Genomic DNA, 72,089 nt, shown 5'->3' on the forward strand with positions numbered 1-72,089 from the left:
TAACACAAAGAACAATTCTTACTAGATTCAGAGGTTTATTTTCTAATAATTTGGAACATAGCATAATAACATGGCATTACTTACATCAATAACCCATTGCAACAAGGACCATATGGTATAGCAGAATCCAATAGGACAGCTATAGGCAAATGGCAAATTAATCAGGTCCGGTCCCAACCTTTTATACCCTTTCTTGTTCTACGACTGTAGTCAGATGGTCTGCTGACTTTTGCTGATGTTTGCTGACCTTTTACTGACCCCCTACTTTCCACATATACTTTCTGCTGAACATAACTTTCCACATATACCAGTGAACATTGGAACCTGCGTCCAATCAGCTACTTTCAGTTCCCTATTTCTCCCACGGTTACAATACTCATGTTCCAAATATACTATTGTGTATCGGGTTCTGAAGCATAGTGAAGACGCCAGGCAGATGAGTACAAATGAACAGTTGCTTTATTGGCAATCATAACTGTACTGGGGTTTAAGGGTGTGTGTACATGCATTCTTATATACCTTCATACAACCAATCAGATTGAGCCCAACAATCCCGCCACTTTGACTCCCGCCAGAACTGTTAAGAGTTCAATACAAAAGCAGGGGAACTGTTAGTTCCCAATATACATGTGCATAGATGTTTCCCAAACCTCAATACATAACATATACATAGACCTATCTACTTTGCAATTTCATATTGCACAAAGCTCAGCAGATTACAAATAGTACATTCGTATTGTGAAACAGTATAGAGTTCGAGTTAAAGCTTTGTTTTAAATCACTACTGTGGGGGCCTATTTCAGGTTTGTTCCAACCCTATCTTATTATATGAGGAGGGGGCTATATTTTCATCTCCCACACATCCAGAACAATTAAAATGAATTACAATTTTCTAGAGGGCAAATCTCATGTGGTATAAAAAATGATTAGAATATTAATGTTAAAATAATTACAGACTTTAGACTGGAATTGGTTGAAATGCTTTCAAATCATTTAATTCATGGGTGCTATTTCTTATTTAATGAATTTTACCTGTCCAACCGATTCACACATTCACAAAATGAACCCCTCAGGATTATAATCAGAGTGACCAGGATGAAAAGGTAAGGCATTATCAAGTACCCAGAACTTGTCATTTAAGATTGGCCAGCTGGTGAAATGAAGCAACTTACTTTCAGGAAAAGTTTTCTTTTTGCAATCCAGATCTGTCCTATAACTGAGATTGATTAAAATCTTGTGGTGTTCTCAGGGCTTTTTTTCTCATAGAACGCTCTAAACAGAGTTCCGGCACCTTTTTTGGATGGAACCTTGTAGGGTAGGCAAGGCGGGTTGTATAACATGTGTGAGTTCCGGCACCTTTTTCTTTTACAAAAAAAGCACTGGGTGTTCTATAATCTTTCATGAAAATCATCTAGCAATATGATACTACACACACTTGTGCATGTGTGCGCACAAGCACGCGCGCATACACACACACACCACAGACATCTACTGTTTCTGTATTTTATTTCATCCTCTTAATAGAAAAAAAATATGAGAGTAATATTTCACTAGGTTTTCAAACTTGTTTGTGGCTTTTTAATACGAAGCAGCCACAAAACTATTTTTATTAATGGTCACAAAAAGAGCTTATATTTAAAACACTGATCAGTACAGAATTATGGGCCAAGTATTTTCCTTACTTTAGTCTGACAAAAAACAAAAAAACAAAAAAACAGCATAGTTTTTTGATTCCAGAATAAAATGTCAGCCTTCAGATTGATGAAATTGTAAGAAATGATAGTTCCAATTATAAGACTAATTTACAGAAAATGGATATCTTCTTCTAATATAAAATAACACTCTTTAAAGAATAAATGCCTTTTCTTGTTTCCATGGAAACTTGAAATGTATGAAATTGTCAAAAATATTCTATAACAGAGCTTTACTCTAAAGAAAATATTTTCAAAAATAAACTCAGAAAGTCGTTATTTGTCAGCAGCATACACAATAATCACATTCGGGGGGTTTCTCTTCCATTTATTCCATGATTCCCAAACATGCAGTGAAATCAAAAACTGCAAATATTATTTCAAGAATATTGAAATTTCTCTACAGCAGGATGCACGCATCTATGAGAAGAGCAAAGATACACTACTATACATTAAGTCATCAATGACTGCTAACTATTTTTCAATGTAGCTATGAAGGTGGGACTGTATCAGTATTCAACAAGTACAGTAAGTAACTTCACATATTATTATTTACAATAAATGGCTAGTGTAAAAATGAAGAAGAGCTATGACATTAATACAAAGTTATAATGCAGTTCCTATCCTTTGTATACTTCTGTGGGTAATGTTTGTATGGACCTGATCCACAGAATGGGTGGGGGTTTCTGCCTCTCTGAATCCTTGGATCAGTCATAGCAGCTTTGCCTTACATACACCCAACGCTGCCAAACAATCTCTCCCTATCTCTTTCTCTCATTCACTCTCCCACGCTCTCAATCCCCATACACTCTCTCTCTCTCTCTCTCTCTCTCTCACACACACACACACACACACACACACACACACACACACAGAGAGAGAGAGAGAGAGAGAGAGAGAGAGAGAGAGAGAGAGAGAGAGAGAGAGAGAGAGAGAGAGAGAGAGAGAGAGTGTTTCCCATTTGGTCTTTCTCTTGTGTGTGGGAGGGTGATATGGTGCCAAGCAGATGCCAGCTTCCAGCATACTCTAGAAGTAGAAGCTTTTACTTCTACTATTTTATCATCAATGCTTGGGTTTCCTTCCCCATGCAGCCCCCTCTGGGATTCTAATTCCAAGGACTGAGCCTATGGAAATACAAGAAGACAGTCTTGTACTGGTATGAACTTCTGTAAGGACAAATTCCCTATATTACTGCATTGAAATCATGTCTGGGGTCAAGAGGAAGATGGCTTTCAAGGGGATGTGGATCTGACAGAATTTATACCCAAATAACCACACCTAACTAGCAAAGACTCTGGAGCTTTAAATATGGAGGAAGTCACATTTGAGAGGGATTCTTTTTTAAAAAAAATAATAATTAAACATTATATTTTGTGTCAGGAAACCTTTCAAAATACTTTTGTTCTGAAATAAATTGTCCACTTTTTTTCCAACATGCCCGCCTGACCCTATTAATAAGCAATTCCCAGAAATTTTCCTCTGCTTTAAACAAAATCTCGGAAATATGCCTCTGTTGAAACACTAGCCTACCATCAATTTCAGTCCAATGTTCTACATTCTCATCTACTAGCACTGAGGCAGCCTGCTAACCACTTGTGGAAGATAAGCCATAGAATTATAGAAGATAGATTCTGCCACAGTGATGCTGCAGGAAAGCAATGTTTTTCATTGGAAAGCATACAGCCCCCATCTATGGCAGTATTCTGATTCACCTGGAGGTGCAGCCTGAGGAAGATGGCGGCCTGCATGACTTCAGATATTTTGCTGTGAGACCACCCTCTCTCATTTGGCTGTGGCGCTTTCTACTTCCATGGCCATTTCTGCTTGGGCTGCTAGGGAGAACAAAATCTCCCTGCCAACTAAGACTTTCGTTTTGCTCATCTTAGTAGGAATAGGATCTTGTGGAAGTAATCCACAGGGGTGCTATTCCTACCAGCAACTCCTGCTTTTTTATTTGTCTCATCTTTAGTAAGTTTCTGCTTTTGCTGAAGAGAAAAACTGGTGAAGATCTTTTCCCTCCTTTTCCCTGCACCTTCCATTACTTCTACACCTCTATCATAGGAACTTTTGGCAACCATAACCTAACCTTCCTGGGAGAACAGCAACTTGGCTTCCTTTGTTTTGAAGTGCAGCAACAAGACCACGGGGGAAGCTATAGTTGGAATCACTCCTTCTCTTCTTCCCAGTTCTGGAAACAGGTAATGATTTAAATCAAGGGTGTCCAACTTTGGCAACTTTAAGACTTGTGGCCTTCAACTCCCAGAATTCCTCAGCCAGTATGGCTGCTTGGGGAATTCTGGAAGTTGAAGTCCACAGGTGTAAAGTTGCCAAGATTGGACACCCTACTTTAAAGGTTTCAGACACCTACAAAAATTCTTTGGGCTGCAATTTTAAAAAGCATTATTGGAGGCCCAGGATATCTCTAGCTAATATGGATTAGCTCTAATTCAGGAGATCCCGCCTCAGATGTTGCTTGACTTTCTAGTCATTTTCCTCATTCTTTCTTCCTGTTTGTACTGTTTATGAAGCGTGGCCCAGCTTGTTATTAAGTAGTGAGACAATTATTGGTTATTTCAATGCAGTCAACCAAGTCTATGATACAGCCTTTTTAATGGCATTTAAAACCTTTTGGCCCAGCTATGGTTTGTTTGTTACCATAGATACCATGCTTGGTTTGCACTAGTTTACATCTCCAAGAGTCTTTGAATAGAATTATTAGATGCAATTACACAGAAGTGGATCTTTATAAGATTAATCTTATACATTTAGGTCCTAGTTGGTATTTGCCTGATATGCGAATGCAACTTCGCTTTCCTTCCATTATGTAAATATTGTCATTTTATATATATGCAGTTGCTGAGAATCCATAATACATCTTTGGTTTAATGAAAAAAGACATTGGTTTGTCTAACACCTATCATGCACATCAAAAGACATTATTCTACTCAGTTAAAAATAGAATGGAAGTTACATTATTATTTTCTGTCCTTTGATCATTGCACCCACATTACTTAAAGCAATCAATTTTTGTAATGTTATTTATTAGGCTTTATATACAATAGATTACCAAAGGGCCTGCATGCTCCATATTAAAAAATATGTACACAAATTTGTGTATTCATTTGAGGGGTTTGAATCCTTTGAATAATAAGTATGTTGCAATTGTTTTCAGACATACAATAAACAATATTGCTAAGCACATTGGTTTGTGCTTAAATTGTAAGCCACCCTGAGTCTTCGGAGAAGGGCGGGATATAAATGGGATTAAAATAAAATTAAAAAAATAAAAATCTGTAGCATATATTTCTCAAAGTGACAAGACATCAGGAATGCTATAATGCCTAATTCAGTTGCTTAAACAATAATTGTTTAATTAACTTAATTAAAGACCCATTCTTTAAGTCTGATAATATACACATATATGCCACAATGCAACATATAATGTTCATTTTATTTAATGGTACATGTCAGAGAAAACTAGTTATCTTTTGCTTACAAAGTCAGCTGTGTAATGAGGTAGCCTACAAGGGTTTGACTCTCCAAGCATTTACTAATTTAAGACATTTATATGGTTGCCCAGTTTGTTTAAATATGACTCTGAAAGAAACAAAAATACAATTCTAGTTAAAATCACAGCAACTACAGTTAATAGATAATCAGAAACTCACAATATGCATTACTCTATTCAAAGCAGGAACTTCTATCATCCTGGCCCTGACATTCAGAATCAAGTTTTTTAATGCACTTCTAAAGGCCAAAATTATTAGGGACTGTGGGGAGGAAGATAATCCCTGAAGGCAGAATGCTACAGTGGAACAGGCACCCCGCTTAGGTCTCTTCATGTAACATGCCCATCCTATTAGAAGCATGGGGAACAAGCAGATAAAGATAGTCCTGCTGATAAACTGATCCTGTGCCATGCAACTAGTACCTTGTACTGCCTATCAGTAGCCAGTGCAGCTTACAAAGCAATGGTGCCACACGGGCATACCAAGATGCACCGTTAGGATATTTAATTGAGTAGCTGGTATAGTAAAATGTACAGTGGGCCAGAACACACAGTTGTAGTTGACTGGTTGGAGAGTGCTGGCTCCTGCATTAGGCAATCTATGCTATGATTGGTTGCTGTGGGTATACTATAAAGCAGGGGTGTCAAACTCACAATGTCATGTGACGTGTCACGATGTATCGTGACTTTTTTGCCATTGCTGTATATATAATGATATTGATTTATTAAAGGGGATACTGTATTATTAATTAGATGGTTTAATATGGCGGGAAATAGATAACTTTTAGGAGGTAGAACAAGATTATTGTCATGTCTGTAATGGTCCTGGCCTTCCCCCCAACACTAACACTGGAAAGAATTGACAACTATACTCAAATAGATAAGATTTGTATTTTGAATATTGGATTCTGTTATGAATTGAGATAAGGGAAACTATGATTACCTAAAGCCTGGAAATTATAAATGTTAAATTTGAATATTGATGGGAAACTAAAAATTGGGAAAAAATCAATAACAGGACATTGATTGTCTATAAAGATTGAATGTAAAAGTAATTAAGATATGTATAAGCTAAAAATGTATTGATAAATGTAATAATGATGTTTTTACTTAGTTGATATAATAAAAACTGTATTAGCTTAAATACGAGATAGTAGATATTAAGGGAAAAAGAGAGGAAATATTTGATGCTGTAACTTGAGATTTGTACTAAAGATTTTTGTATGTTATTGAACTATTGATTAACCCAGCCACCATATTGCTTTTTAAATACCTAAATGCAAAATGTATAGTCAAGGCTATGGTCTTCCCAGTTGCAATGTATGGCAGTGAAAGTTGGACCATAAGAAAGGCTGAGCGCCAAAGAATTGAAGCCTTTGAACTATGGTGCTGGAGAAGACTCCTGCGAGTCCCTTGGACTGCAAGGCGATCAAACCGGTCAGTCCTAGAGGAGATCAACCCTGACTGCTCTTTAGAAGGCCAGATCCTGAAGCTAAAACTCAAATACTTTGGCCACCTAATGAGGAGGAAGGACTCACTGGAGAAGAGCCTAATGCTGGGAAAGATTGAGGGCAATAGAAGAAGGGGACGACAGAGAATGAGGTGGCTGGATGGAGTCACTGAAGCAGTAGGCGTGAGCTTAAATGGACTCCAGAAGATGGTTGAGGACAGGAAGGCCTGGAGGAACGTTGTCCATAGGGTCGCGATGGGTCGGACACGACTTTGCAACTAACAACAACAACAACAAATGCAAAATTAGAAAATTAATAAAATATTATTTTTAAAAATGTATCTTGGTCAGCTCTATATAATCTTTGTATTGAGTGAGTTTATCAAGTGCCACAAATTGTCGTCATTGCACCTCTCCCGATGTTATAAATGAAGAGCAGGACATATCAAATTAGTCCTGCCTGAAAGTGTATATGAGAAATAGAGCGTAACAGTTTGGGTGTTTGGACCTGTTGAATAAGTCACAATTGTGGGGTCCCTGATGCTCTCTGAGCTTGGTTATTTCTTGCAGACGTTTCATTACCAAACTAGGTAACATCATCAGTGCTAATAGAGTGTGGGGAGCTTGATCTCATTTTATATACCAGTGGGTTACCATGTTCATGGGGATGGTCTTAGTAGTTCCTTGATTGGGCTGTGGTTTATTGCTAGCTTGTTTGTCTATGTTGGTAATTTCTTGATTGGGATTAAGTGAGTTTTGCCCATTTTATGACTTTTCTTGCATAGTTGTTAAGTGAATCATTGCAATTAAACTACTAACACAGTTGTTAAGTGAACCTGGCTGCCTCATTGACTTTGCTGGTCAGAAGGTCACAAAAGTAGCTCACATGACCCCAGGACACTGCAACAGTCATGTCAGTTGCTAAGCGTATGAATTTTGATCACATGACCACAGGGATGCTGCAAGTTATTTCTTTATCTATCCCTGTTCCTCTGCAAGGCACGATTTTGAGCAGTAAAAAATAGGTGATAAAAAAAATGTCAAGAAAGGTGCTGAGAACAAGCCAATCTGACACCTTTTTTCTCAAATCCAGTTTGTGGAGTTTGTGCTACTGTGGAAGTACAGGTAGCTGCTGCTATTGAAGCATTGGTGGAGCAGTGGGCTAATGCCTCCTTAAGTAACACCAGCTGCCTGCAATTAGTGCAGGTTCGCATCCCACCAGGCTCAAGGTTGACTCAGCCTTCCATCCTTCCGAGGTAGGTAAAATGAGGACCCAGATTGTTGGGGGCAATTAAGCTGACTTTGTAATAATGCCGCTTGGGGTGTTTGTGTGAAAGCCCTAACAAGCATAGGCATATACTGCAGTGAAGGCTACTGCTAAGCTTGTAAGCCGCCCTGAGTCTTCGGAGAAGGGCGGGATATAAATGGAATTAAAATAAATAAAATAAAAAAATAGTTTGTGCTCTTTGAGGAAGATCACCAGCTGATTAGAGAGGTCTCTTCCCACTACATAGTGTTGGATGTAGCCTTCAGAGTCCTTCAAATGTTACCATCAAGCAGTAATTGTTATTGTGATGAAAAGTACATGGAGAGTAATTGTCAATGCTGCAAACATTGATATGTTTTTGCACTGACAATATAAGAGACAGCCTGTTACTTTAATTGCTTCATTTGGGGGGGGAGGAAATCTACCCAGATGTTGTGAGAAGATGAGAAAAGCCCGCTTACAGAATGCGAAGTGAAACCTCATATGTAAAACTAATTGGATAATGTGATTTATGACGTGTAGATAAGGGCGGGGATTGTGTGTGTGTTATGATGGGTTTGGGGGGAGGAGATTTCAGATTCTGGCATCCCTCCATGAGTGCCGATGTTTCGTTTCATTATTAAGACTTTTTAGATAAACAATGTTTGCATTTTGCTTGATCTGTCTCATTTATTGGAACCATGACAGTAATCATATTAGCTGTATTAGTTTAATTTACATGTAAATTGCTTTTTCTGTCCTGGCCTTGTTTTAAGTTTTGGAGGGTAGTTCTCTGCATGCTAGTCAAACAGCCAAGAGTAACCCTCAATCTGAGCCAAGATGTGCAACTCTGATATAGATTCCCAGCTGCTCTTTATAACCCTGTTTCTCTCCATCATCCTGTCTGAATTGCTGTATTGGCTCTATACTCACAGAACTGAGCTCACCATGATTATATATCAAGTCGGTGTTATATTTAGGGATATACGGTCCTATACCAATCGTTTATATTACTTTAACAAAGTCAAGAAAAGCTAACACATTTATCAACAAAGCGTCTGGTCAGCATATCTTCACCGATAATGGTCTTTATTGATAAATTACCTCTCATCCCCTCACAATATGTTGTACCAGATAAACTTCAGTGCAGCCATTTCTTCCCTTGCAGACTTCCTATGCTCGTCACAGAATTCTGGGAGTTGAATCCTACCGCTTGTCCAAGATAAGATGTTTTTAGGAGGAAAATTTCAGGAGGAGAAAAACAACTCATATTTATAAAACTAATGGGGAAAAAATTGAAAATAAAACCTCTTGTCATCAGGGAGAACGAAAGAAGCTGATTTATGTATTGTCCAGTTAACTCAGTATTGTCTGTCCTGCTGGTCCATGACTGTCCAGTATCTCAGGCTAAGAGGGGCATCTGAGTCTTTTAAACTGGATATACTGTAGTATGATTAAGCTTAGGAAACTGGAAACCACCTGAAAACCATGAAATCTAGATGCCACCTATGCATTCGATTAAGATTATGGCAGAGTACCAAAGTCACAATTAGTGCCCATTGTCATTATATATATAATTGACACTGCCCTTTGACCTCCATATTTGGAACCAAGAAACAAGGACTACCAAATGTGGCCATCACAATTAAAACACCTCTATACCACTCAATACTATATGTGCTATACAGTTCAACGTGGGCTATTTTCAAGTCAGATACATCTCTGAACATCTCCCTAAATTTTTAAGTACTTTTCATTGGAAAAGGCAGTACCTCAGAAACTCTGCCAATATAGAATCCATAGAGGAATATGGTAAGAAAATACAGTATCTCTGAAATAATGACCCAACAGGGTATTGGTTGTCTAGTTATTAATAATTAGTTTCAGGGAATTAAGGAGCAGAAAAGTGTCATTAATACAGAAGGGAAAATAAGATTCCTAAACACTACTGCCAATCATATTTTGGCTACATGTCATAATATTCATTTCTTCTTATACTTCCAAAAACAATTCAATAGAAAAATAATATTCTGGATTATTTTAATCACTCATTGTCCTTTACTTTAGAGATAGTCATTGACTTACAGTACATGCACAATTGAAACTGGAATTTCAGTCACTAAGTAATGTGATTGTTAAGTGACTCATCATGTGACCAGACCTTATTTTATGACTATTTTTACTGTGGTTGTTAACTGAATCCAGCTTCCCCCATGGATTTTGTTTGTTAAAAGCCAGCTGGGATGGTTGCACAACTGCAAGGGTGGTCTAATGGTCATAACTTCTAAGACACAATATGTTTCACCTTTTTAGCACAATTATAACTTTGACCCATCATTAAAATAATGGTTGAGGTCGATCTGTATTTCTATCATATGGCATTCAAAGGAACAGAATCCTCAGCCAAAGCAATTGGAGAGATTCGACTTGCCCTTTATAATATTTTAGGGTAAAATATTGTTTGGCAATTATTGAATGATCATTGAGTATTTGTGATGAAGTTCATTGCTTCACATGTTTTTCATTCCTGCAGAGCAGAGGAACAGAGGCGGACTTTTTGGAAGAGAAGCTCACAGTTAAGTAATAAAATGCTACATTCAGAATGGAGAGTCAAAAGTGCACCAGTTCTGCTCTATTCCTTCATTGCTACAGTCTTACTATGATTAAACATTTGCAAGTCCGATTAGCAGTGAGAATCTTTGTACATAAAAGTTAAATTAAGCATTGCTATTTGGCTAAACCCCTTCATGGATTACTACCTTGTCGTGGCAAAGGGGCTTGCATAATTCAATGAAGCTATGCCGTGCAGGGCCACCCAAGACAGACAGGTCATAGCAGAGAGTTCTGACACAAAGTGATCCACTGGAGAAGGAAATGGCAACCCACTCCAGTATCTTTGCCATGAAAACCCCATGGACAGTACCAAAAGGCAAAAAGATATGACGCTGGAAGATGAGCCCCTCAGGTCGGAAGGTGCCCAATAAGCTACTGGGGAAGAGCAGAGGGCTAGTACTAGTAGCGCCAGAAAGAATGAAGCGACTGGGCCAAAGCTGAAAGGACGCTCAGCTGTGGATGTATCTGGTGGTGAAAGGAAAGTCCGACGCTGTAAAGATTTTTTCTCCATAGGAACCTGGAATGTAAGATCCATGAATCAAGGAAAGCTGGACGTGGCCAAACAAGAGATGACAAGACTGAACGTTGACATCTTAGGAATCAGCAAACTAAAATAGACAGGAATGGGTGAATTTAATTCAGATGACCATCAGGTATACTACTGTGGGCAAGAATCCCTCAGAAGAAATGGAGTAGCCTTCATTGTCAATAAAAGAGTAGGAAAAGCAATACTGGGATACAATCAGAAAAATTACAGATTGATCTCAGTTTGAATCCAAGGCAAACCATTCAATATCACAGTAGTACAAGTCTGCCCCAACCACCAGTGCTGAAGAGGATGAAATTGACTGGTTCTATAAAGACCTACAGCACCTTATAGAACTAACACCAAAAAATGATGCCCTTATCATCATTTGGAATGGAATGCTAAAGTAGGAAGCCAAAAGATAACTGGAATAACAGGCAAGTTTGGCCTTGGAGTACAAAATGAAGCAGGGCACAGGTTGATAGAATTTTGTCAAGAGAATACGATGGTCATAGCAAACACTCTTTTCCAACAACCCAAGAGACGGCTCTACACATGGACATCACCAGACGGTCATCACAGAAATCAGATTGACTATGTGCTCTGCAGCCAAAGATGGAGAAGCTCTATACAGTCAGTAAAAACAAGACCAGGAGCTGACTGTGGCTCAGACCATGAGCTTCTCGTTGCAAAATTTAGGCTTAAACTGAAGAAAGTAGGGGAAAGTACTAGGCCACTCAGGTATGAACTAAATCATATCCCTGACGAATATACAGTAGAGGTGGCAAATAGATTTAAGAAATTAGAACTGACAGACAGAGTGCCTGAAGAACTATGGTTTGCAACACTGTACAAGAGATAGCAACTAAAACCATCCCAAAGAAAAAGAAATGCAAGAAAGCAAAATGGCTGTCTGAGGAAGCTTTGCAAATAGCTGAGGAAAGGAGGGAAGCAAAAGGCAAGGGAGAAAAAGAAAGATACACCCAACTGAATGCAGAATTCCATAGAATAGCTAGAAGAGATAAGAATGCCTTCTTAAATGAACAGAGCAAAGAAATACAGTAGAAGAAAACATTAGAATAGGGAGGACCAGAGATCTCTTCAAGAAAATTGGAGAGATGAAGGGAACTTTTCATGCAAAGTGGACATGATAAAGGACCAAAATGGCAGGGACCTAACAGAGGCAGAAGAGATTAAGAAGAGGTGGAAAAATTACACAGAAGAACTATACAAGAATGAGCTTAACATCCCTGATAACCACGATGAGGTAGTTACTGACCTCGATCCAGACATCCTAGAATGTGAAGTGAAGTGGGCCTTAGGAAAGCTGAGCAACAACAAAGCTAGTGGAGGTGACAGTATTCCAACTGAGCTATTCAAAATCTTAAAAGATGATGCAGTAAAAGTGGTACACTCAATTTGCCAGCAAATTTGGAAAACTCAACAGTGCCCACAGGATTGTAAAAGATCAGTTTACATTCCAATTCCAAAGAAAGGCAGTGCCAAAGAATGTTCAAACTATCGCACCATTGCACTCATTTCACATGCTAGTAAAGTCATGCTTAAAATCCTACAAGCTAGACTCCAGCAGTATGTGGATCAAGAACTAACAGAAGTACAGGCAGGATTTCGAAGAGGCAGAGGAACTAGAGATCAAATTGCCAACATAACGCTGGATCGTGGAGAAAGCTAGGGAGTTCCAGAAAAACATCTACTTCTGCTTTATTGACTATGCTAAAGCCTTTGATTGTGTGGATCACAACAAACTGTGGCAAGTTCTTAAAGAGATGGGAGTACCAGACCATCTTATTTGTCTCTTGAGAAACCTATATGCGGGTCAAGAAGCAACAGTGAGAACTGGACACGGAACCACTGATTGGTTCAAAATTGGGAAAGGAGTCCGGCAAGGCTGTATACTGTCGCCCTGCCTGTTTTAACTTATATGCAGAGCACATCATGAGAAAGGCAGGGCTAGATGAATCAAAAGTTGGAATTAAGATTGCCGGGAGAAATATCAACAACCTAAGATATGCAGATGATACCACTCTAATTTAATTTTAATTAATTTTATTAGATTTATATACCGTCCTTTCCCGAAGGACTCAGTATCTCTGATGGCAGTATCTCTAATGGCAGAAAGTGAAGAGGAACCAAAGAGCCTCTTGTTGTGGGTGAAGAAGGAGAGTGCAAAAATTGCCTTGAAACTTAACATTAAGAAAACCAAGATCATGGCATCCACCCCTCTCAATTCCTGGCAAATAGATGGGGGAAAAATGGAGGTAAAAGATGCTTGCTCCTGGGGAGGAAAGCAATGGCAAATCTAGACAGCACACTAAAAAGCAGAGACATCACCCTGCCAACAAAAGTGCGTACAGTCAAGCCTATGGTCTTCCCAGTTGTAATGTATGGCTGTGAAAGTTGGACCATAAGGCTGAGCGCCAAAGAATTGAGGCCTTTGAACTATGGTGCTGGAGAAGAGTCCTGTGAGTCCCTTGGACTGCAAGGCGATCAAACCGGTCAGTCCTAGAGGAGATCAACACTGACTGCTCTTTAGAAGGCCAGATCCTGAGGTTGAAACTCAAATACTTTGGCCACCTAATGAGAAGGAAGGACTCACTGGAGAAGAGCCTAATGATGGGAAAGATTGAGGGCAAGAGAAGAAGGGGACGACAGAGAATGAGGTGGCTGGATGGAGTCACTGAAGCAGTAGGGGTGAGCCTAAATGGACGCCAGAAGATGGTAGAGGACAGGAAGGCCTGGAGGAACGTTGTCCATGGGGTTGTGATGGGTTGGACACCACTTTGCAACTAACAACATTTGGCTAAAACTTCCTGTCAGTTTTAAAATAGTAAAATAGTAAAAAAATGGTCATAACCAGAAAGAAAGAAAGAAAGAAAGAAAGAAAGAAAGAAAGAAAGAAAGAAAGAAAGAAAGAAAGAAAGAAAGAAAGAAAGAAAGAAATGCAACCAGTCCTACATTGTAATAATTGTGCCAGAGACAGATGTAGATTCAAGAAGACTAGGATATAAATATTCATTCATTTTTGACGTGAATATTTTATTCCAAGGGCTCAGATAAAGCGCTTAAAACATTTCAAATTTTTAAACAGAAAACAGAAGATGATATCTGAGTACTACAGAAATGGTAAAAACTATAAACATAAAGAAATTACTGTGAATTTCTACTCAAAAATTGCATGTTTATGATAGTTCTGTGGGATTGTCAAAGTGCAGAAAGGAGACAGGATGGTGATGATGAGAAGGACAATAATGATAATCATTCATATTCCTGCTTCTAAGCTAAATTGAGTTACAATAGCCCTTATGCATTTTTTTTCTTTTTGTAACTCTTCATGGTTTATCAAACACGCCTTGGCTTGGCGTTTTAGTATCTTAGGAGAAGTAATTTACATGATCTTGATTAAATTTTACCCTGGCAAGACTTGATATATTGAATTTCTCCAATTTGTTCCAAATGCATTGTGTTCCGCTCCTACCCTACATGGGATCTCTCATCATTGCTAGCTTTTTATCACTTTATTTTTGGATCCATGCAATTCTTCTCTTCACCCTCCACGTTGTTAATGAATCAGTGATCCTTGATATTCTTTTCAGAAGTCCATTTGACATTTCTCAACTAGTCAGTGAACAATACATAATTATACTGTTTAATTTTAATCCCATTTTGTATCAATTTGACAGCAGCTCCATCAAATTTGAATATTATTAACTTTCCCAGAACTGCTGTATTCAATATTAAATGCATTACAAACCTTTATGCTATACCATCTTATCAAAGAACAAAGTATTAACTGAGCCTTGTATAATTAATCATGCAGAAAATTATTTTGGCAGTTATCCTTATTTCTATAAATACTTGTGAACTGATAGTTTATTAATGCTGAAATAAGCAAACCATGTAGTTTAAATCAGCATGATTCTCTTAGATGTATTATAATTGAATACATCACTAGTAGTCCTTGGGTTATGCCCACTCATTCAGCAACTGTTTAAAATTACATCAGTGCCTAACAAAGGTGACTTACAACCAGCCCTCGCAGTTCCAGCCATCACAGCATCGCTGCAGTTATATGACACTCACTGCTTGGCTTGCAGTTATTGTGTTGCTGCAAACTGTGGTCATCAGGTAATCACAATTTCCAATGTTCTCTGCCAGCTTCCCACAAGTACAGGTAGTGCTTGACTTACAATCACAACTGAGACTGGAACTTCCATTGCTAGACAAGCAGCTGTTAAGTGAGGTGCATCCAATTTAATGAACTTTTTTTGTCACAGTTGTTAAGTGAATCATACCAATTGTTAAGTGAATCACATGGTCATTAAGTGAACCTGGCTTCCCCCATTGCCTATGCTTGTTGGAAGCCAGCTAGGAAGGACACAAATGGAGATTCTTGTGACCCTGGGATACTGCAACTGTCATACATACAAGGCAGTTACCAAGTGCCCAAATTTGATCATGTGACTGTGATGTTGTGATGGTTGTAAGTGTGAGGACAGGATGTAAGTCACTTTTTACAGCACTATTGTAACTTTGAACAGTTGCTAAATGAAGTCAAGGATTACCTGTAAAGTCAAAGGAGAAAATTGCAGGAAGCCAGAAACCACTGTTGCTCCTTTTTTGGCCACCCATGTTCGGTAATGCTTTCCCACAAAACTCCCCACAATACTCACACACCTGCCTGTGCTTTGTAGCTCTTGCCTGCACTCCTGTCAGCCTGCTTGCCTGGTACTCCCACAACTTTCCATTTAATGACCTGCACGGCCGTGAGATAACGGCCTTTGGGACTGGCAGGATCACCACTGCTAAGCAACGTGGTCACGTGACATTGTAATTTACGACTGCTTTGTTTAGAGATGGAAATTCTGCCCTCAGTTGCCGTCATAACCCAAGGATTATTTGTAGCTTAGCAATTGTTCAAGAATTCACATGGTTTTATAATCACTATTTTATTTATTTATTTATTTTAATCCCATTTATATCCCGCCCTTCTCCGAAGACTCAGGGCGGCTTACAATTTAAGCACAAACCAATGTGCTTAGCAATAGCCTTCATTCTATGTATATGCCTGCTTATTAGGGCTTTCACACCCCTCCCAAGCGGCATTATTACAAAGTCAGCTTATTGCCCCCAACAATCTGGGTCCTCATTTTACCTACCTCGGAAGGATGGAAGGCTGAGTCAACCTTGAGCCTGGTGGGATGCAAACCTGCACTAATTGCAGGCAGCTGGTGTTACTTAAGGAGGCATTAGCCCACTGCTCCACCAAGGCTCCTATGAGGAACCTAGGGCAATTTTAAACAATTGTGAGAATTGTCACACACAGAGACACAGATACACACAAAGAGAATACCACTGACTATATTACTTGTACAATTACATTCATTCTTGTTTTAAGTTTTATCTTTAAGTAATGGTTTGGTTAATTTAAATACATTAATCTTTGTATATTAATTAGCATTAGTGACAAGTAAATCTAACTGCTAACACAAAACAATGCAACTTCATTTACAGTACAAACGTCTGCACGTAATATACACAAATGCATATAAGCAAGAATAAAAACCTGAAAATAATTCAAGGTGCCAGTTTTGTGCCAATTGTGCTGCCCTCTTTGCCAATGCCTCTTTTACCTCGGTAATGGGTGGTTCCATTCTTACTGTTTAATGAGGGAAAAGTAAGAAAAGCAATTGGTGAATTCCCAACTTCCTTTCTCTCCCACATACTAACAAAAAAAGCAACCAGTTGCTCTGCTTAATCTAGTATGGCAGAGATGGGTATAGAGTGTTTAGCTGTCAAAGTGGGGAAAAACCAGGTTCCAGTATAAAGATGAACCACATCTTAATGTGTATATACTCCATGCAGCAGGCAATAAGGCATAGAAGCAATAATGTATTGATGGTGATTATGATGATAATGATACGCACCTTGACATTGACAAATTCACTATCAGTCAAGTGCAAAAGGCAGCTTTATTTGGAACAGCTTACATCCCGCCACAATTACCTTTAACACCATGAAATAACATCTGCCTATGGGAAAGACTCGATAGGTAGATAAAAATGCCAAATCCAATCTGAACATCTGGCTGGCCGTGCAATGAAGTTTTAAGATAAAATGATATTCTTCTCCCAAGTAGTAAAACCTTTGTAAAGTATATCCACCTAAAACCCCTTGCTCATAGAATACTTTCTGTAATTCTGTGACAGAATCAAGAACCAGCCACTGGCAGAAGCCTCCTTTTTTTCTTCTTTAAATCCATCTCTGCTGCAAAGGTGTGGCACTGAAAAGTGCTAAACCTATGGCTAATAAAGAAGGTTTAGTGCTATTTCAAAACAGTGTGAAACCCACATAGGTAAGATGCCACATACAACTTGACAAGTACTCCTGAGTTATGCAGGCAAATGCCTCTGCAGAAATCAGCTTTCTGGTCTCTCCTGCTCCTCAAGGTCAATGGCCATGGAGGGTAGTGACCTGTGAACCAGGGGGGAAAGGGGGCACCTTGGTAGCTGTAGAGGAGTGCAGAGATAATCTAGTCCGGGGGTAGGCAACCTTGGCTCTTTTATGACTCGTGGACTTCAACTCCCAGAATTCTGGAGCCAGCATGGCTGGCTCAGGAATTCTGGGAGTTGAAGTCCAAGAGTCATAAAAGAGCCAAGGTTGCCTACCCCTGATCTAGTCAAAAGAATTCAAGTCTTTAAGGGAACATACTGCAAATGACAGCTCCATCCTGAGAAAGAGCAAATGTGAGAAAGAAACTCAGAATTATCACCTTGATCCTGTTTGGTATTAGAGGAGCAGGACAAACTGGCAGGCTTTTGAGATTTGGTTGCTATACTTTATAACAATAGAGTTCCGGTGAAGGTAAAGGTTTCTCCAGTTGTGTCTGACTCTACAGGGCGATGCTCATCTGTGTTTGTTAGCTGAGAGAGCCAGCATTGTCCAAAGGTGTCACGTGGCTAGCATGACGATATGCCAAGGCACACAAAATGCTGTCACCTTCCCATCAAAGTGGTACTTATTTATCTACTCACATTTGCACGCTTTCGAACTGCTAGGTTGGCAAGAGCTGGGGCAAATAACAGGGGCTCACCCCTTCACTCAGCACTCAGGTCTTAAACCCAGACGGTCAGCTTTGTGGCTGATTCTCAGCATCTTTAACCGCTGAACCATCGTGCCCCATGGAGAATTTCGGTAGTCCAAGCATTGCCTGTTCCCTGACCTGGCCTGCCTCAAGGGCTGACAAATATAACTAGGCAGATCCCAATTCCAATTCATATTATAGATGAAGCATGCTAGATTGTCTCGACAACAAAAATCGCATACGACAATTATAAAAACTGTATTTTATAATTGGTACGGCTGAAAACTTTAATCTGACTCAGTTGTGGGCTAGAGATGAGAAAATGACAATTTAATATGACAATGTCATATTAAAACATTGAATTCATGCAATGGTTTGGGTGGCAACTGGGGGAAACCTGAAGACAAGCATGAATGGGATTCCAACAGCCTGAGCCCAGCCATCAAAAAGGATATGTCAAGATCAAGATTAAATTTATTTTGTTTTCTATTTCTTAAAAACAAAGACTGGAACCAGACAACCTCAGTATACCATATTTATCCAAAAGGAAAATGAAGTGTTGTTTTTTTTCTTCAAAAAAATATTTGGGGGGGAAAATGGTAATTTTATCTTAGAACTGAACAAAAAAAAGGACAAGAACACAATTGCTGAAAATTTAGGAATTAGTACAGGGTGCAAATGGTTGCAGATACCGCAAAACCTGAATACTTAGATAGTATTCCTGCCCCCAACAATAAGCCACATTCCTTACAAGGACATTCCATGGAGTCACCTTAGCCATCGTCTTTTCTTTCTACTTTCCATTCTTCCAATACAGCCACTCTGTCCAATATATTTGTTTGCAGCACATGCCGTGTATATGTGTTTCTACTTGCTGATCATTATTTCAAGGGAGCAGTCAGCCAGCTTTATTTGGTCCAGGGCTGATTCTTCTTGCAATCCATGGTAGCCTCAGTCAGTGTCTCAAATTCATAATCCAAAGACATCTACTATCTTCTTTCTTTCATTCTTTTTCAATCTCCATCTTTTACAACCAGATGGTACCACTGGAAAGATCAGTGCTATAAGCATTGTGTGTCACCAATTAAACATTTGTATCATCTATTATCTTGTCTGTGGTTGCATTCCTCTTCAAGGAATTATTTCTCTTTACTTTTTTAGCACACTGTCCATTTTTTAAATATTCTTGACTCAACAAAAATAAAATTTGTCTAACATCTTCATTTCCTCACTGTCATCTGTGAATTGGCTAAGCTTGCTGACTGACATTACATTTTCACCTTAATTTTTAATGTCTCAGTGTTTCACTTTTCATTGTTTTCACAATGAGCTCTTCTAATTCTTCTTTATTTTCAACTAACAAGGTGATGTCATCTGTGTATTGCCAATAATTAGATTTTTGATCTCTAATTTTGATCCAAGTTGTCACCTCTTCTAAACTTGTGATTATGTTTACTGTAAGGTCATCCAATGTGGAAACAACATACATCCTTCTTTGTTTTAAACCACTTATTTTTTTAAAAAAACCTGTTCTTATAGTAGTTTATCATTTTTATGAGTGATATTCCACATTTTGGTTTAATATAACAATAGGGCTCTGCACACTGATTACATATATGCCCCCATACCCCTAATTTAACCCAAGTATTTGACATTAGTAAGTTCCAGTCTATTCCACAATCTGCCCCTGGAAGTACCTTGGCCGAATGAATTGAATCTCTCCATTTGTTTCTTTTATATGGTACTGCCCCAGACGCTTAATGGATCCTGATAGATTCCAAGCAGCGCTGGGGTCCCCACCTGCCTCCATTGCTCACAACTCGGCGGATGCCTTAGTGGAAGCCTGGGAAAGGGCAGCCACTGAGGCACTTGACCGGGTTGTACCCTTGCGGCCCCTGACCCGGTGCAGATCCCAGCGAGCTCCATGGTTCTCCGCGGAGCTCCGGGAGATGAAGCGTCGGAAACGGGGCCTAGAGAGCTGCTGGAGGTCCAGCCGATCTGAATCCGACCGGTTGCGGTTAAGAACCTACATTAGGTCTTATCTCGCAGCAATGAGGGCGGCGAGGTGTAATTACTTCTCTACCCTCATCGCGTCCGCAGATAATCGCCCGGCCACCCTGTTTAGGGTGACTCGCTCCCTTCTTAATCAGGAGGTGAGGGAGGATCCCTTGCAGGGTCGTGCCGAGGAATTTAGTCAACATCTGTTGGATAAAATCGCTCGGATTCGGACCGGTTTGGACTCCAGCTGGGCAGAGTCTGGCGATCAGGACACGGGCGGTCCTGTCAATGTTATCTGGGAGGAGTTTGATTCTGTGACCCCTGATGAAGTGGACAGGATTATGGGGAGGCTGAGCTCCACCACGTTTATTGGATCCGTGCCCTTCTTGGCTGGTTTATGCAGCTAGGGAGAGGACACGAGGCTGGCTCCAGGCGGTTATATCTGCTTCTTTGAGTGAGGGTTATTTCCCCACCGTCTTGAAGGAGGCGGTGGTGAGACCTCTCCTCAAGAAGCCTGCCTTGGACCCAGCTGTATTGAACAACTTTCGTCCAGTCTCCAACCTTTGCTTTCTTGCGAAGGTTGTTGAGAGTGTGGTGGCGCATCAGCTCCCTCTGGTCCTGGATGAAGCGGATTATCTGGACCCGTACCAATCGGGTTTCAGGCCCGGGTACAGCACGGAGACGGCATTGGTCGCTCTGGTGAATGATCTCTGGAGGGCTCGGGATAGGGGATATTCCTCTGTCCTAGTCCTATTAGACCTCTCGGCGGCTTTCGATACAATCGACCATGGTATCCTGCTGCAGCGTCTCAGGGGATTGGGAGTGGGAGGCACAGTTTTTCAGTGGTTCTCCTCCTATCTCCTGGGACGCTCGCAGTCGGTGTTGGCAGGGGGGCAGAGGTCGACCCCTAGGACTCTCGCTTGTGGAGTTCCTCAGGGATCGGTCCTCTCGCCTCTCCTGTTCAACATCTACATGAAACCGCTGGGTGAGATCATTCGTGGTTTTGGAGTTGGGTATCATCAATATGCCGATGATACCCAACTTTTCATTTCGACCCCAAACCACCCCAGTGATGCCCTCGCTGTGATGTCCCATTGCCTGGAGGCGGTTCGGGTCTGGATGGGGAGGAACAGACTTCAACTCAACCCTGACAAGACTGAGTGGCTGTACATTCCGGCATCCCGGGACATTCAAAATGTTCCATCGCTTTCCATGGGGGGTGAGCTTTTACCCCCTGTGGATAGGGCTCGCAACTTGGGAGTCCTCCTAGATTCACGACTTACTCTGGAAGATCATATAGTGGCCGTGACTAGGGGGGCTTTTGCCCAGGTTCGCCTGGTGCGCCAGTTGCGGCCCTATCTGGACCGGGATGCCCTGTGTACGGTCACTCATGCGCTCGTGACCTCTCGCCTAGACTATTGTAATGCTCTCTACATGGGGCTTCCCTTGAAGACTACTCGGAGGCTCCAACTGGTACAGAATGCAGCCGCGAGAGTTGTCTTGGGAGTTTCCCGGTACTCCCATGTTACACCTTTGCTCCGCGAGCTGCATTGGTTACCAGTTGTCTTCCGGGTAAGGTTCAAGGTCTTGGTTATGATCTTTAAGTCCTTACATGGCATGGGTCCGGGATACCTCGAGGACCACCTGCTGCCGGCGTCAACTCCCCTCCGCCCTGTGCGTGCCCACAGAGGGCCTCCTCAGGGAATGTTGACTGGTGGCCCCCAGGGGGAGGGCCTTCTCTGTGGGTGCTCCGGCATTATGGAACCAGCTGCCGGTTGAGCTCCGGACGGCATCGGACCTTCGATCCTTCCGTCGCGGGTTGAAGACCCATTTATTTGAATTAGCTGGTCTGGCCTGATAGGGGTATATGGGTTTTTTATTGGTTTTTATTATTTTATCATTGTTGTATTTTAATTGGGCATTGGTTTAATTTTCTTTTAATTTTTGTACTGCTATTTATATATGCCCTGTGAACCGCCCTGAGTCCCTTAGGGAGAAGGGCGGTATAGAAATCTCAATAAAATAAATAAAATAAATAAATATATCCATTTTGATTCTAATGTTATCCTTACTGCCTGCATTGTTGCATTGGCTCTATCCAAATGTTTATGTGACATGTTTGCCTTTAATTAACTATTATAATACAGCATCCTTCCTTGATGCTGTATTTAGTATCTCTTGCAATTGTGTATTGGGTTATAACACATATTAGAAAGCCAGCTTTGTGTAGCGTTTAAGGCAAACTGTAGAGCTAGAAACCAGGAGATCATGAATTCTAATCCTGCCTTAAACACAAAGCCAATTGAGTGATCTTGAGCCACTCATTCTCTCTCAGCCCTAGGAAAGTGGTAATGGTAAACCACTTCTGAAAAACCTTGCCAAGAAAAGCGCAGAGACTAGTCCCTGCAGTCATTCAGAGTAAAAAAAAAATACTTGACTCAAAGGAACCCATTTTTTTTAGAAAATGACATACAATACTTGACAATGTATTATTGCCTTCCTACTCCTTCATACGGATATAATATTTATCATACAATCATCCATTTCTTACCACTGTGTGTGCACCCTTGCTTATTTCTTTATTTACTTGTGTTTCTATAGCAATGGATTCAACAAAAATGACTCCTGGTATTGGTGGTTCACAACATAAAGGCCAATAAAAACGCAAGCATCACTAAAATAATGGCCATTTATTTTTCCAAAAACTTCAGGGACATCTGTTTCTTTAACAGATTCCACAAGGCCAACAGTAGGTAACCAAATGTAACTTAAAGGTCTTATTTCATTCACAGTCAGTCTGAATTTACAAAAGCTTCTTAATAACTTCTCAAATTGTTCCTAAGCATCAGAAACCAGATATTCCTTCTCAGATTTAACTTTATTCTTTAGCACTTAAGGAACTGGTAATTTATGCAAACAATATCTAGTAACTGAACAGATCAAGCGAAAGGATTGTAACTGTATTGTAATATTTTAATTTTTTTTATTGCCTCCAGCAAGGCAAATATCTGCCTGGAGACTGCCTTCCTTCCTTCCTTCCTTCCTTCCTTCCTCTCTCCCTCCTTTCCAGATTCATGTCTGCCAGAAAAGACTTGCAAGGTTGGTACCTAGATAGTTCTACCTACAGAAAAAAAGATCCAAATTATCCTATTTTTCTTGGCATGTCCTCCCAGAGAACACAACGCTGCATCCTTAGTCTTGAATTGTTCCTTTTTCTAAGGTTTCATCTACACAGGAGAACAGAAGACAGAGAAGCCAAAACAAGGATAGATATTTACTGAATTGTACAAAGAGAATAGAGATTAAGCTCTGACTGTGATCTCATTGCTCTGCATTTACAAAATATTTCAAGCCCTGTCTGTCTTAGGTAAAATTCTTGCAGATTTCCATCAAGGTCATCTTTTCTACTCTCTAGGTTGCGTATGGACTCTAGGCAACACAAGCAGTAGCGAAGCTGGTATTCGTAGCTGATTTGAGGATTTCTTAGTGCAGAGTCTGCCACCATCATCATGCCAGGTAAATGTTATCTGCTTTCTGTGTTTTAACAGGCATTTCAGCACCTGCTTACTAAATAGTTTGACATATGGTGACTTCATGGGCATGCCCATGAAAGCAGGGGAGGGTCTTGGGATTTGATGATAAGTCTCCCATTCAAATATCAATATAGTCCAATCTTGCTCAATTTCTTAAAATGCCATTTTTGACTTGTCGGCTATTTTGAACCCAAGATGCTGAATTTCTGCGTTCTTCCTAAAGTGCCATTTCCCTTGTTCTATGGATGACTCTGCTCGAGAAGAAAAATCTGCATATTGGAACAGACTCAAAAAAAAAAAAACCCTACCAGTTTTTCTGTAATGAATTGTTATCGCTACTGAAGGAATAGCGGGCAGTTACAGCGGGCCATTCATTAAAAGGCAATATTTGGAAGCCGTGCAGAGCTCAAGCTGTCCCTCCCCGGAATTTTAACAGCTTGTAGGTTAAGGACAAACTCTTTGTTTTCCAAGAACGAAGAGGCACCTGTTGATTTCCCACCCACCGAGTTAAGAGGTAAAGGCGGGGAAGAGCCCTGCCAATAAAAGCGCCCCTGCCGTCTTTTTGCCACCAAAGTTGAGCCATTTGCATTTGCAGGTCCCAGCATAACACACACACACACACACACACACACCCCAAAAAACAACTCGACTGCCTGAGGGACCAAGCGTCCCATTCGGCGCCCTTGCTTCCCTCCGCGCGGGACCAGCGGGGCTTTCCCCTAGAACAGCGTTTCCCAACCTTAGGAACTTGAAGATGCGTGGACTTCAACTCCCAGAATTCCCCAGCCAGCTGGCTGGGGAATTCTGGGAGTTGAAGTCCACGCATCTTCAAGTTCCTAAGGTTGGGAAACGCTGCCCTAGAAGTCAATGACATTCAAGGCCGAGGAGGGGGAGAGAAGCCAGCGAGCGGAGGGTCTGCCGGGTGTTGCAACACCGCCTCCTTCCCGTCCTCCCTCCCCTCCTCTCTTCGGGCTCTCCAAGGCTCGTCAGAGGCCTACGGCCCCGACCTCAAGGCGGCCCCGACGAGGGGCGGCGAGCGAGGGAGAGAGAAGTTCTAGAGCAGCGTTTCCCAACCTTAGGAACTTGAAGATGCGTGGACTTCAACTCCCAGAATTCCCCAGCCAGCATAGCTGGCTGGGGAATTCTGGGAGTTGAAGTCCACGCATCTTCAAGTTCCTAAGGTTGGGAAACGCTTTTTCTAGAGGCCGGCACGTGCGTGGCGCCAAACTCGCCGCGCACCTCCCCGGCTTGCTCGGCGGCGAAACGCCCCGTTCGGCTTCCTCCTTCGGGCAGCACCTGCTGCTGCTGCTCCTGCTGCCGCCGCCGCCGCCGCTGCAGCGGCCGAGGGAGGGCCGGCTTCAGTGTTTCCTGTGGAAATCCCGGAGCATTCAGCTCCTCCTCTCGATTCCTCCCCCACCCCCGCGCGTGTTTGCGGGTTGGGGACTGAGGAAGGAAGGGAGGAAGGAGCCGAGCTGTTGTCGCTTCTCCCTTCTGCGTCTGGCCGCCGCCGCCGCCGCCCTCCTCCTCCTCCTCCTCCTCCCCCTCCCCGACCTCCTTGTGGCTTTCTGCCGCTCGGCTGTGGCGTCCCGGCGCGGCCACCACCACCACCGGCCTCCAGGAGCAGCGTTCTTCCGAGCCCGCTTCTGGACCGGCCGACCTCCCCACCCACCCCGCGAGCGCCCCCCTTTGCGTCCTCGGAGGGGAGGAAAGAGCGGGCAGCGGTGGTGGGGGGGGGCGCGCTCGCCGAGCTCCCGCAGTGCTGCTTCTCCGATGGGCAGTTTGCTGAGCGGAGTCAGCTTCAAGGAGCCCACCACGGTGGAAGACTGCGACTCGACTTGGGAGACGGATTCGGAGCCGGAGCTGCAGGACCCCGGCGGGGAAGAAGGGCCACCGCTGGAGCAGGCGGGCGGCGGCGGCGGCGGCGGCGAGGGGGACGACGACCCAGCGGCTGACCGGCAGCAGCAGCGGCGGCGGCGACAGCAGCAGCCGCCGCCGCCGGCGGAGGAACCGCTCCCTGCGACAGGCGGCCGGCCGGAAGCCGCCGAGAGCCGCGAAGGGGCTGCCGTGGAAGAGGAGGAGGAGGTGGAGAAGGAGGCGGAGGAAAAGGCAGGAGGAGACGGGGTGGCCGAAGAAGACGAAGCCGAGGGCAGGGAGCAGGGAGAGAGCGAAGAGCCCGGGCCCGAACAGGTAACCCAGGACCCTGGCAAACTTCTGGCGGGCGGAGGGGCGCGCTGGAGCTCTTCCTCGCCGCTTCCTGGACGGGGCCGTTGGCGCTCGCCTCGGAAAGCTCCCGGGTCTCTCCAAGGTTGGCCGTCGCTTCCCTGGGCGGGCTTTCCGCGGATGGCGGGTCGCGGAAGCCAAGGTTACAAGGGACCCCCCCCTTCCCCTCCCCTCCCCGTGGGGTTTCTGGCTCCTTTTTCTCCCGCACCCTGGCTTTTCTCCTTCGCTGCCTCCCTCCCCACCCCTTGAAATATTTGCGTGCTTTGTGACTTGGAAGCTAGGCGTGCCTACGGCACACACACACACACACACACACACACCACACACACACCCCACACACACACACCCCACACACGCACACACCCCCCCACACACACACACACCCCACACAGAGACATCCTCGGTGTTAGAAAATGGGCTCGACGGGTGGGCGAGGTTGAGGAAAAGGCGCGGAGCGTGGGCTGAGTTGGCGATCTCTTGCCCCAGCCTGGTCATTCCGCCTGGGTTTTTTTTGTTTTCCTTCCTGTCGCGCCCGTTTCCCTGGTGTGGAAAGGGGAGCTGTGTGGAGGGAGGTTGGGGTTTATATTTCCTTCCTCCTTGGCGGACGGAACAAACCGGCCTGGTGTTCGCTCTGAGGATTTTAACATGAAGAATCACAAGACGTGCCTAATCCAAGTTGCTTTCCCTTCTGCGACCTCTTACTTCAGAGAACCGTGGCGTGGGAAGAAGACAAAACGCAATTTCAGAACTTAAGATTTGCTTGGTCGGGGGGGGGGTGTCTGACGGTTGAGTCCACTGTTTCTATGCTTTTTATTTTTATTTTTATTTTTTATTTTAATTCCATTTATATCCCGCCCTTCTCCGAAGACTCTGGGCGGCTTACAAGTTTAGCAGTTTTACCTATGGGATACGAGTTTCAACTAAAATAACTTAATAAGAGTCTTCAAGAGAGAGAATATATTGGTGTTCTCCTGCTTTTGTCAAATTCTCTGATGGTTTCTTTTTTTAAAAAAAACCTCAAAATGGATATATTTTTATTTTTATGCTCTTCTGGGAAACTCTCTAGTGAGAGGTTACTTTTCAATGGGGTTTTCAATTCACAGTCTTAACAGCATGTTAAAAGAAAAAGTAATCACAAAGGGTATATTTTGACTATTTGAATATAGAATGTTAGCAGGGCTTTTTTTGTCATAGAACGCTCAGAACGCAGTTCCGGCACCTTTTCTGGATGGAACCTTGTAGGATAGGCAAGGCAGGGTGTATGACATGTGTGAGTTCCGGCACCTTTTTCTTTTACAAAAAAAGCACTAATGTTAGAATGACTACTGTAAAGTATAGGAAACGGCCAAATTTCAGACAACTTTACATTCAAGTTTCTCATAGGCACATACATACAGAGGGGTGTGTGTGTGTGTGTGGGTGGGTGTGTTCTGGTTGCACACTGGAAACATCTGTCTGGATTTGTTTTCTGAAATCATTCCAATAAGTGCTTTGCAGTGCAATCCTGTATATGTCTCATCAGGGAGTCCCACTAAATTTAATGGACATATATACATAAATGATGTCTTTTGGATAGATATATATTTTTAATTAAAACATTTCTGGAATTTAGCAAAGGACAAAAATATATAATGAGAAATCTACCATTTTGTGTGTTGATAAAATTCAGAGATTAGCATTTTTTTCTTAAAAGATGGAAAGAAAACATTCTATAAATGCTGTACTGTAAACTTTTCACTATTTTTATTTAATAATTATTTTCCAGCAGTTCTTGTCTTCTCTATACATCTACTTTGGTTTTTGTTTTATTAAACTTGAAAATTATAACAGTATTGCACTTTTCAAACTATAATGTAGTTTCTAAATTTGAATTTTAGGTGTAAGAAAACTTAATTTTGAAAATATAACTTCTACACTGAATTACGAGTTCCTGTGCAACTACTTCTCTTAGCCCTACTTCACAACATCAGTGCATTTAAATTACTTCATCCTTTTTTTTAACATTATAGATGCTTTAAATAGTTCACCTTTTGATCATGGGTAGAAAGGCAGGATTTGAATTCAACTTGGATTTAACTTGAGTTGACTATTACAAATAATCTGTGGAACTGTATTTGCATTAGGCTCAGATTATTCAGGCAAAAGACTGTCATTATAAACTTGCTACCTCTCTTCTGGCTAACACTTCTATTTCAATAATCATTTTAAATCCACTTGCATAATGTTAATGGTCCTAGAATCATATAGTAATCCTCACTCATTCCTTTCATTTACCACATACTAGTTTGTAAGGGGCTGGACGCTAGTAGAAACCTGGCGGCTGAAAATAACCACTGCCCAGAAATACTGAGAGAACAAAACACAATTTATAGCTAAAGATTGGTATGAACTATGTCTTTAGTAATAGCTATATATTTCCTAAAAGATGCATCCCCAAGAAACACATATATAAAACAGTCTTCATTCCAAGGTGTTTGCAAAAGGTAGATATTTTAATTCAACATGGCCCAGCTCCCAACTACTCTAGATAATGAGAAAAATAATTAGTGTTACTTTAATTGTAAAAGGAACTGATAAAACTGTTACAGGAAATAATAAGCTTATAATGCAGTACAATACACAATACAGTAATAAATGCAGTTGTATTAGATTGCCTGGCTATCTTCTTATGTAGTTGGTAAAGTTCCTGACTAGCTCAATATTGTTGAGATGCAGAGATGCAAAATCTCTCTCTCAGCTTTATTCTGGATCTCTGGGAGGCTCCAGTCTTTAAAAATGATGGATAATGATTAACGTGCTTTATCTAATACAATGTGGTTAAGAATAGAAGTATGACTAATGAAAAGGAAGAGCCACTAAAACAGAATGGATGCCAGCCTGTGTGCACTTACGTGGGAGTAAGCCTTCTTGAAAACAATGTGACTGATTTCTGAATAGATATACTGTATGGTACCATTGCACTGTAAGGGTGCTTATTATTTCCTACTCTGCAGCTCTGAACCAAACCCCAGCTGAAGTCTATGTGAATGTTGCTAACATCAGAAAACATCAACCCTGATTCTGGATATGCTCTTGCATATTCTTTCTTAACCCTCCATAAATAGTTTAGTCTTCATTCAAGTGTTTTTAATATTTACAGATATTTCAATCAAAGTGTGTCTTGCACTAGTCTCAATTTAGGGCCCTAGGCAATACACACACACATCTTATTTAATGTCTCGATGCCATCAGGACAGCTAATAAGGTAGTCCTTGACTTATGACTACACTTGAGCCCAAAATTTCTGTTGCTAAGCGTGATGGTTGTTGAAAGAGTTTTGCCTCATTTTACAACCTTTCTTGACACAGCTGTTAAGTGAATCACTGCAGTTAAGTTAGTAACACAATTGCTAAGTGAATCTGGCTTCCCCCATTGCCTTTGCTTGTCAGAACGTTGCAAAAAGGTGACCCTGCAATACTGCAACTGTAATATGAACTATTTGCCAAGCATCTGAATTTTGACCATGCAACCATGGATATGCTGCAATGGTAGTAAGTGTGAAAAATGGTCATAAGTCACTTTTTTCAGTGCTGTTGTAATTTTATACTGTCACTAAATGAATGGTTGCAACTCAAGAACAACCTGTAGTTTAGAAAACCTAATTTGTGTCATCATCAGTCCCACTTTCTCTGTATGAAAGATAAACAAGGATATGGATTCAATCACTAGAGCGTTTATGGTATTTCATTTTGTTTAGGGAGATTTTCCTCTTGTTGGATAAAATGCGTGCAACATCATGTTAAAAGGAAAAGTTACTTTGAACCAAATTTCACTGGTGAGTTTATAGACACATTAATATAATTTTCTTGGCAATTGTACATAACTTGGTTCCCATTGGTTTCTTCTGGGATAGATTTTTAATTTTTGCAATCTAGCCCAGGTGTCCCCAACCCCCGGTCCGTGGACCAGTACCGGGCTGCAGCATGCCAGCAACCGGGCCACACAAACAAGCAAAGCCCCATCCTCAGGATGCAGGCAGCACACAAAGCCACACCCCCTCCAGTTCGTGGAAAAACCTCTTGTCCTGTAACCGGTCCCTGGTGCCCAAAAGGTTGGGGACCTCTGATCTAGCCTACAACCTTGCTATTTCCTTGTCACCAATTTTTTGCCTAAATCAGCCGAGGGCAGAAAATGGCAGTGGCATCGAATAGGTTCTCAAGAATACAAAAAAGACACCTATTTTTAAAGTATTTATCTTCTATAGATACTGTCAGGAAAATATTTGGTGATTCCAAGCAAATAATTACAAAAATTAATGTGTCCCTACAATTAATTGACTGTGTGTGTGTGTGTGTGTAAATGGAATAGGAAATGAATGGTACACAAATGTTGAACAATTGAGTTGGTTTGGAATTGCTGTAATATGTTTTGATCCAGTGTCTCAGTCCTACACCCACAACTTACTGTCCATATTAAAACGAGGTCCCCAGTATAATAAGGAAATGAAATACTCCTTTGTGAACAGGCTTTTACCTGTTGTTTTATGCTGTTTATTCAAGTTAGCTTTGAGTAGGGGAACAAGTGCACCTAGGCATATTGCAGTTCTGTGTTTTCAAGGTTCATGCAATAGATTCCTCTCTAAAACTGCATTCACCCTTTTCCAGATACGAGTGTGCTTCGACTTGGCAATATTCAACTTTACACTGCTATTTTAAAGTTTATTGTGATGAATTTTGTGAAGCTTTCTCCAGTGGAAGCCTTTAGTATGCAGAGAAAGGTTTAGGAGTTGTTTTCATAGTAATACTCTGCATGTGAACAGTTCCAAGATTTTAAAAATATTTCTCAGACTATGAGGCATGATTACTGACTGCCGATGAGGCAAACAGTGACATTCCAAAGATTGCTCTGAGATTTCACAGCCAATTCTGTACATTTGAATATTGTTTTACAAAAGTCTAACTGTACTGTAGCCATTGCCTGGCACAAAAGACTCTTTAGCTCCTACAGCTTTCATACTTATCTTAATGTTATCTGTTTTTTAAACTGGGATACAATTTTGCACACTTAGCTTTTTAGTTAAGTTTATTCCAATACGATGTAACTGTACAATATGATTTCTTCTCCTGATCTCTTTGTAACTCACCTCATACTTTCTGAGATTTGTTCTGAATGGTCTCCAAACCTCCAGAACAGAGAAAGGGGTAGCTTGTTCTATTGACACAAACCAACATCAGCAGCACAAAAATTCACTGAATCCTTCACCTCTGGTGAGATGGACAGCATACTGGATGGATGGATGGATGGATGGATGGGTGGGAGATAGATAGATAGATAGATAGATAGATAGATAGATAGATAGATAGATAGATAGATATCACATTTTATAAGCTATTAGTATATGATTTTTTCCATGGATAATAATTATTTTCAGTTGGTTTAGGTCACAGGTCAGCAACCTGCGGCCCCGGAGCCGCATGCGGCTCTTTGAGCCGTCTCTTGCGGCTCCCAGCCGCCCGGTGCGCGCGCACCTCTTCCAACGGGCAGTGGTGCGCGCGCACCTCTCCAAATGGAGAGTGGCACCGCCCGAATGGGCGGAGGTGCGCGCGCACCTCCCCAAACCTTTGCAGACGGGCCGTTGCCGTCGGGCAACCGGGAACCGGTTCCATCTCATTTTTAAAAAAATGGCAGCCGCGTGCGTCCGCGCATGCGCAAAAAAACTTTTTGCGCATGCGCGTGCATGGACACACGCACGCGGCTCCCTCTTTTTTTAATTTGTGATGGAACCGGTTCCCAGTGGCTCTTTTTCTTTTTTAGGTTGCCGACCCCTGGTTTAGGTAGTCCTCAACCTATGATCACAATTGAGCTCAAAATTTCTGTTGCTAAGTGAGACAGTTGTTAAATGAGATTTGCTGCATTTTACGATCTTGCCACAATTGTTAAGTGAATCACTGCAGTTGTTAAGTTAGCAACACAGTTGTTAAGTGAATCTGACTTCCCCATTGACTTTGCTTGTCAGAAAGCCACAAAAGGTGATCACATGAACCCAGAACATTACAACTGTCATAAATATGAGTCAGTTGCCAAGTATCTGAATTTTGATCACATGACCATGAGAATTCTGGGACAGTGTGAAAAACCTTCATAAATCGCTTTTTTCAGTGCTGTTGTAACTTTGAACGCTCATTGAATGAACTGTTATAAATTGAGGAGTACCTGTATTCCATTTGATGGCATCAGTTCTGTCATATTTCCATGTTATGAAATACTTAGAGTGTCTAAAATACCTTAGTTATGGGAAGGTATTGAATGACACCATTTGAACTCACACAGATCACAAAGCTTTAAATTGATGTAAGTTGTAGCATTTAGCTATCCATGAACAATTACTTTAGTTAGCTTTATTATGCTGCTTCAGGACCAGAAATTGTCACTTCATTCATTCATTCATTCATTTGGTCGTTCAATTTCTATAGCTGTTCATTCAGTCAGTGGCTCTGGGTGGCTTACAATTCAAAAAATATTACGATAAAAGTACTAAAACATTTTAAAACAATAAAAATTTTTAAAAACAAAACCATCCAAAATAAATACACATAGCAGCTGAGATACCTGGCCAGTTAGCAATAAAGCTAGGAAAAGCTGGGGGGGGGGGGGGGGGCATTCAGCACGTCAGGCTCGGGAACGTAGGCCATTTATTAGGGCCTTACGAAAGGCTGACAGGGTTGGGGCCATTCTAATCTCTAAAGCCGAGGTCTCCAACCTTTCCCAGCTCGTGGCCCAGAGGGAAGGAGAACAGGTTTCAAATTGGTGCACGCGCAAGCGCACACACAAACGGTGCCACATGCACTGGCATGGCACTAGCAGCCCCATTCACGCATTCGCAAATGGGCCATGCACACCCACCCGGCGCTAGCAGCCTCATTCCTGCCTTTCTGCATGCGCAAATGGGGCCACGGACGCTAGCACGAGTGGCAGGGAGTGCGCGCACACGCGTGCATGCACCAGCCAGCCATTCTCATAGGTTGGGGACCCCTGCTGTAAAGGAAGGATGTTTCCAACAACAGAGGCCACTGTAGGAAAAGCTTATCTTCTTGTCCCTGGCAGCCAGTACTCTTTGGCTGATGGGATATGCAGCGTGCTCATTCCGGTAGATCGATTTGGATGAGTAGAGACTCTTGGAAAAGGCATTCCCACGGATAACCCCATTAATATTCCCCCCATCCCAATTGAAGAAAAAATATTAGTAACCAGCAGATTATAGACAAGCATTCTAAGTATCTTAATATTCTAGAAGAGTTGAAGAGAAAAGAAATTTATCAAATACTTTAAAAGCTGTATCTGGAACTAAGACCATAAGAATGCAACATAGTTCTTACATGTTTTTTAAATTTGTTAATAAAGAAATATGTCATGTTAATTTGTAATACAGAACAGTTTCATTCTTTTAATGTAACTGGTCAGTCATTGCTCAAAAATTGGTGCTTAGTTGTTCTGACTTCATCTTCCCAGGATTTTACAGGACTGCCTTCAAAGTCAGTTATATGAAAATTATATGACAATGAATACGTTATAGTTCCTACATTAATTAGATAGGTCTTCCAATTTCCATAATGACAATGGTTTCAAAAAAAGTAGGAGTACCACACTAAAATCTATAATATTTACATCTTGGTTTATATAAAAACTGGGTTCATGTCAGTTTGTGTGATTGTCTAGCTACTTTATTGTTCTATGCCTATTTTATAGGAATCTCTCCAGACTGCAGCTTTCACCTGAGTAAGACAAGATAAGGTTCAAATGCATTGGAGGAGGGGGTCAGATCTTGCCCTCTTGTGTTTACATAATGTGTCCAAGACTAATTCCCTGCTGGAGCCCCCTCTTAATTGGGACAGTTGCTTTTGAACAACTATTTACTCAATTTCTTCAACGACTCTCTTACACTGTTTAGCTTAGTACGTTACAATCTGGATTATAAGCATTGAATGCAACTTAGCACAATGTATAAACTTAACCCAAGCTAGTTTGCTCAAGTAACTTTTTTGAGAAAGGTAACCAGACTGAATAGTGCCGTTGCTTGTTATCAAAGCCATAGAATGGGAAACATCAAATCTTAGTCTTGAAGACAAATAAGATTCCTTGAAAAAGCTTACTGATACACATGGTCGTAAAACTTCCAGGTTGCCTACTTGTGGTGTTCATTAACATTTTGTTGGGGCAGTCGTACCTGGAATTTGTAGACCTCAAGTAGAGTTCTTTTGGAAGATCCTCAAGGCTGCAGGAGATCTGGGGTGGAGGATATAAGAATCACGGTTGGAGAGGAACTCAAAAACAAAAGAAAAAGAACCAGGGTGGGAAAATGGAAGGGTGATGTATAAATAATTAAAGTGATGGTATAGAAATAATATTAAGTTTGTGCTGCCAAATGTTCCATATACAAGTAGTCCTCGACTTACAACCATTTATTTATTACAATGGCACTGAAAAAAAATTACTTATGACCAGTTCTCCCTCTTAGGCTTGCTACAGTATATTCCCCACTGTCATGTGATCAAAATTCAGACTCCTGATGATGTATTTATGATGATTGCAGTGTTCCAGGGACACATTTGTGACCTTCCCAGCTAGCTTCCAACAGTCACCATGTGATTCACTTAACAACTGCAGCCTTTTGCTTAACAAACATGGCAAAAAAGGTCATAAAATCAGGCTCAACTCGTTTAACAACCATCTTCTTAGCAATGGAAATTCTAGTCCCAATTGTGGTCGTAAATCGAGGATTACCGGCATGACGATTTAACTTAAATGGTTATGCTCATTCTGCTGCTTCTCGCTGAGATTTTTTTTTCTCTTTCAGGGGGATGATTCAGTTGATGTGACAGCTAAACCAAAGAGAAGTTTTTATGCTGCAAGAGACTTATATAAATATCGTCATCAATATCCAGTAAGAACATTTTGTGTTCTGGAAGCTTTTATTAAAATAAAGACTTTTGCAGTTACAGTTGGAAACCATTAATTTTTTAGAAAAAAATTATAGTGGCCTTGAAAGGTGGATAATGGTAGATATTGGTGAACTCTACCAGCCCCCATAATTGCCATTTTGATGGGGGTTATTAAAATATAACTATATTTTATTTCAAATGTTTATTGGTTAATTGTTTTTCTTAATGACACCTGTATAGAGAGCTAGGCAACAGCAAATGAACCATATAACACAACTCTTACAGGGCAGTTACTAATTTGCCTCTGTTACATATCGCATGGAAATAAAAAAAATGACAAACTAAAAAAGAAACTGAAATGAAGAGACCTTGTGATCACTTTGCCATTGATTTTATGTATCAGCTATTTGAGATATATGCTTACTTGAAAGCAAGATATATATTTTTAACTTCAGGGGTTTTCTTTATTGTGTGAACATGTTTTAGATTCATTGATTGATTAGGTGTCATCAAGTTGTTTTCAACTCCTAGCAACCTATGTTTCTGAGATTGTTTAAGAGATTTTACTTAAAGCTGAATAAGGTAATTCTACACTGTAAGTAACTATTCAAAAATCAGACTTGCTCAACTTAGTGAGACCCACTTCTAAATAAGGGACTATAAGATGGTAGCCCAGGGGTCAGCAACCTGAAACAGTGAAAGAGCCATTCAGAACCGGTTCCCTCACAAAAGGAAAAACTGGGAGCCTCAAAAAATATGTGCACATGCGCGTACATGCGTGCATGCGCAGAACAGGGTTTGACTGGAGAGTGGAGCCAAGGCGAGATATGCACCTACCCTGCATATTTGAATTGATTGGTTGAAATTTTTTAGTCCCACTTTTTTTTTTTTTTTGGACTGCACATGGCAGAGGACTGGGAGCCGCAGGAGATGACTGAAAGAGCCACATGCGGCTCCGGAGCCGCGGGTTGCAGACCCATGTGGTAGCCTAATAATTCATACTATACACCAAGATTAATACTAGACCAACAATCAAGTAGTAAAGAATACCCTGATCAAAGAACCATCAAGAGCATACCCACCAACACTGATAGGAGATGCTATGAGTATGAAAACAGAGAGCAAGCCGCTCTCCCTTCTAGCACTGATGATGTTACCTAGTTGGGTAATTAAATGTCTGCAGGAAAACAGCCAAGCTCAGAGATCACCAAGGAACCCACAGTTCAACCCTGAGCTACAAATATTCTCTTCTATTAGTAACTCAAATTATACATTTACAATTATTATATTTTTTGGCTAGATATCTATGTGAAGTCCAATTGCCTAAAAAGTTTAATCCGTCTATCTTGTTACATTTTATCCATCTATCTTGTTTCTAGTCTAATCTAGCAAAATTGTACTTTGGATTACATAAAAACATACCTGTAATAATTTCCGTTACAGACTATTTCTTATGGAGTATTTTTGCATTTGTCTTCCTTTCTGCTCAGCAGAACTTTAAAGAACTGAGATACCAGAATGATTTGTGCAACCTCCGCTTTTACAAGAACAAAATTCCCTTTAAACCTGATGGTAAGTAATTGGTACCATGATCAATGTATCATTTATACCTAGTTCAATTTCAGATTTATATAAATCAGATGGCCCAAACTGGTTCACTTTGCATTTGACTTTATAGAACTGTATTTGTGCATATTGAGATGGAAATAAGACATGTTGAGTTTATTTCTCCTTCACCTTGTTTGCAAGGGTTCTTACCATGACTTTACCCCCAAAATATCTTTGAGGCATTACCATGAGTTTAAGACTCAGAACAGCAATGTGTGTGACTGCAGTGAGGATTTGCTGTCCTGCATGATGGTGGAAAGAGGTGATTCAGCTGTGATTCAGCTTAGGTTTCTAGAAGTTTCAGGAAATCTCATGCCCTTTTGAAGGTTTTTGAGGCACCATGATTCTGAAGTTAGCTTTGCATCAATGAGTTTGTGTACTTAGTATCATAGAATCATAGAGATGGAAGGGACTTTGGAGGTCTTCAACAGGTAAAGAAGGGTAAAGGACATTGTTTGATCTTTGGCAATAGTTAATCCCATATATTTTCTTTTTTTTTATTGAAAAGTTTTACAATACATTTTATCTTTAACAATCCCTCCCCCCCTCCCTCCACCCAACCCTTCCTAACCCTCCCTATCCCTCCCCCTTCCCCCCTCCCCCCTCCCCGACTTCCCAGAGCTAAATACAAGGTATAAAGGTAAAAACAATCATAAACAACCATATGTTAACAACAATAAACTATTAAGTCTATCCCACTCTAGCTCATATAAAATGACTACAAGCAATACTAATATCACATCAAAATTTATACAAATGCTAAATGAAACTTTTTAGTCCCATATTTGTTCTGGATGTAATCAATCCACTTTTTCCACTCCATAATATAACGTTGTTGCGAATGGTCTTTCAAATAAGCCGAAATCTTTGCCATTTCCGCCAGGTCAGAAACTTTTAGAGTCCATTCTTCTATAGTCGGCAGTTCCTCCTTCCAATATTGACCTACTAAAAGTCTTGCTGCCGTAATTAAGTTCAAAATCAACTTAGTGTCCACAACAGTAGTATCCATAATTATGCCCAATAAAAACAATTGCGGACAAAACTTTATCCTTTGCTTGAATATCTTCTGCATATTCCACCAGATTTTAATCCAAAAAGCTTTAACCTTTTTACAGGTCCACCATATATGAAAATACGTTGCGTCTTCGCCACCACATCTCCAACATTTAGGTTGATAGTTCGGATACATGCTTGCAATCCCATATATTTTCTTGTCCTTCAACCATTGAAAGAATATTGTGTTCATTTTAACAATTACTAAAACAATTAAGTACTAAACAATAAGTACTAAAACTAATCTAAAAATTGCTTTTTTTAGATTTTTACTTGTACTTACATTTACACTGAATTCCTGAATGGTATTTAGAAGGTTATGTTGCTTGGTATATTTATAGGGGTTTATATTGAAGAGGTCCTGAATAAATGGAAAGGAGATTATGAAAAGTTGGAACACAATCACACTTACATACAGTGGTTGGTATCTTTTACTTTTTAATTTCTTTTTAATAAATTGGTTAAAGTCATTTCGGTTTCAGAAAAACTTGTAAATCTGTTTTAAATGTAGGTTGTTTCCACTCAGGGAGCAAGGACTGAATTTCTATGCAAAAGAATTAACCACCTGTGAAATTGAGGTAAAGCATCTAATTCATAATGTAATGCTAATATTTAATCGTTTGAACTAGAATAACTTTGTATATTTAATGCTCTTGGTGTTTGTGCGTTTTTGCAAAAAAAAATCTGTTACAGGAGTTCAAAAAAACGAAAGAAGCGATCCGAAGATTCCTGTTAGCTTACAAGATGATGCTGGAGTTTTTTGGGATAAAATTAATCGATAAAACTGGGAATGTGGCACGAGCTGCTAACTGGCAAGAAAGATTCCAGCACTTGAATGAGTAAGTAAGGTCTTCAGAAGATTTTTTATTTTATTTTATTTTAATTCCATTTATATCCCGCCCTTCTCCGAAGACTCAGGGCGGCTTTACAAACTTAGCAGTAGCCTTCATTCTATGTATATGCCTGCTTATTAGGGCTTTCACACACACCCCAAGCGGCATTATTACAAAGTCAGCTTAATTGCCCCCAACAATCTGGGTCCTCATTTTACCTACCTCGGAAGGATGGAAGGCTGAGTCAACCTTGAACCTTGATGCCTGAGAACTGTTAGTATCAAAACCAGACAATTCTCTCCAGATTTGTTTTTCTAAGCAGTTGTTATACTTTTCTTCCCCTCTTGGATCTTAAGTTGTGATGGTTGTAAAATAGAGTGGTCATTAAGCAAACCAGTGGTTCACTATGGGCACAGTTTTGCTGAAAAACAGACGTACAACAGTAAGTGCCAATTTTTTGACAAAAATGTAGTTATGTGACTGTGGAACGCTACAAACGGACATAAATGTGGACGTGTTGCCAGTTGTCAGAAATCTTAGTCATTTGACTAAACAGGTTTCTGATTTCCCTCTGCAAAACCAATATGGGAAGCACTAAAAAGGTTGCCAAGTTTTAAACAACTCTAGCTTGCAGAAATTCACCTGATATCCCCTTTTTAGTACTAATTGTTTCAAATCCAGTTTATCATATAGTTCTAAGTTCTCTTTTCATTGTTTATCGGTCTCTGACATCAGTCAATCAGGGGGGGAAAAAGAGGGGGGGGTGTTTCAAGATAGGAATGCTGCTTTTGTCAGCTTTTATATTCCATAACATCTATAACAGATGATTGAAATTTATCTATCAGGGTGAGACTTTTTGTTTGATACTTGACATCTAGTCCTTCTTTTGTCAAGGGTACAGTAGTGACGATTTTTCAGCTGTATTTTTTTTAACTCTGAATCTGGTTTATCTTTCTTTGCAGATCCCAACATAATTATCTGAGAATCACCCGGATTCTGAAGAGCCTTGGTGAACTTGGTTATGAGAGTTTCAAGCCTCCTCTTGTGAAATTGATTCTGCACGAGGCTCTGGTGGAAGAAACCATCCCCAATATTAAACAGAGCGCTCTGGAATATTTTGTGTACACCATTAGAGATCGAAGAGAGAGGAGAAAACTCCTACGGTTTGCCCAACAGCACTACACACCTTCTGACCATTTCATATGGGGGCCACCAAGGAAACAGAAGCCAGAAGGAAGCAAACCAAGTAAAAAGCTGGCTTCACCAGTGTCCCTTCATAACAGCTCTACTTGTAAACATAAAAAGACAAAAGATCTTAAGAACGTATCTGAAATTTGTAACTCAAGGAATAAAACGAATGACGAGAAAAAGACAGAGCATATTAAAAATGGTACAGATAGTGATCAGAGTAAGAAAACCAGCTCCCCTGAAGTTGTTAAGCAGGGCAGTACAGTAAAAAATAGTAGTGCTGAATGTCAGAACTCTAAAATGGACATCGATGAACCTTTGAGTCAGAAGGAGACTATTTCTCATTTAAAAAAACATAAAGGCAAAAACAAGGAAAACGTTAGCCAAGACTGCAAACATTTGGAAGATATAGAAAAAGATTCATGTGAGACTAAAAACAATTCAACAAATCTGTCATCAGATATGCAAGACAATATATGTAAGGATAAAAACCTGGTGAGCTCATCTGTAAGAAATAAAGAGTGAAATCTTCGACCGCTTATGACAAAATGGTTTTTCACTTGTAGAAAATTGTTAAGGAGCGAGAGGTCTTTGATATTGGATCCAGTGCTGGCTACATGAGCTTAACCTCTGTGGGGCTGTGGCTTCTTTAATTTGTTCACGGTTTGTACTTCTCCCAACTGTTTTATTAAGCTTACAAACTGCATATTGCTTAAGTCTTAAGAAAAAAACTTCCTTTAAATCTGTTTCCTATGCATAAAAACCTAACATTTATTTTATTGTGTATTTTATTTAAACTTTTTTAATTAACTCTAAGGTTTTCTTTTCAAAATAAGGATGCAAGATAGACTTCCAAGGAGCCAAAGTCAGTGTCTCTTCAGCAGATAACCATGTTAATATTTAGAGTGCCTACCACTGCTTAAAAATTGGAATTTAGCCGTATTCTTATTTAACACAGAAAGTGGACCTCAGAGACTTGAGCTAAAGTCAAGCGCAGCCTTGAATCACACCGGGCAAACTATATTAATTCAGCTCCTTTTCAAGCTTGACTATTAGAACTCGTAATTAATTTCCCTAGGTTATTAATGAGAAAATACAGCAAAGTAGCAAATCACTACCATTTGCATACCAGCCTCCCAACATACTCTTAAAGTTTGTTATTGCCATTTCTCTTGATATCTCCTTTTTTAATACAACGCACTGAATGAAGTGTTGGAAAAATGGGATTCAGAGCTGTTAAGAGAATACGGTATACAGTATTTAAATTGTTTTAAAATAAATAATAACACTTTGCTCAGGTGCGATATTCCAAATGAAAACTTGGGAAGGGAATACTCATTTATCGTCATGACACATCAGCAAAGTTATTGTGAATATAAAATGGGGTAAAATACATTCTGCTTGTATGCTTTCTGCTTTCCATTATTTATTATCTCACTTCATTCCCCCTTCCTTTTTGTTGTCATTCTTTGCATGGAGTTGCACACTCTGAGAATGAAGGTAAGCATTTCTTAATAATAATAAGAAAGTTGGAAGGGACCTTGGAGGTCATCTAGTCCAACCCCCTGCTCAGGTAGGAAACCCTATACCATTTCAGACAAATGGGTGTCCAGTCTCTTCTTAAAAACTTCCAGTGTTGGAGCATTCACCACTTCTGGAGGCAGGTTGTTCCACTGGTTTGTTGTTCTGACTGTCAGGAAATTTCTCCTTGGTTCTAGGTTGCTTCTCTCCTTGATTAGTTTCCATCCATTGCTTCTTGTCCTGCCTTCGGGCGCTTTGGAGAATAGCTTGACTCCCTCTTCTTTATGGCAGCCCCTGAGATATTGGAACACTGCTATCATGTCACCCCTCGTCCTTCTCTTCATTAAACTACACATACCCAATTCCAGCAACCATGCCTTTATAATGTTTTAGCCTCCAGTCCCCTAATCACCTTTCGTCCATGTTTACTTCAGTATCTGGAGCAATCACTGGTTAGGAGGGAATCATTCCCCTTGAGGGGTTTCATTCCTGTGGATAAAGGCTTTCGTATAAAACAGGAAAATTTAAACATTGCAAAGACCAAAAAAAAATTGTGTGTAGCCAGCTTTTCTAGGACAGAAAAACACTATTTTAAATATGACCTTTCTATAATTTCAGAACGGATTTAAAAAGCCCTTTATAGACAGGAGCTTTCATCTTATTTTTCTCCCAGCCTTTCTGAAAACTCCTACCAATAACTTCACTGTTGGGAGTTTACTGCAGGAAATCCTTCTAAGCGTGTTGATATTTGCACAAGGCATCTCACTGTTCTCTTGCTTGCTTCTCCCTCTCTTCACCTCTGACCCAGGAAGTATTCCCAGGGAAGGAGTTACAAGTCTAAAAGTTGAAGTCTATTAATGCGAAGGACTCGAAAGACGTTGCCAGAGCTAGAAAGATTCTTTTTCAAAGTCATAGGGCCTGCTAGTGAGTCAACATAGCTCTCTATCAAAGTCATAACACTCTTAATATATACAGTTTAATTTTTTAAAAAAATTCCATTTATATCCCGCCCTTCTCCGAAGACTCAGGGCGGCTTACAAGCTTAGCAGTAGCCTTCATTCTATGTATATGCCTGCTTATTAGGGCTTTCACACACACACACCCCGCAAGCGGCATTATTACAAAGTCAGCTTAATTGCCCCCAACAATCTGGGTCCTCATTTTACCTACCTCGGAAGGATGGAAGGCTGAGTCAACCTTGAGCCTGGTGGGATGCGAACCTGCACTAATTGCAGGCAGCTGGTGTTACTTAAGGAGGCATTAGCCCACAGCTCCACCAAGGCTCTCCACCAATTATCCTTCCCCAAATCAAAAAACCTTGTAGATGAGGAGACATTTAATAAAATAGTAATTATGCGATTGGGCTTATTTGTGATATTAGTTTGGATTAAGAACAGGAAAGAGCTTATATGTATGCGTTAGTGCTTTTGTCCCACAAGCTCAAGAACTGTTTGCATGACATGCTAAACTACAGGTAGTTCTCAACTTGCAACCATTCATTTAGAAATCATTTGAAGCTTAAAAAAAAACACCACATAAAGTGATTTACAGTTGCCCCTCGTACTGTAACAACTGTTACAGCATTCCCCTGGACATGTAATCAAAATTTGGCTGCTTAGCAATTGGTTTGCATTTGCAGTGGTTCAACGTCCCAGGATCAAGTGAACTCCATTTGCAACCTTCCCAGCCAGCTTCCAACAAGTAAAAGCAATGGGGAAAGCTGTGTTTGCTTAATGTCCGCATGATTCACTTAGCAGCCATGGCAAAAAAAAGGTGGTAAAGTCAGGCATGACTCACATAAAAACCCATCTTGCTTAACAATGGGAATTCTGATCCCAATTCTGAACATAAATTGAGAACTAGCTGTGAAGTAAGAGGGGAAGGGGTAGTAATACTGGTGCTGGTGAAGAGATAAATAACACATAAATAATACATCCTACCTATCCATCCCATGGTCATTGTGTCTTCAACCAGGTATTCCAAGTCAGCCCTATAGTGTGGCTGTGGAAAAGACTTAAACCTGTCTCCATGCTGGCTGCACTGTCAGGGTACCATTCTAGTTACTTCTTCCTAATTATTTTTCTTGTTTTTACTTTCTCTGCCCCTAATGCTCAGATTGCAGCCATGTAGGACAAAATGGATATAAAGATCCTGACTTTAAAAAGCAGGAAGTGATGGTCACTTATTGAGGTGGGACTGCCTGACCGGTAGTCTGCTGCTGGCTTATAGAAGTTCAGAGAGGGTAGTATTAAAAAAGGTAAAGGTTCCCCCGCACATGCGTGCTAGTCGTTTCCGACTCTAGGGGCCGGTGCTCATCTCCGTTTCATAGCCGAAGAGCCAGCGCTTGTCCGAGGACGTCTCCGTGGTCATGTGGCCGGCATGACTAGACGCCAAAGGCGCACGGAACGCTGTTACCTTCCCACAGTGGTCCCTATTTTTCTACTTGCATTTTTACGTGCTTTCGAACTGCTAGGTTGGCAGAAGTATTAGTATTAGGCTGGGTTAATTGTGCAACGCAAACATGGCTCATCAGTCCAGAAACCCACAATCTAGTAGAAATAGTAAATAGGCTCCCAGGTAATAGGAATGGTTTGTTAAGCTCTATTTTTATTTCACTCCAGAAAATTCTGCTTTTGGCACCATCTTCTGTTAAAAGAATTCTAATTTAGCTTTTAGAAAACTTGACTCCAACTGTCCAGGTCATCGTCAATTACTGGAATTTAATGAGCAGCAGCGTGCACTGACAGATTTTGTGGGCCTGTGCTGAGAATACTTGCCTATCTTTCATTGTTCCTCCCACCTGTGGGATGCACAGAAACAAAAAACAATGGCAAATAAAGCTTTTGTGTGTTATTTGTTTTTTCCATCCTACCAGCACTGACTGTTGTATGCCAACTGTGCTTGGTTAAGTCCTCTGTCTGCAAGCTCGCAGGATACATGCATTAAAATATAACAGTATTGGACCCCTGGGGTGGCAGTTGTTTCTAAGATTTTCCTTAAATATAAGTAATGCTGCCTTTTTTGAAATGTGCAATTTTTTTAAAAAAAACGTACAGATTGAATTTTGTCTTGTTAATGTCAAAAGTATAATTACATTGTCTTTGGATCTGGCTTAGTAGATGTTTTTCAAGCATATGGCACGGAGGTGGGGAATTGGTACAAATTCTGCTTTGATAATGATCCTTTTAGATGATATACGTGTGGCTGAGGCACTTGCCAAGCATGTATACCATGAAGCAGCTTGCAGATTTATTTTTTTTCTTGGTAAAACCAAGGAACTCTTTATGAATGCTTCATACCCTGCCACTTCTTGGCTGCCTTTCAGTGTTGGTATGCAGCAATCTCTAGCGACAGCAAGCATCTAAAATGGCAGCACAATACAAGGTTCCTTGAATGAAGGAATATTAGAAGTTATTTTGTAATAAAACATTACAACTCCCTCTCTTTCTGTTACATACACCCTCATTCCTACACATTCGCCCCCCCCCCCGCCCAAAAAATGATGCAATTTCATTTTCAATATTTGCTGGCTCAGTTTTGTGATTCAGACTCAGGCTTCAAATGTTGACTTCTAAGCTTTTAAAAACCATAGCTGTTTCCCCTTATTTCTGGAGGCAGGTTTCTTCTGCCTAGTTCACTCATCACTTAAGATCAGACCAGCTTGTGATTCTAATGGTGGTGCTGCTGCAGTAAGGCAGAAACTAAGTTTTCTTGATGGTGATTGCACCTAACCTTCTGCATGTTGTATCTGAATGACATATCTACTCTGGGCATAGGGATGGAAAGAGTCCAAAGCCTTTATTCTCATTAAATGCTGCTTTGATTTCTTTTGTGTTTGATATTGAGAATTCAGTATGTTTACATTTTGTATTTTAGTAAGCTTTGTTTTGTTTATTTGCAACAACCACTTTCCGGTTAAAGAAGAGAGGTTTAAACAGAGGTTAATGGGGGGGGGGGAATGCAGCTGGTTACAGTAGAGATATCTGCATTCAAAATAACTGCCCCAACAACATGAGCTTGTCTGACCCCTTAGTTTAAATGCAATGTCCAGAACACAATTTCCCATTTTTTAAAATCAAGAAGTATTTCTGTGCTCAGGTGGGTACATTTTCTACTGCCAGCATCTCATATACCCCCTAGTGGACACTGAGACTTTGGCAGGGTTCAAAAATGAGAAAATCCCCAAGGAGGAGCATGATGCTTCAAGGGCATAATGATTTTCTTTTAGTATGGGAATACTCAAGTTTCAACTACTATACATGCATTTTGTCACTTAATAATAATAGTGTCCAGTATGTAACAGGTAGAGGTGTGCATCACAAAACACATGCACACACGCACGCACACAAAGAGCTTTGTTTTCAATTCTTTAGTATTTGGGGAGATTTGCCAAATGGTTCTTGGTAAAATGTGGTCTGGGAGAACCAAAACTCAGAACATTTTGATTCTTCCAGGTTTTAGTCAGAAACAATCTGGAGGGTATTTATGAGGCGAATCAGGCAAAACTATTGAACCCCACCTCTCTTCCTCCCTCCCTCTCTTCCTCCCTCCCTCTCTTTGTCTTCTGCATTGCCTATATGGCTGGCCCACTACTGCTCTTCCCAGCACTTTCCTTTACTTACTTCCCCTTACCTACTGCCAATGGCCTGGGATCTTTCCTGTCTCCCTCCCCCAAACACTGATCCACCTGCAACTGGCTGTTCCACGTGGGAACAAGTCACACTTTCCTAGTTATGAGTCACAAGTCCTACTATGGTACGGTGAACTACCATTATAAAAGCACTTCTGGTTCATTAACAAGAATGCTGCTCTTATTAAAACTGAGGGTATGCTTTGTTCATAGAAAAGAAACAGATTCTTTGGTTTAAATTAATTTGGTCCAAATATTGTAAGATAATAACTGTTTCACAACTTTAGAAACATATTTTAACGTTTTGATTTTGGACTCCTGCCTTATACATTATGCAGCATGTTGCAGTCAACAGACATGCCCATAGATGTGTTTTGCCACACATATGCTAGAGACCAAATCCCACTGACAACAGAAAGACTTAGTTCCGAGTAAACACTGAAAAAGTGTTGGTTAGACATTCAAGATTTGGGAATCATGTTTAGCTCAAAATCTTATGCTTAGAAACAAAGAAAGCCTAATGTTATTGGTGTTGTGGTGTTCTCTCTTATCCAGCTCCTATATTTGGCTTTGTTTTTGTTTTTAAAAAGGTTGCTGTCTTTTGAGTTTTATCTTCTGTGGTTTCGCTATATCTGCTGTACAATGTTCAGGATTCAAGTAATGTTCCAGTCTCCTGAGTTTTATTTGTGTAAAGCTGAAGTCCTTCCTGTATAAACGATATAACACAATCATGTTCTGTAGAAAAAATATCATGCTATCAGTAACACCACTGAGTAATTTTCGGTTTGTACAAAGTAATTCCTTTTCACCATCTTTAGGGTTTTAATAAAAACAGTGGTCCATTTTATATTGAATTTACTTTAGACAATTTTTGAACTTCCTTACCCCATAAATTTGTATTCCAAATGCACTTTATACAGATTTAGGGATTTTTATTAGAGCAATTCTGATTTAAGAGTTTTGTATCAATCCCAAAGGAGATTGAAGCTACAACACGTTTTAATAAAGGTCAACAATAGCTTTACGGACATACATATTTTAATATGTGTGTATTTGATACCTATTAGGTTTACCACAATAAGATAATCTGATAAAAGCAGAGCTCTGTTTATCCTAAATTCAGCATGTGAAGACGAACTGAAATTTGCTTTAAACACTGTTTTGCATCAATTACATATTCATGTGCTCACTTAAAGCATTAAATACCATTCCCTTTATTGCTAGTCTATTTATCTAGAAGTATTTTGCAGGCCTTTAATGTGTGGCACTTGCTCACACATGGGGTTCCTTGCATGTGACCACCCTGAGGGAAATGTCCTTATGGGAGTGCAGTGTGTGAATGAAACTTCATACACACAAATTGTCTCCCTGTCACCCTACATGTGGCATTTCTTCTGTCTTTTCCAGATACTTGTTTACTTAATGGATCAAATACTACAGGGCAAAATGGAACATGTGCACCAACTTCAGACTTTGAGTCAGCAATCTCTGGCATTTTCTGATTGTTAAGGAAAATACTCATAGAAATCTAATACTATATACTACTCCTACAACGAAACTCTTTGAGGCACTTGTGCTAAAACTGTAATTGTTCTGAATGAGACCTAATATTACAAAAAGAATTAACACCATTTTACTGTATGTACTGTAATTCAACTAACTTTAATTAAATAAGATCATTTTAATAATTTGTGGGTATTTTTTTCATTACACACGAAGAAACAGTCACGGTTAATACTACAGAATTCGAGTCTCTGACAGATGCCCATCCAACTTCTGTTCAAGATCTCTTATAAAAGAAAACTCCAGCTAATGTGGCAATTTATAAATTTGCTGACAGCTAATACAATCAAGAATTTCTTCCTGACACCTGATCCAAACCAAGTTTCTTGTAGTGTTAGCAATATATGACAGAGGGATATTTAGGATATTTGAAGACTGCTATCATATTTATTCTAAGTTGCTACAGAAGTTCCTCCAATTTATCACTATATTTTTTTTAATTCTGGTGCCCAGAACTGGATGCAGCAGGGAAGAGTAGAATGGAACAATTATTTCTCATGATCTTGACTCTGGTCCTGTAAATGCACCCAATGCCGCATTTATTTTTCCAACAGCTGCATCATACTTGTGGCTTATGTTTAACTTGTGGTTTGCAAGAATCTCCAGGTCCCTTTTACATAGACTATTGCTAAGACACAGCACATTTATTTCAATCCATTGCTTAAGTCTCTCTGTATCTTTTTGAATATTCTCTCTCTCTTTTCTGCATTGTGTCATCTGCAAACTTGGTAAGCATTCCCTCAATCCTCTTCTCCAAGCCACTGATAGAAAAGGTGAAGAGCACATAGAGCCCTCCACTCAATAATTCTCTTCAAGCTGCAGTAAAACTATTAATGAGTCTTCTTTAAATGCAGTCCATCATGAGTCTGCCTAACATTCATATCATATAGCCCATATTTACCATTTCTTAAGGAGAAAATTGTGAGACATTTTCTTTTCTGAGATCCATGGGAGTGATGCATTACCTTGGTTTACTAAGATAATTATTAAAGAGATAAGAACAGTCAGGTATAATTTCTTTATGACAAACCCATACTGGGGCTTGTTTTAGAGCATGCTTATCCAAAGGTTCACAAACTCATTGACTGATAATCTGTTCTTCCAGTATGGAAACCAGGTTGATAGGTTTATAATTTCCTTGATCCTCCTTCTTCCCCTTCTTGAAGATGGGGACAAGATTTGCTCTTCTATAATTTTCTAGGACCTTGCCAGTCCTCCAGCAGCTCTCAAAGATTATCAAGAGCCATTCTGCAGTCACCTTTTGTGGTGGAATGTAGTCTGGATTCCCAGAACGGGGTGTATTCCAGAGGAATTAGACACAGCACAACTTAGATAAAGGAAGAGGATCAAGTCAGCTCCTCCCTAGAAATTCTCAGTATACATCTTTAATGATGCAAGTAGCTTAGTTGGGCACGATTTCTGTCCATATGTGAGGAACAATAAAGACTATTTAGAAATAATTCTGCATGTTTTGGTTTTTTAGAGCCTAACATTTTTGCTTAGATCCTTCAGTACTTTAGGCCAGGGGTCCCCAACCCCTGGTGTGCAACCCACTACTGGGTCACAGCCTGTTCGAAACCGGGCCGCGTGAGAGATGGGTGTGTGCATGTGAAGCTCCACTCGCACAAGCAGCGGACAAGTGGCATGCATAAAGCACCACTTGCATCACTGCATGTGAAGCTTCACTTGTGCGAGTGGAGGTCGCTTGCGCATGAAGCTCCACTCGTGCAACCAGTGGGTGCTTGGCTTGCCCATGAAGCTCCATTTGTACAAATGGCTAGCTTCATGGGCGAGCACCCTCGACTCACGCAAGTAGAGCTTCATGGGTGAGTGCAAGTGTGTGCCGCTCGTGTGAGTGGAGCTTTGTGCATGAGCACAAACACCCTACACTCATGTGAAACTCCATTCGTGAAAGTGGAGGGTGCCTGCATCCACCCCTTGTAGAAATGGAGCTGTGCGTGAGCCTGTGTGCCTGCCACTGAAACACGACACACACACCCCACGCCAGGCCGGGCCACCAACCAGGAGAGATTGGGGACCGCTCCATGTATCATTGGAGATATGAATTCAGTTAAAATAGCAATGTTCTCTCCTTGCCTAATTTAAGCTGCAGCCACTTCCCTTTCCCTACCCATAATAGCATGATGCTGACTAGCTAGGGCACAGGTCTGCAACCTGCGGCTCCGGAGCCACATGCGGCTCTTTCAGCCATCTCCTGCAGCTCCTAGTCCTCTGCCATATGCAGTCCAAAAAAAAAGTGGGACTAAAAAGTTCAACCAATCAATTCAAATATACAGGGTAGGTGCATATCTCGCCTTGGCTCCACTCTTCAGTCAAACCCTGTTCTGCGCATGCGCGCATATGCACACATTTTTTGCGGCTCCCAGTTTTTCCTTTTGTGAGGGAACCAGTTCCGAGTGGCTCTTTCACTGTTTCAGGTTGCTGACCCCTGAGCTAGGGCTACATTTCTCTTTTGAGAGAAAACATTCAAAATCAGTGTTAATAAATGTTCCTTCCCACCACTCATTATCAACTCACCATATCCTCTCCGGCCTTCCTTTTTCTTCCAACATGTCCGAAGTACCTTTTTTTCCACTGTTTTATCTCTTGTAAGCCTCAGCTTTTTTTTCAGGGCTAGTCTCTCAATTTCTGTAGTTTCATGGAGACCACCACACATTCTTGATCACGCTCCTCTCATTCCTGTAATCTGAACATCTCCTTTTTACTCTTTCGCATTTCCGAAAGTTTTGCCTGCACCCCCAGTGGCCTCTTTCAATTTCTTCCCCCTTTTCTTTCTTGTGAAATTTTTTTTTGCAAACTGCACCTTCAGCATGTTAATAGGGCTTCCCACTCTTCCTGGTTGGGTTCTTTCCAAACCACTGGATCTGACCCATCTGCCTTTGGAATAGGTCAGAAGCTGTTCTTCTGTATGCCTCTCCTCACTTTCTCCACTGATATCATGAATTCAAGGACAAAACTTCCTCCACCATCCCCAAGATGCCGAGAAGGTATTTTTCAACCAACCCCATCCTTGATGATGAGGGTTAATTCAGGATGGCAGACACCAGCCTCCCCCTTCTTTCTTTCTTCCACTTTCTGACAAATTATCACCAAGAGAGGACAAAAATGAGTTGGACATCTCACTTGGCAGACTCAGACTTTCAGTGGATATCGAGATAATGAAACTTGCCCACTGCAAGTGTGTGTGTGTTGGAGAAAATGAGAAAGGAGAATTCCGCAAGCACAAATCGCAAATGAGAACAAAACACAAGATTCCCAGGGAGAATCTAGTTTAACGGATGGGTGGAACTAGAGCAGGGGTGTCAAACTCAATTTCATTGAGGGCTGAATCAGCATTGCGGTTGCCCTCAGGGGGCCAGGTGGGTATGGCTAAGGTGGGCATGGCCTACTGGGTGGGTGTGGCTAGAGTGCGTATGGCCTACTGGGTGGGCGTGGCCAGCTCTACATCGTTCCCATCAAGGGTGCCTATGGGGGCCTGGGCAGGAGTGGGACAGATCTGAGTGTCTCTGGCAGAAGGAGGATCTCTGGGCCAGGGCCAAGGCAGTGGGGGCCGTTCCCTCACTGTTTCCAGGATGGCTTCGCGGGCCACATGAAACCACTTCGTGGGCCGCATCCGGCCCCCGGGCCTTGTGTTTGACATGTCTGAACTAGAGCTTGTAAATAGTGGGCAAATGGAGGCACAGAATAAGTAGAAGTGGTTTGTTTGTGCAAGCAGTCGCAAACTGAGCACAGAGGCAGAGCCCTGAAGCCATGCTAACCTCTAAAGAACAGCAACAACAAATAAACTTCTTCTGCTTCAGGCTGAAACTAAGGTAAAGGTAAAGTTTCCCTCGCACATGCATGCTAGTCGTTTCCGACTCTAGGGGCCGGTGCTCATCTCCGTTTCAAAGCCGAAGAGCCAGCGCTTGTCCGAGGACATCTCCGTGGTCATGTGGCCGGCATGACTAGACGCCAAAGGCGCACGGAACGCTGTTACCTTCCCACCGTAGTGGTCCCTATTTTTCTACTTGCATTTTTACGTGCTTTCGAACTGCTAGGTTGGCAGAAGCTGGGACGAGTAACAGGCGCTCACTCTGTTACGCGGCACTCGGGATTCGACCCGCCAAACTGCCGACCTTCCGATCGACAAGCTCAGCGTCCTAACCCACTGAGCCACCGCGTCCCTAGGCTGAAACTAGGAGATGCCAAAAGGCTCCACAGCAGCTCAGGCTAGAGCCAAGGGACACTTGCAAAACACCTAGAAAACACCCTTGCTGCTGAGTCTATAGAAGTTAAGTTGGCAGAGTAGCACTTCCTGCTGTTATCTGATGTTGGATATTTATCTAGTACTTCTCCGACAAATTTCTTGTTTTTTTCAGGTTGCACAAATCCCTGTTTAGATTATCCAGGACCACAATGACTGAGTCAGGAAAGATAAGTTCAGGGAGATGATTATTCATCTCCTTTTCTGACTGGATAGTTATAATCCTTGGTCTGCCTTATCGGGTTAACATAGAAAACAAACGGTTTCCTAACATAGAAATCAATATAACAGGGAAACAGCAGATTTATAATAAACTCAATCCTCTTTTCATTTCTCAATATAATTTGACCCTCTGCAAATGTCATGTTGGATTTGGGTTGCCCAAATTGAAGTTAAAATAAACGATTTAAATGCTTTATAGGCAAATGTTTACATGTTTCTATCCTGCTGTTTTCCCAGCCTACAATTGTCCAAATAATTGTATTAGAAACTGAATGAAATGTTGATCAGATCTATTAATCACATCTAAAATCCTGCTTCATATTCTTCATATTACGGGAGTCTGCTACAGCAGCAGTTTCCATAGAGATACATGAAGAGTAGGAATGGAAGAAGGGTTAGCAAATTTTTGAGAAACCTGCAATCCTTCCTGTTTCTTTTAGAGAATGGGCAGAACCCATAGCAAGATGAAAAATGTTTGGGATGCACCTGCTATTTGAGTAGTAGAGTCAGCATTTTCAACATTCCTTCTGAGTGTATTTTGGGAGTTATCTTGAACAACAGGAGAATCACTGGAGGGGAAAACTCCTAACCTTGCAAGAGGTCGCAAGTTGCTTTACCTTTAGCAAATGTCTGACATCCTTGCTTGCTTTGGATGTCCATTCGGTGACACTATAGATTTGAAGGACGGCATGTGTAAATAGCATTTTGGGGGTGGGGGTAGGAAAAAGCAATAAGATATTTTAAAGAGCAAATACAGCTCTTAGTAACTTTATGTGAAGGAAGTGTTACTGTTGTACAGTTTTGACTATTTTATGAAGAAGATAATCTGCTGTGGTTTTGTTCCTGAAGGAGAAAGCCAATGAGGACAAAGAATTGATAAGGTGGAGGAAATGAACTTTGGGGTCAAGTTGGATAGCTGCTTGGCTTCAAAAAATTAAATAACCCTAGCTTATTTGTGACAAGTTGTGAATGTTAAACAAAAGTATTGCCTTCTGTAAAGAGCAGAAAGCACTGTAATTGGCAAGAGCCACATTAGGGCTATGTAATGAATTTTTCAAGGTTTTTTTGTGATTCTTTCAAGGCTGCTCTCTAATGTATTGCCCTCTCAAGATATTACTAATTGCAGGTGTCTATCTTTTTAATCACTCTGGGACCTCTGGATCAGGTCTTGACTTTTAAGACTGCTGATTGGTCTCTCAGCATCCTTATTCCCACAACTGTGGTGGCCTTTTTCAGACTCACTTTCTCTGTCAAGAATATTTGCCAGTTTCTTGAGGTTTATCTTCCCCTCTGGCTTCACAATCCTTAATAATGTTTGCTTTTTAAAAAAAACTTAGGGATGTTTCCCATTAGTTTCTTTGTGGGTTCTTATGCCTTCTTGACATTTTGATTGATGAGCTTCCTCGCTATTCAAATAGAGTAATATTGATTTTAGCTGGCATCTTTGTCCCATGCCTTTTATATGATGGACTCAAGTTTTTTTACAACCATTTCAGTTACAGTTGTTAGCATGGCTCTATATTCTGCCCCAAGGCACTTTATCAATATCATTTCTAAGATCTGTACTGAAACAACTTTGTCAATACTCATATTTTTTAATATGTTTTTATTAAGAATGTTAATTACATTAGTAAAATGAATACAAATGAAACTTAGAATAAATGAAAGAATAAAGTATTTTAACCATCATCAAATAAACTAACTTTTTATTCCTTTTATAACTTTAAATTGTCTTAATTTTTAATTTAATCAAATATTGTTGTAGGATTTGATTTCAATTCTTTGTTATTTCAACACAGGTTTTTTCCCCAATGCTTTAACAACCCTTTTTTGTAGGATCAAGAAGAAAACATATTCCAGGTCATTCTCTTGATTTATCATTTGTATTTCCCCTTTATTTTTAAAAATGTCATCCAATTTCTTTTGTATATCCAGTAAAGCATCCTTTTTCAAATCATTCTTTATTTTCCAAAATCTTACACAGTAAACATTAATATTAATCCATTTATAACTTTCTTAGATCAAAATCTTGTTTGGCTTTTTGCTATTTCTTTCAAATTCTTTAAATTTTTAAGCTTATAATTAATTTTTCTTTTGTTCACAATTAAAAATAAACTTGCCTGATTAAGACATAGATCATCTGGCTCTTGGCACTCCCAGCCCCTGCCTCCTCTACTCCACATCTGGTTGTCTCGCACTCCAGCAGTAAAGGTAAAGGTAAAGGTAAAGGTTCCCCCGCACATGCGTGCTAGTCGTTTCCGACTCTAGGGGCCGGTGCTCATCTCCGTTTCAAAGCCGAAGAGCCAGCGCTTGTCCGAGGACGTCTCCATGGTCATGTGGCCGGTATGACTAGACGCCAAAGGCGCACGGAACGCTGTTACCTTCCCACCGTAGTGGTCCCTATTTTTCTACTTGCATTTTTTACGTGCTTTCGAACTGCTAGGTTGGCAGAAGCTGGGACGAGTAACAGGCGCTCACTCTGTCACGCGGCACTCGGGATTCGACCCGCCAAACTGCCGACCTTCAGATCGACAAGCTCAGCGTCCTAACCCACTGAGCCACCGCGTCCCTTGTACTCCAGCAGTACCTTCTGCCAAACCTAGAAAAAACCCCACGGCCCCCCCTTTTCCTTCCTTCCTTCCTTCCTTCCTTCCTTCCTTCCTTCCAAATTGTAGGCGATTCTACAGAGTTGAAACTTTTCTTTTCTCTAGCGTCTTATGTGCCTAAATTATACATCTATCAATCAGAGCCATTACAGAGAAAAAAACTATGACCCTGACAGTCACATGTAGCCTTTTTTTTTTTTTTTTTTTGCTTCAGGGCAATTTTTCTTTCCATGATTCCACAGGCTTGTTCTCTTGTTCATCTGCCTCATCTTGTTTACTCTCCACTTCTCCAGCGTGTGGGGGAAAAATTACATTGGCTGCCAGGGTAGCCAACTTACCACTTTGTGTAATCTCATCAGCCAGATTGTTGGTTGCTTCATGATGTGCTGGGATGCAGAGGCCAGTCATTTGGCACTGACTCTAAGGCACGCTCATCCTTAGCAAAATAGCATTTCAGAAGAAGCAAATCTGTTACCTTTCATTGGTGTACAATCACTATGAGAATTGACATTTCCCTCTAAAATCTCTCTCTCTCTCTATTTGTGGATCATGATATTTTGCTATTTTCTCCAGCTGTTTTTCATCATTTTGGTGCTCTTCATGGCTGCATATCAATGGCCCAACTTTTTTGTTTTCTATAACAGCCATTTCTGTCGCATTATGTTCTAAGTGCCTACCTACTTGAGTTTAGAAATCCCGTAACATTTTGATTGCATTTTGCAAAACTTTTTCAGCCACATCTTACCGGTGGTTTTGGCAAACAGTAATGCCAAATGTTCCACCTAAATTTCAATGGACAGTTTTTGCAACCCTGTAATTTTATTACGGATTAATAAGATGATCTACAGCTTCACTCTTAGTTCTACAAGCTTGGCATTTGGCAATGTCAGAAATGTATTCAGTTTTGGCTTTGGTGGCATTGGTTTGCAGGACTTGTTTCTGAGTAGCCATGATTTTTTTTCTCCAATTTCTTTTGTAAGCGTTCCAGATTTCAAACATAATCTTGTTAGATGTTGTGCTTTTTCTTCAATATCCTGTGTATGCTGATTATGGAGTTGTTTGCTTTTATTGGTATTACCCTACTTTGAATTACATCATTCTTGTATTTTAATTTAGTTTTTGTTGTTTTTTAGGAGTTTTTCTTTATAATTTTCCAAAAACAGACTCTATTTATTTTTCCTGAGGTAATGATTCTATGTTTTTCTTCTCCCACAGTTTGTTTTGTCTGCAATAGTTCTCTACCACCTCTGTTTCTGGTGTGTATGATCTGAAAGTGTCACTTCAGATGTAGTGCATGATGGATAATCATTAATTTCCTTGTTTTCCAATTAAAATTGTCCAGTTTGGCTTGAGTCCAGTTCTTGCTGATGATGATTTGGGTTATTATTATTTTGTGAAATGCTTCATTACATTTATTTTTCGCAGCCTCAACTATTGGCTAAACTACTACTGTTTATGTAGAAAGGTGACTTCCTAGTAACACAAAACTTTCTGGGTCAATGTCAGCCCCTTGAGTCAGCCCAGGTCAAAAAAGCAGGGATTGTAGGAATGCTCTTAGAATAACAGACTCTTGAACAAATTTTGTTCTGCTTGCCTTATATTAACAAAATTAAGGTGGGGACATCTTTCCTTTGTCTCAGGACTCTGTGACCTTTTATGACTGTCCCCATCCATCTCCTGCCTCTTAGTAGCTCCTTCATTTCTTCCTTATCCCCAAAGCCAGTCTTACCATCCTTCATATCACCTAGCATTCACATTTGCTAGAGCAGACATGTCAAACACAAGGCCCGGGGGCCAGATCCGGCCCACGAAGTGGTTTCATGTGGCTCGCGAAGCCATCCTGGAAACAGTGAGGGAATGGACCCCACTACCCTGGCCCTGGCCCAGAGACCCTCCTCCTGCCAGAGACCCTCAGATCTGTCCCACTCCTGCCCAGGCCCCCATAGGCACCCTTGATGCGAACGATGTAGAGCTGGCCATGCCCACCCAGTAGGCCATATGCATCTAGCCACGCCCACCCAGGCCATACCCACACGGCCCCGAGGGCAACTGCAAAGCTGATGCAGCCCTCAATGAAATTGAGTTTGATACCCCTGTGCTAGAGAGATGACCTTGCTGGCAGAAAAGAGACCCAGTAGGACTCAGGAACACAGGAGATGCATCAGAGTTTCCTCTTGGTCCCACCCATTGGCATCTCTTCTTTTCTGGACTCTAATTCTACCCCTTGAGTCATAACGGGCAGACCACCAATCTCCCCCAGCCAGTAGACAATCAGAAAGCTGTGGCAGTGTAAAATTGATGAATCTGAGCTGGTGAGACTTGATTTGTATAATGAGGAGTCAGATTCTAGCGCAAGAACACACTGGGAGTCACAAAGCAATCAACACTTCTTGAAAGATCAGCAGTACTTCTAATCAAACCATGGCAGCAAATGGGTCTATTCAGTGGTGGGATTCAAATATGTGAATAACTGGTTCTCTGTGTGGCTTCCGGAAGTCCATTCTGACCTGGGCAACAAAAAATTAGTTACCGGTTCTGCTGAACTGGTGCGAACTGGCTGAATCCCACCACTGGGTCTATTTAAGAGGCCCCAGCCCTCTGTTGAAAGCAACTCTAGGTCTTAGTTCCTATTGCTCTTGTTGCATTTGCACCAGCTTGTGGAATTCTCTCATCCCCAAATCATGGACTGTTATGGGCAACTTTTTTGGCTATGCCTTTCTTTTGCTTGACCCCAAAGCTCAAGTTATAAGGCAAGTTACAGACTCGTTGAACTTTCTAAGTCTTAAATTCTGATGATGTGCCATCACAAATTGGTACTGACTCTTAGCAACCACACAGACAGATTATCTCCAACAAAGTTTTAAGTGCTGGCTGGCTGATGACTTACATGTATCCCAGCTATGACAACCCATAGATAACGCCTTTCAAAGTTATATTTGCTTGGCTTTCTGTCTTGCATTGGCTGCTACAAGATATGGGATGGCCTTGAATTACAGGTTGAGATATTAAATCATACATTTGGAAACTGGTGGATGGGATATTCTTGTGGTAGAATTAGAAAGCAGACAGAGTCAGACTTATTTTCAGTGAAGATTCAATTCCTCGGCTCAGTCATTCAACATTTCAACCTTGCCAGCTTCATAGTATGGGTGAGAATCGTATGCTCCTGACAGAATGAATATATATATATATTAAAGTATAAAATCTTCGAACACCGGGATGGATAAAAAAACAGTAGTTTATTGCTAAAAGATCATAATAAGCAATAAAAAGTAACAGTTTAAAGCATATCTACCTAATCTAAGCTTTCACTGGTCCTCTGCCAGCATCATCAGACAAAGCATTGAAGGTTTGAAAGACCATTGGTAAGCCTGTTTGTTTCCGCGCTCTGCTCATTGGCCATGTGATGGACCTTGCTCTAGCCAATCGTGATTGTTCTGACTGTCTCGCATTGCTTCCCTTGCAATCTGGTCTTACAGTCCCTTTTTTATCGTTCTCCTCCCTATCTTAAAATTATTAAGAATACACACACACACACACACACACGGAGAGAGAGAGAGAGAGAGAGAGAATATATATAAGTCTGGAAAGTCTCTTCCAGGCTGTTTAAAATAGCCCTGAGCTGCATACAAAGCAGATGCATTTGGAAGTCTATTTTATAATCTCCAGAAAGTCAAAAGGAATAATAGGCAACAACTAGATGTGTCTGTGAGTAGGATTCTGTCACACAGAGATGCCACCAAATTTATGAGACTGCCGTCAGCAAAGCAAAACTCTTTTGATGTAGGCTATCCTGGACAGATGTGTAGAAGACGACAAATAGAGTACATTTGCTTCCAGTACTGGATTTGCCTTCATTTGTAGATTTGATTATCAGGTCTTTACCACAACAGTGCAGTCAGTGTCTATGTGAATGTGAAATCATTAAATCTCTTTTTCTCCACAGAGTCCAGTACAATGTGCCCATTTCCTCTAGGCTGTCACTCTGCAGCTGGAAAGCCAAGACAGTCTTTCTGGATCAAGGGACTCTGTTATAGATAGTGACAAATGGAGTGGAACAGAAGACAACTCTGATTCTGAATTATCAACAGAAGCTTGGAATAAGTCTCTCCTTTCAAAGATAATGCCATGTACTATCTTGGGGAACAGACATATTTATCACTGCTCAATCAAGGCTACCTGCTCCAGTGCCCAAACACGTTAGGCTTACTGACAACTGATTGCAGGGATGAAAACTGAGAAGCCTCTGATATTGATAGGGAGACAGAAGATAAGGCATTTGGTTCCTGGATTTTGTCTGCAATGTAGGGATGCAGTAAAAGATCTACCAATAGGCAACTTGCAGCAAAGCTTTTAGCTCAAATATGTAATAAATGGCCCACATTCACTTGGATCAAATTATTTGCATTGTTTACTACACTACTTCTCTGAAACAATCATGAATGCCAACTAAATATTTCCCGTTCCATTACATTGCTATCACATTCACTATCCACACACGTCTATTTGGAAAATAATTACTGTCCATGTGTGTGGGATAGTGAGTTTTAGCAGTGTGTTTTAAAATAAGTCTGTGCATTTAAATAATATTCTCAAATCTTCCTGCTGGTATATATATTACCAAGCATCATGTGATCTGAGCATTTTTCAACAGGGACATTTATTCTCCTAAAGCAGATAGATAGATAGATAGATAGATAGATAGATAGATAGATAGATAGATAGATAGATAGATAGATAGATAGATAGACAGACAGACAGACAGACAGACAGACAGACAGACAGACAGACAGACAGATAGATAGATAGATAGATTATTTATCAATTATTTCATCATTAGTATTTATTGATAACCCCAGTCTGGCTAAGTTTGACCAATGAAAACATTAGAAACCTATTTTAGGGTTAGGCAACAATCCGGTCTAAAAGAAAGGGCAAAGAGAATAGTCATGCAGTGCCTAAAGCACCAAGCACATTAGTGATTTTGCAAGCCACAAAGGAAAGGAAACTCTATAGGAACAATTATAGAGTAAAACATGTTTTTCCACAAGCACTTGGAGTACGAACTGCATGATGCTGAGTTCACATAGCACAGTAAAACACAGTTAATCACATAAATCATAATGGCAGAGTTCATTCAACGACTCTTACATGCCTTAGTTCCCAAGTTATCTGCAGGACCTCCTACTTTGGTATAATCTTCTCTGCACTCTCAGATCTTCAAGCCACCTTTTTAATACATTCAAATGAGTAGATAAATCTGTTTTTTCACTGCTAAGCTCACATTGGGGACCAAACTATGCTTAGAGATGAGACTTGTCATCAGTTTATTATATTCCAAGAGAGGTTTTTTTTATGTTTCTTTTACTAAGGGGTTTCATTCTTTATTGTGCTGACTGTATGTTTTTTTAAGACTTACATATGTTTGGTAGGCCATCAAGAGCCATTCAGGGATTGGTAAAGCATCTATCTGTAAAACAATAAACAAGCTGTCAAACAGTAATACAGAGTCAAAATCAAAGAAGTGATATTACAGTTTAGTGTGATCAGCAAATTCAGCTGCACAGCATATTATCTTACTGGTCATAATCATAATCATAATAGTAAAGTTGGAAGGTACCTTGGAGGTCATCTAGTCCAACCCCCTGCTCAGGCAGGAAACCCTATACCATTTCAGACAAATGGCTGGCCAGTCTCTTCTTAAAAACTTCCAGTGTTGGAGCATTCACAGCTTCTGGAGGCAGGTTGTTCCACTGGTTAATTGTTCTAACTGTCAGGAAGTTTCTCCTTAGTTCTAGGTTGCTTCTCTCCTTGATTAGTTTCCATCTGTTGCTTCTTGTCCTGCCTTCGGGCGCTTTGGAGAATAGCTTGGCTCCCTCTTCTTTGTGGCAGCCTCTGAGATATTGGATCACTGCTATCATGTCACCCCTCACCCTTCTCTTCGTTAAACTACACACACCCAATTCCAGCAGCCATTCCTTATATGTTTTAGCTTCCAGTCCCCTGATCATCTTTGTTACTCTTCTCTGTACTTTCCAGGTCTACAAGTGTATGATAAAAAAATATGAACTTCCCAATTCAGATGTCATTGCACTGTTTAATAGGGCTGGGTACTCATTAGGATTCAAACTTCAAAAAGTGCTTCTGACTATATAGGAGTACAATGAACGTAGCACATATCTGCAACCTTTTATAGTAGCCTCATCTTTCCTTAGGATCATGCAGTTCTAAGAAAAGATGCAAGCACTTTAAGATGCTATAGTCATGTGCTATATTTATATTTCTGAATACTCTGAATCATCTTTTGGCAGATGAATGCAAAGTGCTACATAGCCCTACAGTTTAATATGGCTCCTCAGAGTTTCTTCAAAAGAGGTCCTTTTGAAGCATAAGATGAAGCAACCTAACACTCAAATGTTTGAAAAACATATATTCAAGCAAACACACTGAGCACTGCACTGGGATATGTGTCAGTTTTCAGCTTTTCTAAAGTAAGAAAGATGGGTTTTGATGGAAAGCACTCCTGGCTACCTCTGCAATATGTTGCTCCAGGCACCACAAATTACATGCTTAAGAAAGACTTAATTTTATGAATGACTGTGCTTAACCATTAACCTTGTCAAGATTTAACTTGTTTAGGGCCCGTGTTTCATTACAATAGTGATAATACAATTAACCTTCACCAACTTCTGGAAATTTTCTGCTAGCAATAGAAATACCACAAGGAATACCCAGTGTGTTCATGACTAATGAAGGAATGAAAATCAAACCCAAATTGACAGAAATAGGTTCAGCATCCAGCACTTCATGCTGTGTGCCTCTGAGCTACAAGAATTTTGTCAATAAAATAGTTGGAAAATTCATCAGAACACTGGATAATAATCTCACAGTAAAAACATCAGAGAGGCATCTGATTGAGACCACTTTATAAATTCAATGAAGCTTCAAATAACATATGAGCATCTTTCTCCATTGAAACAAAATATGATGGTGGTTTTTCTAAACCTTGGCAAGTTTCATATGTATGGACTTCAGCCCTGGGGAGTTCTGAAAGTTGAAATCCACACATCTGAAACTTGCCAGAATTGAGAAACACTCCATTAGGAATTATCCTTCAGAAGCTTTTTTACGGGAATTGCACTAACCATGGTAGAACACCTGGTTTGCTTGCCAACACTTCCTTAGAATCAGAGTTGGAAGATACCATTCAGAGCCCAGAGCCCAAGTCCTGCTCTTTGCAAGAATCAGAATTAAAGCATTCCTCATGTGTCCGTCATCCTTCCTTGAACACATCAAGTGAAGAAAAGACACTGCCAAACTGTTCTTACTGTTGTAGAAATATTTTCTAACATTCCTCTAAGCTAAATCCATGATTCTGTTGTGATTCAGGGTCAGCCTGTGGGTTCGGCAGTTGGGTCGGACGATTCAGAGGAGGAGGAGGAGGGGGGTGTTGGAGAGGTTGCTGAGGGGGTTGGAGAGCTTGCTGATGAGAGCCCTCAGCCAGGCCCCTCCCACTTGGTCATGACGCAGGCCCAGCTGTGTGAGCCTGACAGCGTGGATGAAGATGACCCACAGTTGGCCCTGTTCAAGGACGCCCAACGCAGGAGGCAGTCAATCAGGAGTAAACAGAGGAAGGCAATGGGGCACCTCGGAAGGAGGCAGAGAGAAGCCACGCCCTGAAATGTATAAAAGGGGAATGCGTGGGAGGGCTGGTTTGCTGAAGGCAACCGCTTGAATAGCTCCTGTTTCATGGTTCGTGTCTTGTTCTGTTTGCTTTTGTATCCATAAATTTGGCAGGCTTAGTTCCAGCCTCTTGCCTTCTTGTAAAAGGGGATGTCCCTGCCTTTTCTGCAGGGCCGGTAGCAGGCTGGTACAGAACAGATTCCAGGCTTGCATGCCGAAATAACAGAAATAACAGAAAACAGATCTTGGTCTTCTTCCGGATAAGATGCTATTGAACTTAACTCATCCATTTCTTCATCTCATCTTCTCAAGGCTAAAGTTTCTCTTTGACTGCTGGATCTTTTTGTAGAACTTGGATCAAGTCCTTTGATCGCCTTCATTGTCTTTCTTTGTACCCTTCCCAGTTTACCCATATTCACCATTATGTTTGGCAAACATCCTTCTATGGCCCTGGGAGGGCTGTTGTCAAGCACAATTAACAGAAAGACTCAGTTTAATGTAGCTTCAGTCAACCAGGCAGTCTGAAGACAAAAACATTAAAAGTGCTTAATACACAGCACATATATGATCCAAACTCATGCCTAGAGATTATGGGTCTGGTGGCCAGTTTGTTTTCAGACAGTAGGCTAATTGTCCTCTTTTCATGACTGAATCTTCAACAGCTGTTCAGAACAGATTGAATTCTTTTCAGATGTTCAGTGCCTGACATGCAGAAGGAGATTAGAGCTAGCCAGTAGAATGATATTCACTTAAGAGAAGGCAAGCTGGGAAGGTGAGACCTTCCATTCTTCAAACAATGCTCCTGGAAAGAAAACAGAATATTTTTGACTTACCTGTGGCATTTGAAGTTTCTATTCTTGGTTAAGCAAGCAATGAGCAGACAGCAGCACCTGAGCTACCGGCTTGTCATTAGCTTAATTAAAAGTAAGCAAAAATCAGAACTCCTTTGAATCAAAGTAAGAAGAATCCCTACCACGCTTCTCTTCTGAAGATGATGGTTACTGGATGAGGCTCAATTAAAGGGAAGTGATGATATGATAGATGACATAAGCAGCATTTAAGAGGAATCAATTTTACAGCAAGATCTGCCTGAGTGGAAATTAATTTAAAGGAAGAAAAATTGGTTTGAATGATCTGATGGTGAAATGTAAATTAACTGAAAACATGAATTTGGAGTGGTTTGTATAAGAAATTGCTTGCTTCCTGTTACTTATTTCAAAATTCTATTCCCAATATGAGATATAGTGTATTTTATGCAATTACATGTCATTTTTAATATGTTCTTAGTGTGTGTGGGGGGGGAAGAGATCTAGGTAGCCCCTCTACTCAGATGGACATCTTAAAGTCCTGTTAATTGGTTGTAAAACTTCTAAGAATTTAGAAGAAGGTTAAACTACAGGTTTTTCTGTAATACTTTTACTAATCTGTTCCTGGCTGGCTCAGGAATTCTGGGAGTTGAAGTCCACGAGTCATAAAAGAGCCAAGGTTGCCTACCCCTGCTATAGTGGTTCAGTAGTCCTTCTCCAATACACACCAACAAGATGAATGGTGTGTTTTGGAGGTGGTCCTTCCCCCCCCCCACCCCCGGCAAAAAAAATATTCATCTTACTACTTGAATGAGCAGCACTCAAACCCTTCTGTAATGATCTAGTTCTTATCACTTTGGGGACTTCTGTTACTTCATCTCATACAGTCACAAAATGTCTCTGAATAAAATCCAGTGTGCATAATTTACATTGACCAGTGCATGAATCAAAACAATACCAAAAAATTATCTGTATTGCGGCAAATGCAGTGGGTTCAAAGATCTGAATATTTAAAAATATTCAAGGTACTCAAAATGTATGTGAACATGCATATTTCAAAGATCATGCAGAAGTAACATCTTTGTTCATTTAAAAGTTTTTTTAAAAAAAAATGGAAAGGGATGCTTCTATTTATCTTTTAAATTTGGCTAGAACTCAGCCTAATATATCAAGGTCAGAACAAGTCTCAAATGTAAAAAAAAGTGTATGTGAATAAGTTAAAACATTTAATGTGTCCCTTTATTCTCTGAGGTGCTTGAAAGAAGTACACACATTTCATTATTTGAGAGTTTTAGAATGACTTGTTGATACAGAATTCCCAGGAGCTTAGCCGATGGGACCTCAAAAACCCCACTTACTGAGAACAACTGCTCAAAAATTACTTGAGATTGAAACTTAAAATGGCACTTGTGCATGAGCTGAAGCCAAATTGCCAGGAAGTAGTGCTTTAACATCTTGATAACCTCTTGGTATTAAAAACAAAAAGACCATCCAATCTAACAAATGTTCCCCTTCATAACATATCCTAGCAGTATTTCAAAGAGATCATTCAGCAGTAAACAATCCAGAATCTTAGTTATGATAATTTTATGATAGGCACTAATTGTATATACTTCCCAGCCACCTCAAAAGCAAACCTTTGTCTGCTGTCTCCATACACAGAGAGAGCTTATTCCGAATCAGTATTCATTCTCTCTTCTTTTTGTTCTGAGATCTGCAGAAGTCCTGAAAGCGCTTCATTCAACACCTTCCAACACACTACCACTTACAGTCTTTTTAAGTTTAAACACTGCAGTTGTAACTTCCTTTCAGAGGCATGAATGGGCTAGTAAAAAAAAAACACACACACAAAACAAAACCCTGTAATAGCAGATCTTTGGGCTGGAGAGATTCCATTGTATTGCTCACAATGGGATTGGAACAGAGCAGATAAGATGTCCTTAGAAATACCACATGATTTTAAGGAAACCCTTTCAAAAAAATCTTTTCAGGAGTACATGGAGGTAGAAGCTCACAGAAGTGGGATCCAAAGGCAGTTTCACGCAAAATGAGATACATGGAGGACAGAAGGATATAGCTAGAAGAAATGATATTTGACAGGGAACATTTAGACATGCTATTTTGAGATTTTGTTCCAAATGAACTAGCATACTCTCTCAGATCACACAGATCTCATCATCATCCCAGGCCAAAGTACTCTGGGGTAACTTACAACATAAGCTAAGGACCCAGATTGTTGGGGGCAATTAAGCTGACTTTGTAATAATGCCGCTTGGGGTGTGTGTGTGAAAGCCCTAATAAGCAGGCATATACATAGAATGAAGGCTACTGCTAAGCTTGTAAGCCGCCCTGAGTCTTCTGAGAAGGGCGGGATATAAATGGAATTAAAATTAAATTAAATTAAAATTAAATTAAAAAATATTAAAATATACAATTAAACCATTTTGAAACATAACAACAGAACATACTGTAACAGCTTATACACAGCCACAGCAATTTAAAAAAATGCAATAGGGACTCCCCAAGTGATTAACCCCGAGCCTTAGAACAAAGCCAGATCTTGTTTCTGGAACCCAAAGAAAGTGGGTGCCATACAAATCTTGGGGGAGGGACCTTTTTCAGAAGACAAGTCTATGACATAATTAAGGCATACTTCTTTGTTTACACAAGAAGGCAACAGTTGTTTTTTTTTTATTGAAAAGTTTTAAGATACAATTTTCCTTTAAAAAACCCCCCTTCCCCCTCCCTCCTCCCCCCCTACCTCCCCCCCTCCCCCCTCCCTCCTCCCCCCCTACCTCCCCCCCTCCCCCCCGACTTCCCAGAGCTAAATACAAGGTATATATAAAAAAAAGCAAACATAAACAACCATATACTAACAACTATAAATTCTAAAATCCATCACTCTCTAGCTTATATAGGATAAAACAAACCTTAGCAATATTAAATATATATAAAAAACTAAAATAAAAAAAGAAACACTCTCTAGCTTATATAGGATAAAACAAACCTTAATAGTATTAAATATATATTAAAAACAAAAAAAAGGAAAAAAAACCCCAAGATAGAAAGAGAAAAAGAAAAAGAAAAAAAAGGAAAAAAGAGTTATTCAAATACTACATAATACTTCCCAACCCTATACTTATCCTAAATAGACTCCATCCATTTTGTCCATTCCATGATATAACGTTCTTACAGATAATCTTTCAAATTAACCAAAATCTTCACCACCTCAACCAAATCAGAAAACTTTAAAGTCAACTCTTCTATAATCGGCCGTTCCTCTTCCAGTGCCACATCTATAATTATTCCAAACCAAAAAAAAAAAAATTGCGAACAAAACTTTAACCTCCATTTGAGAATCTTCTGTATATTCCACCAAACTTTAATCCAAAAAACCTCACCCTTTCCACAAAACCACCACATATAAAAATATATTGCGTCTACACCCAAACCTTTTCCCACCTCCCATACTTGACTATAAATACGTCATAGAAATTCCATAGACTTCTGCAAATTCTGCTATTTTCTCTTCTTAGATCGTTTTGCAGCAGCACGCGTCACCCTCTGTTCTATAGGATCATCCAACGAGGTTATATCTTGATCTCCTCCAACACCGTTGTCTTCTATCTGACCATCTTCAGCCTCTTGATGCACTCCTTCTCCAGATCCCTTTTCAGCTTCCAGAAGTGTTAATGGCGTTGCATTTAAAACATTATTGTAGAAATCACGCGCTTGCATCACAGTAGCCAGACGGTACCTTTTACCTTCGTGCGTCACCATCAACCCAACTGGGATCTCCCATCTGAACCTTATATCTCGTTGCTTGAGCTCTTGCACAAGAAATGTAAAATCTTTCCTTCTCCTTAAAATCTTTGGAGGAATTTCTTTTAAGACCAAAACTTCTTTTTTTTTTTTTTTTTTATTGAAAAGTTTTAAAATACAATTTTCCTTTGAAAGACCCCCCTTCCCCCTCCCTCCTCCCCTCCCTACCTCCCCCCTATCTCCCCCCCTCCCCCTCTCCCTCTTCCCTCCCACCCCTCTACTTCCCCTCCTCCCCCCCTCCCCCCCCCCGACTTCCCAGAGCAAAATACAAGGTATATATCTAAAAAGCAATCATAAACAATCATATACTAACAATTATAAACTCTAAAATCCATCACTCTCTAGCTTATATAGAGTAAACCAATCCTTAACAATACTAAATATGTATAAAGAACTAAAATAAAAGAAAACTAGCATCATTCCCATCTATGTTCTTCCACAATTCACTATTACCTAGACATATTCTCACTTACACATCACAAGCACCTATCCCTATTAACCTCTCTAGCCAAAATAGGCTATAATAGATAGTTCTTACACAAATTATCGTATCATCCATCTCGTGGGAAAGAGGAAGTTAGGACCCTTTTGTTTATTGCTGACAAAACCCAAATGCTAACCCCCCCTTTTGTTTCCCCAGTTCAAAAGGCTTCTCCTTTCCTTTGAAATGCCTATTGCCCGTTCAATACACCTCTATCCTCTTCTCTTCGGGAGATGACAGAATCCATGGGATAATGTTTGAAACATTCCATTTATGAATATGATATAGATGGATTCTGACAGTCCATTAATTCCAAATTGAACATTCTGTTACCATACATATCATCCCAAAACTCTTAAAAACACAACTACCACTTGACTATAAGTATATTGTGGAAGTTCCATAGATTTCTACTGGTCTTATTTTTTAATCTTTTTTGAGCGTTTTAAGGCAGCACGCGTCACCCTCTGTTCTCTAGGATCATCCAAAAGAGTTGCAGCTTGATCTCCTCCTGTACCCTTCTCGTCTAACTGTCCATCTTCATCCTCTTGATGTTCTCCTTCTCCAGATCCCTCTGCAGCTTCCAGAAGTGTTGATGGGGTTGCTTTTAAAACATTGTTGTAAAAATCATGCGCTTGCTTCACAGTACCCAAACAGTACCTTTTGCCATCATACATGAAACTCAACCCAGCTGGGATCTCCCATCTGAACCTTATATCTCTTTGCTTGAGCTCTTGCACAAGAAATATAAAGTCCTTCCTTCTCTTTAAAATCTTTGGAGGAATTTCTTTTAGAACCAAAACTTCTTGACCAGCAATCACAACTTTAGTATCATAGGCAGCTTGTATAACTTCATCTCTAATTTCCCTTTTTACAAAATAAACCACCACATCTCTAGGCAACTTTCTCTGCTTAGCAATCCACGAATTCACACGAAACACTTTGTCCATGCCTTGTTTTATTTCAGATGCTGGATGGTTCAATACCCCCTCAAAAGCCTCAGAAACCAGCTGCTTTAAATCTTCCTTAATATTCTCTTTTAGGCCTCTAATTCTAATGGCAAACTGCATCTGGTAATATTGAGCAAGACTCAGTTCCTTTTCCATTTTATCTTCATTCTCCAATACTTTTGCTTCTAATATAGCATTCTTTTGAGTCAAATCTTCTAGCTTTTCCTCCAATTCTTCCACACAACGAGCCACTTTACACACTGAAGACAAGATGTCTACCTTCATCACTCTAAACTTCTGTTCCATCCTCTCCTCCATTCTCTCCTCCAATTTCTCCAATTTCTCCTCCATCTGTGCAAATCTATCATTAATTGATTCCAAAATTACCTGGGTGTGTTTTTCAAGAGCATCTTGTAAGTCCTTTGATGTCAATACATCAGGAGGATGCAGCGCCTGCAGTAATGATTGTTGCACCGGCGAAGTTCCAGCACTCCGAAGAGTTTTAGGGGGTGGTTTAGCCGCCATCTTTTACCAATTGTGACGCACTTTCACTTCAGATTTATAATCCAAAAAAGTCCATCAAGCTGGAGAGTAAAATATAATAATCCTCTTCACCTTTTCCTCTTGTATCGCTCTGCCTGCTCCTTTAATCCATAGTCATTCCTTCAGGCAGGGGTGGTCGCAGACGCCTGGCTCTGCTCCAAGAAATCAGGAGCAGAGGCGCTGGCCAGCTGGGAGCAGCCCAGGCTACGGGGGAGTTCAATCCTTCAGCCGCCCAAGCCATAAGCTCAGGCGGCCCTGGAGAACTCTACCCCTACCTGGGAGCTCACCCCCTCCTCTTCTCCCGAGGAGGGGGCTTCAAATTCGCCCGAACAGCTGATCGGCGCTGTTTCGGGCGAAAATAACTCAGCTGAGCCGCGGGCAGCCCGGAGAGGCTGTCTTCGGCACCGCGCCACCACCGGAAGTCCGCAACAGTTGTTAATTGAGGGGATTTTGAGTGCATCCACTCTGCCCGGACATACTGGGTGAGCAGAAACAATTAGAGTCAGGTTGTTCTTCAGATAACTAGGATCTATGCCACGATGGGCTTTATAGGTAATGGCCAGCATCTTGAATTGCACCTAGAAGACAACTGGAAACCAATGAAGCTTGCATAGCAGCGATGATACATGGATGTAACAAGTACCTGTTACTGCTGCATTTTAGACCAGGCACTTTATGCCCTCTAGTCTTCAAGATCAGCCCTGTGTAGAACAAATTGCAATAGACTAATTGCAAAGTAACAGGTCACAAATGAAGATCTGAAGGGTTGGGGAAAGGGTGAAAATGCCTTCAATCCAGGGAGCCTAAGCAGCCACAGCTACTCAGGATTGAACTGAAATTTATTTCTCTTCATCCAGGCATGAACAGCCTTTAGGCATTGGCTTAGTACATTAGTACTTTCCTCTGCTCAGCCTGTGGTTGAGCTGTACAGTTGGATCTCATCTGCATACTGATGATACCAACCTCAAACTGACAGAGAGCATCAAGGCCCGAAGCATCCACAAATGAGGGGCTGCAGGTGTGATCCCTCCCCTCCTGTCAGCAACAACTGGAAATGACCACTGAGGAAGGAAGAAAACCACTGCAACACTGCCCCCACTGCCAGCTCATGCTGCTAGTGTAGAAGGATATAATGATCGATGGTATCAAAAGTCACTGAGAAATCAAAGTAGAAAGAAGAATGCCCCATCCCCATCTTGCTTCCACCAAGGGTCATCAATAAGCATGACTAATGCTGTCTCCACATTAAACCCTGATCTGAAACTCAACTAACATCTGTTCTGATAACCTGTTTCATCCAAGGCACTCTGTACTTGCCATCGGATCACTTTCTCTACAACCTTCTCCACCAAGGGAAGACTGGAAACTGGACAGTAATTTTCTAGAATGGAGGGGTCTGTAATGGCCTCTTGAGAAGGGGGCACATCACCTCCTCCTTTAAGGCAGAGGGACCACCTCCTCCCACAAAAGGATAGACCCTCAAATAGACCATCCTTGGTCCCCTCTAGAGATGCTTTAACAACTCAAAAGAGGTCAATATCTAATAAAAACAGGTAGCCAAACTTTGGAGGACCTTATCTAATTCCTCAGGAGTCATAGACTCATAGTCAGTTTTCGACACCCTTGCAAGACTGTGTCCTGGGCAACTCATTTAGACCTGCTTAATGAAGGTCCAACTCTAAGCAAATCCAGGCAGCTTTATCTGCCAGATAGCATGAATACTCCTCATAGTGGCCCAGGCACTTGGGCACCCAAGTCCCTAGCTCCTTAGCCTTGATCTAAGAGTACTTCAAAAACCATCCAACCTAACCATCCCTAAAGGTAAAAGTAAAGGTTCCCCCGCACATGTGTGCTAGACTCTAGGGGGCGGTGCTCATCTCCGTTTCAAAGCCGAAGAGCCAGCGTTTGTCCGAGGACGTCTCCATGGTCATGTGGCCGGCATGACTAGACGCCAAAGGCACACGGAACGCTGTTACCTTCCCACCGTAGTGATCCCTATTTTTCTACTTGCATTTTTACGTGCTTTCTCTGTTACGCGGCACTCGGGATTCGACCCGCCAAACCGCTGACCTTCTGATCGACAAGCTCAGCATCCTAACCCACTGAGCCCTACCACAGGTCTAATGGAGCATGTATCTGTATTTTGCACACATTCCTTCATATGGTTTTATGTCCTATCCCAAATTATTCCTTAACAGGAACATCACTGCAGTAAAGAATCTGCCACTCCTCACCACTTCCCCATAGCCAAGTATTAGCTTTTTAAGGTGAGGATAAACTATGGATGATTGTCTCTTCCAGAACCAGAGCCAGACTGTGCCCTCTGTACCACAGTTTTGATGCTTTAATTATTAAAGAGTAAGGTAAATTTCTGTAGGTTGCAACAAAGCAATCCTGTCAATCATGCAAGTGCAATAAAATAAAGTGTTCATATATAGAGGACTGGGAGTATTCTCCTTAATTCTGTGCAGTAAATTTGTTCAGCATCTAAGATATTATTAATGTTCAATGATTCTTAATTACTAGCTCTTTATGAGTTCAGCCTGTCCTATCTGTCTTAATGCAGCCAACTAGAACATAGCCCATGAAAAGAATAATTCTCCCACTATCTTCAACTGCTAGGCATCATAATAGCTCACAAACCAACAAAATCCCTTCAAAGCCTCTTAAGCAAACTCAATCGTCCAACAGCTAAAGAAAACAGAAAAGGAATTTCATCTCCCATCTGTCACAGAGTGCAAAGGCCATGAAGGAGAAAAGGAATGTTATGTAATACAGAAGAAAGTCCACTTCTGGGAGCTTCTTTGGACAATCTGAGATAACAGGACTTTTTGTGGCTCCTTAGAGTCTTGAGACAACTTCTAGAGTTCACCTCCAAATTATAATCCAATGGTAATCTTTATGTATTTATTTAACCATGTTTGTATAGCTACCCATCTCACAAGAAAGTGACTCTGGGTAACATACAATAAAAAAATAATACATATAAAATAGTCAGGAGGTGAACCAGCACAATCCTGTGCCACATATTCACAATCCTCTGAGTTGACTGAGAAGGATACCATGGTTGATATTGAAAGCCACAGAAAGGTCAGGTAAGGAAAGGATGGATGCACAATTCCCATCTCATCTCACAAGAGATCATTCAAAAGTGAAACCAAAACTATTTCTGCTGCTAACCCAGTCCTGAATCCTGACTGAAAGTGATTCAGATAATCCACTTCATCCAAAGTCCTCTGAAGCTACTACACAACCACGTTTTCAACCACCTTCCCCAAAAAGCAGAGATAAGATGCTAGATGGAAGTTGTGTAGTACAGGGCTTTTCAATCAGTGGTATAGGTACCACCTGTGGCAGGTGGTACGCGACCATGATAGAAAATTGGTAGCGGGGGAGGGGAATGAGCTGAATTGGTGGCAGCACCGCACAAGCCTGAGCGAGACATGACTGGAGCTGCAGGGCTCTCAGGGCTCAGCAGAAGCGCCAGGATTAGTGCCAGGCTCCAGCTGCA

The 72,089-nt window shown here is 40.8% G+C and overlaps 1 protein-coding gene across 1 annotated transcript; it reads left to right on the forward strand.

The window, feature by feature from the left end:
* Nucleotides 1–25,437: 25,437 nt before the first annotated feature.
* OGFRL1 (opioid growth factor receptor like 1) lies at nt 25,438–40,654 on the forward strand (the record flags this gene model as incomplete). Its single annotated transcript, XM_083348381.1, has 7 exons — nt 25,438–25,854; nt 34,721–34,807; nt 36,296–36,377; nt 37,808–37,886; nt 37,978–38,044; nt 38,160–38,305; nt 39,262–40,654. The coding sequence occupies 7 exons, from the start codon at nt 25,438–25,440 to the stop codon at nt 40,010–40,012; spliced, it is 1,629 nt and encodes a 542-aa protein (XP_083204507.1). The 3' UTR covers nt 40,013–40,654.
* Between the last annotated feature and the right edge of the window lie 31,435 nt (nt 40,655–72,089).

This window comes from Vipera ursinii (assembly GCF_947247035.1).
Source record: "Vipera ursinii genome assembly, chromosome: 1".
Taxonomy (NCBI): domain Eukaryota; kingdom Metazoa; phylum Chordata; class Lepidosauria; order Squamata; family Viperidae; genus Vipera; species Vipera ursinii.